The sequence below is a fragment of the Corapipo altera genome, unplaced genomic scaffold (genome assembly GCF_003945725.1).
Source record: "Corapipo altera isolate COAL_440 unplaced genomic scaffold, ASM394572v1 1, whole genome shotgun sequence".
NCBI lineage: Eukaryota > Metazoa > Chordata > Aves > Passeriformes > Pipridae > Corapipo > Corapipo altera.
In genome coordinates this window covers 36390896-36462984 of record NW_020884873.1, presented here as the reverse complement: position 1 = coordinate 36462984, position 72089 = coordinate 36390896, and the positions used below count along the sequence as shown (strand labels likewise).

General features: G+C 38.6%; 2 protein-coding genes across 5 annotated transcripts; one reads left to right on the top strand and one right to left on the bottom strand.

The window, feature by feature from the left end:
- Positions 1-19559: 19559 nt before the first annotated feature.
- On the bottom strand, positions 19560-38246 carry RPAP3 (RNA polymerase II associated protein 3). 3 transcript variants are annotated; one of them, XM_027656659.1, is made up of 18 exons: positions 38160-38246; positions 37276-37317; positions 36124-36282; positions 35442-35582; positions 34831-34953; positions 33502-33629; positions 32794-32915; positions 32382-32452; positions 31306-31434; positions 29817-29944; positions 28095-28216; positions 26583-26653; positions 26300-26416; positions 24893-25104; positions 23575-23770; positions 22955-23052; positions 21424-21528; positions 19560-20329 (listed from the first exon to the last, which is right to left on the bottom strand). In XM_027656659.1, exons 3-18 carry the CDS (start codon positions 36274-36276, stop codon positions 20272-20274), a joined length of 1974 nt encoding a protein of 657 aa, XP_027512460.1. In that variant the 5' UTR covers positions 36277-36282; positions 37276-37317; positions 38160-38246; the 3' UTR covers positions 19560-20271. The 3 variants fall into 3 exon arrangements, with proteins under 3 accessions (XP_027512460.1, XP_027512448.1, XP_027512456.1); XM_027656647.1 differs by having other exon boundaries at positions 21428-21528; XM_027656655.1 differs by lacking the exon at positions 37276-37317 and having other exon boundaries at positions 21428-21528; positions 38160-38241.
- A 194-nt stretch (positions 38247-38440) lies between these two features.
- On the top strand, positions 38441-46520 carry ATP23 (ATP23 metallopeptidase and ATP synthase assembly factor homolog). 2 transcript variants are annotated; one of them, XM_027656693.1, is made up of 6 exons: positions 38441-38621; positions 39899-39944; positions 40052-40133; positions 40767-40904; positions 43851-43934; positions 44858-46520. In XM_027656693.1, the coding sequence occupies exons 1-6, from the start codon at positions 38441-38443 to the stop codon at positions 45059-45061; spliced, it is 735 nt and encodes a 244-aa protein (XP_027512494.1). In that variant the 3' UTR covers positions 45062-46520. The 2 variants fall into 2 exon arrangements, with proteins under 2 accessions (XP_027512494.1, XP_027512500.1); XM_027656699.1 differs by having other exon boundaries at positions 38509-38621; positions 39862-39944.
- The last annotated feature ends 25569 nt before the right edge of the window (positions 46521-72089 follow it).

Below are 72089 nucleotides of genomic sequence, written 5' to 3'. Positions count from 1 at the left end.
CCATTGGCCTTCTTGGCCACCTGGGCACACTGCTGGTTCATGTTCAGCTGGCTGTTGACCAGCACCACCAGGTCCTTTTCCACTCAACAGTTTTCCTGATACCCTTCCCCAAGCCTACAGTGCTGCATGTGGTTGTTGTGGTTTAAGTGCAGGACCCGGCATTTCATCTTATTGAACCTCATACAACTGGCCTAGGCTCATCAATCCAGCCTGTCCAAATCCCTCTGCAGAACCTTCCTATCCTCCCGTAGATCAACACTCCCATCCAGTGGGGTGTCATCCATGAAATTACTAAGGATACACTCAATCCCCTCATTCAGATCATTGATAAAAATATTAAACAGGACTGGTCCCAATACTGAGCCTTGGGAAACCCCAAAAGTGACTGGCCACAAGCTGGGTGTAGTACCGTTCACCGTTACATGATGCTGATTTGTGGTTCATAGCTTAAGGAACCAAATATTGTAAAATTTGCTGTGAAAATCTCTCCAGAAAAAGGGGAACAAGCATTTAAGATATATATTTGGTAAGGTGGAGGTTACTGTCAGTCACCGTCATACATACCCAAAGCTTTTCCTACTACCTATTTGCAGAAACAACATCCACAATTGTGATATTTTTATGGGTAGGAGATGATTGTTCAGAGATCGCTTATCTCTGATTATGTAGGGCTGGTATTCAACTCATGAGATTAAGGCATGGACCCTTCTGCCATCAGGTGTGGAAGCAGACGCCAGGGCTCACCACCTCCCAGGAATTGCCTCTCAAGGAAAGTTTTGAACATTACATAAAGATTTCAGGTTTTCTGTTGCCTACATTTTCTCTTGGGTTCTCTGAATCATAAAGTCATAGGAAAGAAATCAGGTTGTAAGGGAGCACTGAAGCCAGGCTACCTTTTAAGCTGTGTCAGGTTGCTTAAGGCTGTGTCTGGCCAGCTTTTGAGCGTCTCTTAGGATGGGGTTTCCACAACCACTCTGGGCAACTGACTTTGGTGTTTGAGCATCTTCACTGTGAACATATTCTTCAGTACACGCAATTGAAATTTCTCTTAAAACTTGTGTCCATTGTCTCTTTATTAGAGAAGAGACCTTCTTTGTGGAGCAAGGAAAAGAGAATGGCTCTACATTTTGTACAGCTACCTTTCTGGCAGCCGAAGGTAGCAGTTAAGTGTCCCTGAAGACACCTCTCCTCCAGGTTGAACCAGCCCAAGTCTCTCATCCTCTCCTCACAGGTCAGGTGCTCCAGTCCCGACAAGTGTGGGGTCCTTCTTTCAAACTTGCTCCATATTTTTGTTGTTTCTTGCACTTTATGGCCCACAAATAAACCCAGTAGGACAGATGCAAACACATAACTGCTAAATAGAGATGAAGAGTCAATCGCTCGATGCCCTGGCTGCATTCTTGTAAATACCTTATGAGGCTGACCTTCTTCCCCACAAGGGCACACTGTTGACTTAAGACTCCATTTTTTACCTATCAGGACAACAATTCACAGGTCCTTTTTTGCAAAGTTATTTCTAGCCAGTCAGCGTAGAGTCTGTGCTGTTGCATAGGCTTATTACATTCAGGAGTTTTACATTTGTCATTTGCTGAACTTCATGAGGTTCCTGCCAGTCTATTCTTCCAGCCTGTTGATGTCTCTTCACATAACAGCTTTGCCCTTTGGTGTATCAACTGCTATCCCCATTTCATGCCATTCATGATCTTGTTGATTGTGCATTCCACCTCATTGTCCTGGTGAAAACACTGAATAGTAGCGGCCTCAGTATCAACCACTGAGGAACACCAGCCACTTGGTAGACTTCAATTGAGTTATTGCTACTTTTGAGGCACATTCACTTATTGTAGCCTCCTCATCAGTCTATACCTCCTGAGTTTGGCTACAAGGAATTTTGCATTCTTCCACATAAGGAAGTGTGGTTTGAAAAGAAAGAATGAAAATTGCGTCTTTCCTCCTTTAATTTCTCCTGTTTCTTTCTGTCTTTAGTGCAGATCTCTTACTGTGGGTGATGTAGCCTCCTGGGTTTATATAAAAGGTGACTGGTGACATAGATTTTTACTATAATTTTTGAATGAAAGAGACTGTAATTCTGTGCTGTTGCTGTGAATCCAGGGAGGTCTAAGTATGCTTATGGTAGTAAAGACATCTGCTCACTGTGCTATATTTGAGCTACATTGAGGCTTTCCCACACATTGAACACGGCTTTGATGCTCAGACATTTTCTCTCTCTGATAATTTATGTCTGTGCATGTATTCCTACTGTGCCTAAAAATGTACTGGGCAGCATATACTGTTGTCTCCAGCATGTTGTCGGTTTTCCATCAACCCTCTTCCTTCCCTTTTATAAGAGATAGATGTGGGAATGTATCCTGAAAATGTGGACTTTGTGCTACAATGCAAGTGGAGATCTCTGATTTTCCTAAGAAAGTTACTTAACAAGTTTTCCAGCACAGGACTACCACAACTGGTAGTTTGGGATTTGACCATGCAGATTGGCTGTCTGCCTGGAAGCCACTGTATGCTCATTTCCCCCTCAAATCTGGGTTTTATTTCCACAGGAGAAAGAGGGAGTGAGATGGGAGGCAAAGAGTGTGATACACAGCCATGCCAACAAGCCAACATGCACACCAAGATCGGTTGCTACAGGCACAGTTAGTATTGGACAAGGTGATGTTCTGCAGATCACATCATGTTTTGTTTTCCTGAGTTTTAGCATGGGACTTTACACAATACATGGCCCATATGCTGGAGATTGCCACTCTAGCAATTAATCCAGCAATTCTGTGGTTATAAACTAGTTATTAAACTTGTTCTCAGCAGCTAGAGAGGGATCAAGTTTTGTATCTTTGTTTTCTACCATATTCTTCCACATTTTTTCAAAACAGAATAATCCAGTGATCTAATTAGGCCATGCAAAGTTGAATTTTCAGAGGCATTTAGGACCCACTGCCCAGGATGTTCTAGGGCACTGGCTTGACCCATAAGGATGAAGAAAGGGATTTGAACCAGGATTTTCCATTTTGATGCTCATCCACTGGGATCTCAGGGAGGTGTAGGGACATAAAGTTTTCCCTTGAGGTATGGTTAAGCTAAAACATCAAGCCCTATTGGTAGGGCAGATATACCCCAAACTGGTTTCAGTATTCTGTCCTTCCCAGGTTTTTGTGGTCTGCATGTACACATTGTGAGGAACTTAACCTGACTGAAAATTCTGTAGCAGAAATTGAGGAGCTGAAGACATTTTACCTCGTAGGGAGGAAGAGGAGGATCTGATGCAGTAATTTGGGTCCCAAATCCTCTTTGGGTTGTTAAACCTCCAAAAAGCCTCTCTCCCTATCATTGTTTGACATGGAGGAGCCAACAAGACTGAAGACTGTGTTTCTTCTACTGCTGAGAATACACATATAATATACCTTGGAAATCCCCAACATCTGCTGCATTTGCTAAATGTAGATTGCAATAATTTCAATAATTAAACTACAGAATTATTAAATGACTTGATTAATGACTTCAGCAGGAATAATTTTAATGTCTTAGGATAAAAAAACCTCTTACAAAATATGTGAAACAGCAAGACTTGTGCTCAGAAGTACAAATTGTACAAGTCAAGAGGGTTGAGCGTAGAACAGTTTGAAAAGGAAAAAAAACAGACTTTGTTTTTATCTTAATTTACTTTCAAAGTCTGGGCTTTTGGACACACTATACTGTGGTCAGCCTGTTTTATCTTTATTGGGTTTGTTGCTGTTTTCATGATGTCAGTTTTTCTGCTGGTGCCTTTCTTTTTTTTTAATAGTTTTTATGTAACTCCTGAAGAAGATTTAGAAAAAAACTACATGCCAAAAATGTAATCATGAGGCTGCCAGTCAGGTTATTCAGACTAAACATTCCTCCCTGTGTGTTTATTTTTCTAAACTAGGTTTAATGTTGGCTTTTGCAGCACAGTCTACCAATCAAATAGAAAGTCACAGTATCTTTTTGGTGTAATCACACAGGCTTAATCTCATCTTCCATTTTTTCTTTGACATAAAGACCCCTTTGGAGGAAACTATTCTATAAAGCTATTCATTGCTTTGCTTTTCTTTTATTTATGTTCACAGATAAAAGAGTATTAGGAGGAAAAATCTCTGTAGCTCTAACCTTGTTTTGCTTTGTGTCATGAACAAGACTGTATCATGACGTCCAAAGAAGCACAGAAGAATATAAAAGATTCATATTTGTCATGTTTTCACAAGGTGGATTTAACTGAGGAAAAGTGATATTTAAGCCAAAAGGCAAATATGTGTGTTGCATATGCTATTGGAAACTCAGCTGGTGAGGGGAGCGTGTGACATACGGCTTTATGCCTGAAAGTAGTGTTTTTCATTCATTCTTTGTGTTTAGCAAACTCACCTTTGCAAGGAAAAATTGCTATGATTTCAACAAGTAACAGAGCAGTACAAAAAGTCAGATGCTGGTCTGACAGCTGAAGAGAGGGTCCTGATCCTCTTTTGTACCCCACCATCTCTTCCCTTCCTTATTAGCTACTCCATTGCACAACTGGTGCTCTCAATACAAAAGAGTAAATGCAGCCTGAGAGACGCTGTTTCTTGGTTTCTTCCAGCCTCCATTCTGTGGGCAAAGTGGAATAAGCTCAGAAATTTAGGAAAGGCATTTTTCAGCCCCGTGTACCTTCATTCTTCCAGCTTTCCTTCAACGTATTCCAATTTTACTCAACATTTATTCTTGTGGCATATCTGGGCTAAAGGAAGTGCATAATTGTTCAAGTCAGTTGAAGAAAACTCCTTCTTGCAATAGAACTGCATTTGTTTCATTTGCTTTGAACGATAAGCAGGGACCTTTTCTCTTTTCTCCAAATAAGTCTTTTTGTCTTTTTGGTGTTTTGCCTTGTTTAAAGAAACTGAACTGCTAGTGATTAATGACTCAAACATTCGACCACCTGCAATGATTACTCAGGTGCTGTAAGAGACTAGACTGTTGGTGCTCATGGCTCAATCAGCAGTGTGCTTTGCTAGCAATGTGCAGAGTGGCCACCCACACCAGGTGCTGAGGGTGTGCACATCTGACACAAAAGGCTACAAGCTGAGTATTAAACAAGATAAAGAAAGAGGGAAACCCTGTAAGGTGGGACAGTTTTTCTTTTTCCGTACACAGATGACTCAGCTGTGATGACTCCCAGGAACATTCATACCCAGACTGAAGGTTTTCATCTCTTGTTGGTGAGCCATAATGGCCATAATGGACTCAGCTGCACTGATGTAAGAGAGAGCTGCAACATCTTAGAAGGTGTCAAAGACTCCAGAAATATCCCATGATTCACAGTATTGCATCATCCAGTGTAAAACTCTGTTTCAGGAGAGGTGTTGGAGGTGTTCCCACCTAAACTCTGAGTTTTTGGGGGTTCTGTCACCCACCGGGGGCTTCCACCACCACCTTGATGGATCTGAACTGCAGCCACCACTTCGAACAATGAACCTTGAAATTGCAACAACCAAGTCTTGTTTCTGTATCTAGTGGGTGTCTTGCAGGTCCTTCCAGTCACCCAGGGGGTCTGCAGGCCTGCTCCGACTCCCTGTACCAGCACCACAGCCTCACTCCAGCACCACACAAGCATCTGCCAGTATCAAATCCCAGCTATCTGCCGTTTCCTGTTGATGCTGACTCTCCAACTGTTCCTGCAGGTTTTCTGGGTGTGGGGGAGGTGAACCACATGGAAGTGTGGCCATCTTGTCTCTATGCTGTGGCCACGTGTGGTTATCTGGCCAGCCACCATCTCAGTTTGGTCCAGTAGGTGAGGCTTGGGAAATTTCTCCTCATCGGTTGGTTTAACTCAGATTTATCAGCACTGTTATTAGCATCCTTCTTGGTAAAGAATTATTTTTTTGCTTACATCTGGGTGTATTTGGTCTCTTTCCGGAAAAAACAGGGGTATTGAATATGAGGAAGGAGACTTCTATCTGACGTCTCTGTCACTCCAAATTGTCTCAAACCAAGACAAATATATTAAAAGATTTTAATTTCTCCAAATGGAGGTCCATTTCTATTATCTCTTTCACATTATTTATGTTAACACCGTAAAGACAATTCATGTGGCCTTTCATAAAAAATGCATAAAAATAAGGAAATTTTGTGAATTAGATGATTTCTTCCCGTTGCTATTTTTTGCCTATTATGTTGCAAACTGTAAAAGTTCCGAAAAGCTATTTTGTTTTTGTATCTGCCCACAAAAGAAGGGATGGAGATATAGACGCGTATCATTTGCTGTTGGTGTGCAGGCAGTAAATCAACCTATTTCTCCCTGCCGCGATCCAAAGGGGGGATGGGGCCGTGGCACAGCATGGGTCTGGGGCACAATGTAGGGTGCCAGTAGAATCCTTTATTCAAACATGCACACAGTTTTTTATCAGCTCAGGAGGGGAAAGGGTCAGAACATGGGACAGAGCATGAGACAAACAAGCAGGGGGACAAACCAGGATAGGGACAAGGGCAAAAGGGGGAGGAGCGCAGGAGGAACCGGGGAAGGAAAGGGTGAATGGGGGCTGTCTCCTCTCTGCAGCTTCTCCGGCCAACCAGCAGAGAATCAGGGGAGCAGGGAAATGAACAAGCCAGGACATGCCCGGGAGATACAAATTCTGGGGAAACATACAATGTGTATATACATAATAACTGTAAAGTCTGCATCGTAAAGTCCGCATCATAAAGTCCATTCAGTCACTGTACGTATTTTTCCACTTCTGAAATCGTTCCCATTCTAATTCTTGGTCCTCGACATCTCCCATTTTGCCTTTTCCCCAAAAGAATTAATCCTTCCTCTCCATTTACAGTCCCTTTCATCTAAAGGCACTCCCATGTACCTCCAATTACAATAACTCCACATCTTTCTGCTGAGCTGGCTCTTCACTGCACTCCTCCTTTCTCTGTCCTGAGATGGTTTTGGTTTTTCTTGAATATGGTGAATTTTTAGGGAAGGTCAAAGGATCATGTCACGCGTTAGAGTCGGCACAGCTTCAGCAGCCTCCCAGGAAACCCCTCTCCTCCTGGAACAGTCTCACCTGTGTTGCTTGTAGCAACCCCCTCATGGCTGCCATGTCTGATCACTGACACTCTTGCTGCTTGCAGGCTTTCTTTTAATTGAATAGCATCAGCAACTCTCCAAAAGCCTGTAAAATAGAGCTGCTCTCTCCCTGACTGACATGAAATTTGCTGTGTTTGGCTCAGCCGGAAGTGTTTTTTTCCATGTCTTTTGAGGTACTTTCACAAAGCTTATGGTTTGTTCATTGGGACAGCGTTATGGCTCATAGACACAGTTAATTAGCACTTACGAATAAAAGGAAAGTAGGAGGGAAAATTAAAGGAGTAAGAACAACAAAAACTAATTGAAAGAAAAACAGTGTAGGTCTACAGGAGCAAAGCAATCAAAAATTAATAAAAAAAATATATTGATATGGCAGGTTTTACAATGACTTTTCATTCTCACTCTGTCTAACATAAAGCAAACATATGTGTGTGCATATCAGTCTGTCTGTCAGACAGGTATCTCTTTTATTGCAAGCAGCCAGGCAAGAGAGAAGTACTTCAATAGGGAGAATAGAGTAACTGTGTGTGGATGTCATCAATGCTATCATGCAACTTTTAAAACCAGCTGAAGAAGGGCCACTAGTTTTACTTTACTTTGTTCCCTGTGGCTGTGACTCAGATTTTTTTTTTGTACAACTGTATTATAAAAAGTTTAAATGCATGAATTGTGCTGCAGACAAGCTGCCCTCTCAATGGCTAAATATAGGCACCAAAAATGCTCCTGGAAAAAAGCTATAATCTTTCAAACAATCCACTCACTTTTGGAAGATAAATACATTTTAAGCGTAGCTTCTAGAAGGTAAGAAATTGGGTGTAGCATATAATGAAAGATTATACCATAGTATGAAAAATACACAGATGGGCTGAATAAAGCTAAGTATCACTTTGGGCATTACTGACATTTTGAGCCTTTTGAATGCTTGCAATTCTATTTGTATTCTTTTAAGAAGGAGCATTGTTTTCATTACTATGTACAAGCATGATCAGTAGGCCCAGCACAGCCAATGCATCCTATTCATCCATAAATCAATACGCTTTATGTTGTCTAAGAGAATGACTCAGTGAACAGAAGAAATCCACATCAGCTATTGTGTCATCTCAGCAATTCCAGAATAAGTCAAGGCAGAAAGAACAAGGAGCTATGGCAAACTTTGCTCTTCCTGTCAGAGCAGAAAGCTGTGGCTCTCGTCTGACCTTTTTTATTTCCTTTGAATAGTACCAGCGAGTAATTTCAGGGAAGAAAATCTTCCTGTGAGCCAACAGTAGGCCACTACTGTCTCTCTGAATTTGTTTATGCTGGCATTCACACCCTCCTGACATGCTTAACCCTCTTGTGCTACTCTTTAATAGTAAGATCCTTGTCCCAACAGATGTTAGCCTGGAAGATTAGGTCTCAAGACCTATTTCCAGATTGTGCCCTAGCTGTCAGGGGTGATTTTTTCCCCCAATCCTGGATTTTATGGCAGTTCTGTGAAGTTCAAAATTTTCTGTCAAAGTAAGTCTTGTTGGTAGTCTGTTGGGTAAGGAGGGGAATCAAGATTCTCATTTTTAACATTAGGTAGAAGAGGAAAATGCAACCAGGATCTGTAGGACAAGTCAGATGATCCAGGACTGGGTGATAGGAAACAAACATCAGGCTGGGACTGAAATAATTGAAGAGCCAAAAGTTTTTTTTGCTGGAAGAAATAATTTAATTAAGATATAGGCCTTCTGCTCTCTTTCCCTGATAGCATTTCTTTACTCCCAAGCTGACTTAGATTCAAAGCTTGTCAAATAAATTAAACAGATCAAATATAGTTCATAGCTTTTCCTTCACAAAATTCACTTCATAAATAGTCTATGTTTTTTCTTGAATCATTATGCAAGCTGTATAATTTGGAAAGAAAAAGGATATTTCATGCAAATTTCATCAAATACAATCTTCAATGACTAGCACTCTTAGCTATAACATGAGCCCAAAAGTTGCTCTGAGGTTTTTCCTTCTAATTCTCAGTTTTCATCTTGATCCTGCCAGAATCCTGCCCCACTGAGAGGTTCAGTGCATCTCTCTCTGCCTTGACTCTCCCACAGATCTAGAGCTGCCTTTCTCATCAGAAGAAAGTATTTTTACCTTCTCCTGCCAAAGAAGAAAATCTCATCTTTACTCTTGGGCAACAGTCTTCCTCATTATCCCAGAAAGTCTCAGATGTTCCACCTCCTGTGTACAAAAAAACTCCAGCTCCACCACTGCACTGCAATTTCACGTGATGATCTGTTTCTTAGGCAGCAGTGACAAGACAAAAGTACAGGTACGGTGACATGACAAAAGCTTTGTGGCTGTGTAACACCCTTCTGCAAGTCCTCACTTTAGGAATGTTTTGATCTTGTTTATCTTTCTCAGTACCAGCACCGACAGACCTAAGGTAGGAACTTCATCTGCAGAAAGACTTAAATTTGGGCTCTTTTTAAAAAACAAACCTGGTGTCAAATTTGGCATGTTTAAGGAAGTGTGTAGGGTGATAGGAACAAAAGACACTGGGAAGATAAGTGCACACGTGTGCACAGCCTGGAAAACAATCTGGAGGGACAAGTGTTCCAGTGGGATCACGGGGTTGTGGCACCACTGCAGGACTAGAAAGGTGCTGGGACCACCTGCACTTGAAGGTAACAACTCTGTGAGTAAGACAGGCAGTGAAAAAGACGAGAAATTCCCTCTATGCAAAGAAGCAGCTCAGAGGCGCAAAGCATTTCCACGGCACAGAAGATGGGCTGAGTGAAGGCTCATAGGTCACAGTCAAAGGAGAGACTGGTGAGAGTGGAATCACAATGGGACCTGATCAGGGTGAGGGCAAGCACCAAAACTTCTTTAAACAGCTTAAACCTCTGTATCACAGACCCTTGTTCTTTGGCACATCTTTCCCTCCTTTCATTTGCTGGAAGGACACAGGTGATGGAAGATTTCTGGTGGTGTCAGGGAGAACTTCGTGATACAGGTAGTGGGTGGGCCAAGGCGGGTAATGCTCTCCAGCATCTGCTATTCACCAAAAAAGGAAGAGCCAGTTAGGGATGTGATTGTCATTGATATCCATGGTTGTAGTGACCACACAATAAAGGGGTCCAAGATTCTGTGAGGGATGAGAAAGGAGTGCAGCACAGAACACACCTTGGACTCCAGGCAAGCAGACTGCTGCATCTTCAGGGAATTGTTAGATGGGATCCCATGGGGCAGGTGGGAGTAACAGGACCTGGCTTGGCTAAACAGGAGAATCATGGCAGAGCCCCAGCACAGAAGGGAAGCATAGAGGAGGTGGAGGAAGAGACAGACTAAAATAAAGACTGCAATAATAGCAAAGAGAATATTTATTAGAAATACGCTATTTTCTCAAGGGAATAGGGTATTGATAAGAATCTAGGGTAAGAAAAACACAAAGAAGTCACATACCAGTCTATCTTCAGGCAGAACTATTGAAAAACTATTTCCTGAGGGAAATCAAGTTCTCCCTATATCTTTCAAGACATAGATGACATATGGAAGCCCCTCTAATAATTTTTGGCCTGAGACACTGGTGGCAAATCCAGAATACTTTCAATGGTAATTAAAAAAAACCCAACAAACAATCAACATTTGCAAATTAGCTTTTTGAGAAAGGTTTTATAGTCAGCAGGGTGACACAGCCAATTTCTGTTTGAAAAAGAAACCTTCTGTGATGGTGTTTTTCAATTTTCCATGACTTTCAAACTAATCAAACCTGGTTTGCTCCTTCATGAACCTAACAGAGGTGCAAAACCAGCACAGCCCTATATTACCAATAAAGTTGAAAACAAACAAAAAAAATGTCCAAATCTTGAACTTACAGGACAATTAATTTCTAGGTAGAACTTGTCTGAGGTACAGGGCAATGCACAAGAAGTGGGGAAATTCTCAACACAGGGCAAGTCACTACGATCACGGAAGATAATGATGGAGGGGCTTGGTCTTGTCCCTCACTTCATCACCTTGTTTCTCTTCTTTTCCCAGGCACTGATTAGTCCAAGTGTCCTTATGGCCTGTAGAACTGGATGTAGCACTGCTCCCATAGGTTCTATCATGTTTTTTCCTGAGATTTAGAGGCACATAGAAATCTAATTGGCACATGCCTTTGGTTTATCAGTTTGGAAATATCTAACTTGCTAAGTTTTAAAATTTATCAGCGTTCATCTCTGTACCTGGGGGAATCCTGTACTCAGGGAGGTTGAATACATTGAGGTGCCTGAAAATGCTGCTTAGGTCTATTATTCTGATTTAATTCCACGCATTCAAAATGTCCCTCTTGCTCTGACGAACACACAGGCTGCATTCAGCCAGGAACTGGTAGTGACAGGGAAGACAGGTAGGCTGAAGGATGGCAAGTATCAGCATAGAGTGAATCAGCAGGGGAAGGGAATGTAGATTAGAACAAGCTCTGTTTTATGCATTAGGTAATTGGGAATGATAAACAAACTTCCTTTATCAAACCCTAAAGTTTGAGAGTCTTAAAATGAAGATCCCTATATTGTTACCACAGGTAGCTGAAGAGGAAATAAAAAGACCCCTAGTCAGCCTCTGAACATAGCAGCTGGTTCCTATAATGTTATTTTCCATTGGCATTACTGTAATTAGAGGAAGAAGACTTATGAAATGACTTGAGACTGGAGTTCTGGCTGTGTGGTAGGAGTGGCTTCCTGTCTCTACCAGTGCAAACCAGATAGGAATGTGGCCAAAGCCTGGGTGTTCTATATGCAGCATGTAACCTTACCGAGCCAGATTTCTTTGCTTCTGAACCAGCAGAGGTGTTCTGATAAAGTCTGATAATGGGAACACTGGCTGCAGGAATCTGTCCTCAGTACAGCTGGCTTCACATAAAACCAGAGTGTGACAGGTAAGAGTATGAAAGGACAAGACAAGGGCAAAATGTAAGCTAGCGGAAGATACTAAGAAAGGGCTAATGTTCATAGCTCCTCCAAATCTCACATTAAAAGTATTAATCAATTTTTAGATTTTACTGAAGTAGAGAGAAATATTGAAAACACTGAAAATACATACATGACTTTTAGTCACGCAAAAGGGAAATTCACTTCTCCTCTTGTTCACCCACCTGTCACCGAGTTCATGCATTACACTGGGAACATGATGGCAATCTACACTGGTAAAACACATTCTCTTCTGCATCCCAGATGATGTGATGTGTCAGATGATGGACCTGCCTCCACGATACCTCAACAAATTCATCATCTTGCCCCTTCAGCTCAGGAGCTATCTTTTCTGCTCCACTTCAGTGAAAATCAAGTTAGTTCGGATTATCCACTGAAAGGGTTTTACTGCAAAGAGGGTATTCTCTCCTTAGTCTCTCCAGGCATTCAGTCCCACATCTCTTAACAGTGAAGAAACTGTGCTACATGTTGTCTATTTAGATTTCAAACCTCTGGGAAATTACTTGCTTTGTGCTACCATAAGCCATTGACCACAAGCCGCTGGTCTTACTCTCTGTACCAGACACATAAGGCATGTGCCTCACCCAGGACTCTGCATTTCAAATGCCACAACACAGTTACATTTTGAACAAGGTAGTTATTTAAGCTGAAAAGCCTTTGTTTCATCCAGATGTCACATTTGAAATTTAGGACAGAAATGAAGTAGAGGTTGCTCCTCAAAAAGGTTCCAGCCAAGTAAGACCCTGCTTGCTGTGGTCTGTACCTAATTTCAGGCAGCATCAAGCCACACTCACAGCAGTGTTTCAAGTGCAACCTGAAGTGGGACACAGGCAAGATCAGAAGATCAAGCCCAAGCTTGACAGTTGCAAACCAGTGAAGCTGGTCTCTTCTCTTTTTAAAGTCTAAGAATGATAAAAATTTAAATAAAGATGATGTTCTCCTTAAACTCAATTAATGCTTGCAGATTTTTGGTGAGAGATGCCAGCTTTACTAATGAATCAGACAAGCTCATCCACAGAAGAACAAAACATGAAGCAGAAGAAAATCTCAGAGATCTGGCAAATTCTTAAGTATTTATTCCATGTCCTTCATTACAGATTGTACAGAAAATAGTCTCTAAAATGTTTTTACCCATCTGTTGAAAAAAACAGATGCATTTTCACTTAAATACTGCATTTAATAAAAGGTAACCCCGTAATAGCCTGGCTACTTTTCACAACCACAAAAATCCAAACACAAAATGCAAAGAAATCTTAACACCAAGGACAGAATTGGAGTCTTCGAGGCTCATGTGCTATGCAGTGTTACACACAGGCTCCTGCTACAGCAGTATCTCATTATTCCTTAGTTCAAACATCTGAACGTAAGGCTACTTTAGAAAGAGGTGGCAGCTTTTCCACTTTTAAATGAAGACTCTGGAGTGCACTTTTCTGAAGTCAGCAAAGTGTTCCTGATTTTCCCAAAAATGAATAGCAATTCATTATAAACCAAGTTCAAGCATCACTTGTCAAACTCAGTACTCAGCCTGGTATAGCCAGGAAGATATCAGATTTCAACTTAACAAGTCAAATACTATTCTGCCATCACAGCTGGGCAAGTCAACCATTTAATCCTTCTCTGTTTTTGGTGATATTTGTACAGACTGCTGCTTGTTTTGGGAGGAAGTTGCCGCTGAGTACATGCCCCTGCAATCTGAAGTAAAAGCATTCCTGTAATACACATAAAAGCAAAAAAAAAATCTGTGGAGGTTTTTTTGTTTGTTTGTTTCTGTTTACTGGGGGTTATTACGACCCACCCCTGAAGGCAAGGGTAACTGAGGTTCTTGTTAATAGACTGCCCCTGAGGCAGATTAGAGTGAAATGACATTGAATGAGTGGTGTTTTTATATATGGTTTATGACTGGTTTATTTTAGAACAATTTGCAATGGAATTGCAAATTACAACAAAATGCAATGGAAAGTATGGATGTAGCTGTTTTGGTTATTATCTGTAGAAATGCAACAATACAAAAGCCTAAAGATATCATGTAAGAAAATAAAGAAAAAGAAAGGATAACAGTAGATAGTAGAGAGGAAAGATACCACCACCCATGGATCCAGCAATGACACTTGATTGCTTCTTAGTCACAGTCTTGAGCTGTTGGGGGTTCTCCCAGGAAGCAAAGTTCAGTGGGTTAATATACATACAGATTTAGGTGGGAACTACCAGGTACCTCCTCCAGAGGGGGAGTTTTACACTGTCTGTTGCAACACTGTGGATCACGCCCACTTCTCTGGTGGAAGGCCCCAGAAATGAACCTGGGGGCACTTTGGGGTCTTTGATAGTTTATGACACCTTCTAAGACATGACAGCTGCCTCTCCTGTCAGTGTAGTTGAGCCAGTTATGCCCCATCAGAAGGGATAAATACCTTCAGGCCTACATGTGAATGATCCAATACTTCCCCAGGGTGGGGAGTTTTTACACCTGAGCCAATTACGTAAGGCAGGTCATTGGCATGATAAAAAGCAGTACCCACCTCTATAGGATTTGTTTCTTATTGGACTTTTGCCTTATCTGGCTCAAAACCCAGCTTGTTGCTGAACAAAGGTTGGTTTGTCATGGTCATCCTCTGGTGATGAGTGCACACCCTCTGTCTTATGTGGATCAGATGTTTTGCCACCACACACAAAAAACTCTCCTCCCCTTTGGTTGGGGTGGCTAAAGCAAACCTGGCCTCAGCAAAGCACCTGCTACTTTTGCAAATGTCCTTAACCATTAACATTTCAGTCTCTCACAGGGGTTTTTGTGCATCTTCTCAGACTCTGACCTGCTGCTCAGCACATTATGGAAGACCTGTTCAAGTAAGTGGCCACAAAACAGGACTTCAACAGTTCATACAGAACATTGATATGTCTTATCATGCATCAGGACAAGGAAGACTTTTGTATATTCAATTGTTGGCTAATGTTACAGTATTTATGCCTAATGGTACATTTCTTGCTTCAAAACCCAGGTAGACACGCTTGGTATAAAGGGACAAGGAATCAAGTTTATGTTTTATGTTATCAGCTCATGCAGCAACTGTCAGAAGAGAGATTGGAAAGTCTGAAGTTTGAAGATGAAGTCTGGAAAACAAACACTACTTTCAGCTACTATTAAGAAAGCAAAAGATTTCAGAGCATCCAACCCCAACTGAAGTCAGCAATCATTTGAATAGAACACTAGAAAAATAAAATGAAAAAAAAAAAGGAATTTGCTTGGGGTTTATGCTGTTCTTACTTCAGTTTATGAAGTCAGACATTACAGTGGAAAATTTCTACAAAATGGAGCCTGAAGAAGTAAGGTCATTAGAAGGAGCTTTCAGAAAAAAAGGGCTTTGGGCAGAAATTTTTAAAAATTAAGAGGCCTTCAGATGCCATTTTCAGAGATTGAATTGCTTGCAACTAATGACAGGAGAGGGAAGGCAGTAGAGAATATGATGTTTTGAACCTGACGGAAAACAGAAAGGGCACAGTGAAAATGAAGACTTAAATTCAGAAAGAGGGAATCAGCACACAGTGACAGATATAACAAGAAAGATCTGATGCAAATGGTTTATGTGAAATACTACAAGAAAAAAAAAAGAGACCACTGCATAAAACCCACACAGCTTTACTCCGGCACTCAATCTGAACTGCATGCTTAAGAGATGTGACTACAGTGAAAAATATAATTTCACCTTTTATTCTGAAGGTTGTACCTTCCCTTAGCCTAACCAGTAAAGAAAACAAGGTCAGATAAATCACTACTGCAATTCCAGGTCATTTGGCAGACTTGCATGTGCCAATATTAAATGAAGACTATATTCAAGCTTAGAATGTGTTCCTGAGAGGTCAGGCTAATTTCCTGCTCTCTCAAGGATAACCAGTAACATGGGATTTTGCAGGGTCATGTTGTCTTCTGAATAAAACAACCTTTAGAAATACACCTTAACTTACAAAAGCATCATGCAAAAGCAGCAGTGATACAATGCAGTTCAAAACACTATTTGCTCTCTATGATCTGAGAAAGAAAAGAGTTTGACTGACAGCTGGTAGAAAAGAAAGCTGCAGGGCTAATCTTATCTGGGGAGAAGTGAGAGTCAATAAGTGTGCAGCCCTATGCTTTATTAAAGCCCTTATTGCTATTCCTAGAAAAGTACCAATTTACTGAAAACAAACAAATGAAAAAACCTACCGGCAGAAGAGACTGGTAGAGCCTCGTGCCTTACAATTGCCACCAGATGGGACACAGGTGAAGGCGAAGAGGATATATATGTAATGCTCCACACTTTTAGATTCTAATACTGACAGTTGAGTAATCTCGAGCTGCCTAGCCTAAATACAGCACCTAAATACAACCTTGAAAGCTTCATGTACTTTGTCTTCTCTCTGCTTCCTCTGTTGTAGCACTGCTCATTAAAGTTTCATGGTAAGAAAATATAAGGGCTGGAAAAGGTACAGTAGAGTTGACAGTTACTAAGTAAATGATAACAAGTTCAAATTGTGGCAATGGAAAGAGAAGACAGTAAGTGTAAAAATGGACCAACCAAGGAGCTCTTCAATGATCTCAAAAGAGAAAAGCATATAAGTAATTAAAATGAGGACAGATTGTTTTAAGAATTATTAAGAGTAATAAGAAAATACAGAACCAAAAGAAGATGACAAAATGAGCATCAGTTGACAGGAGTAAGAAGAGACCGCTCTGTCAGTGCACTAACAATAAAAGAAAAAAAACAAGGGAAGTGTTAGTTATGCAAGATGAAAGAAAAACAACTGACAGCCGATGACATTAGTAATGAACTGTTCAATATCTGTTTCCACTTGAGTATTCCCTAGTGATGGCAACTACAAGCAACTGTATCCACATAACTGACAAAGCAAGCTCTCTGCCTAGTAAGAGGAGAATGAGTTAGAACATAAGTTTCCTGAATGTCAGTGTTCACAGGACCCCAAAGACTTATACTCTATATGTTAAAAATGGGTATGCTAACCTCATATTAACATTATAAAATATATAAATATAAATTTATATTAATAAAATTATTTTAAAAGTAGCTTCAAAAGCAATAGTAGTAGTTGATGTGAGGATTAGCAAGCTGAAATGTCTATTTTTAAACAGAACAACAAGGAAGAAGAGAAGCAGCAAAAACTTCTTGAGTAGAGTCACGACCGTTAATTTTTTATCCTGAAAGGTTTTTTTTAACAAGTACTCAAACTATATTCACCTATGCTTTCCACAGTAACTGACACAAGTCCACCAAGAACAAGTTACGTTAAAATTCTTTCTTCCACAGTAGTGTAACAAAAACCAGTCAATCGAGCATTTTTATCTTGTCATGTAACTGTCACAGGACATTCTTATAAGCAAGACAAACACAGCTCTGATGAAACTATTACTTTACAAATGCCGAGCTAGCTAGTTATTGGAAAGGTAAAAAATAAAGTCACAGTCTACTGTCAAAAGGGAAAGCTGTAAGGATCTTCTGTAGAAGTATGCCCTAGGATAAATTCCATCAATATTCTAACTACCCGGATTATGAAACCAATAGACAATATGGAGTTTGTCTCCTGGATCTACTGAAAGACAATATTAAAATTTAAAAAATGATCTTGACAAGATAAAAGGTTGTCTAAAAAACCATAACATTTAATAGTGATAAGGAATCATTCAAAACTCAAGTTTGAATCCATCACTACAGCAAACATGACCTCAGATTTTTGACACCTTGAATGGTGCAAGATAGCAAAGGGCTATAAGTATTCTACTCTGTTTATCTGCCTCACACTATTTACATTATTTTTTTGTGACACAATAGCAATATAACCAGTGTAAAGCATGTTGGATTAAAAAAAAAAAAAAAAAGAGGGGAAAAAAAAAAATCCACTTCTCTCGCCAAAAAGGATTCTTATTTCAAATCTAGAAATCTTCTCCATGTTTCATTAAACTCTCCAATTCAGAGATCTGGCAATCTTTAACAATTTAGAAGAGAAAAACACTGCCATCTCCTGGAGCAGGTGAAGTTGGCACTTCTCCAAATGCTCTCTGCTCTCTGTCTTGCATTGTTTTTTATGTATTGAAAAGTAACTTCGGAGACTTAACAAGTCACCATCAGATGTTGCATTTATAAATAAAAAGGAAAAGACTACAGTAGCATATGACTTGCAAGATAAATCTTCTGGCGTAGGTTCAGTAGCAACATGAATCAGGTCTACTCATCCACTCCACCAAATTCTACATGCTTGAACAACTTCCTTTTCATCAGCCCTCCTCAACATGCACAAATCCTGAACAGAAATCTCTGTAAAAGCAGCAGTGGGACCAGAAGCCAACCAAGACAGCTTATTCTCATTAAAAGCATAGCGCACTGCATGAGGTGGAGTTGTAGGTGACTCGTGGCCTACAGTTTTCAAATCTTTCTGCTATCAGTTTGCTTTTACTTTTGAAAGTCCCTATTATAATAATTTATTTTCATCCATCAGCATTCAAAAGGCAGCTTTTGAGAATGTACCACATGCTCTATTAGTATAACTCAGTCAGGCATATTCCTCTAGTCTACACCGAACAACCTGTAACAGTGCATAGGAAGGCACACTGTATGTACAAAATCTATATTATGAAATTACTCTGCTATGTACTCCACCACCCCTCTGTCCCCTGGCATGGTGTCTATTATTTACAGTAGTATCCCTGATACCTTCTCCAAAGTGCTTTACAATAAGGGGAATAAATAGCCTGTTATCATAACTTGGGACACACCTAGAAATAATTCATATTGCAGGTAATCTGCAAGCAGTGTTATATAAGGGCTCTTCCATTTCCCCAATAACACTGGCTATTCTCGTGCTCAGTTCCAGGACTAACAGGAACCATTTTAGGGATTGAGTCTCAGTTCTGTTCCTGTCAGTTGTTACCAAGCCCAAGGATTTAGCTCAGTTACTTTTTTTTAAGTATATCTGAACTAGGCCATAACACAGCTCTTATGTTTTAAAATTATTTTTCTAATACTGACTACACAGAAGACAACATTTATACCTTTTCCTATTAATCGATGTTGGGAGTTTGAAGTCTTTTTGAACGCTGTAGCTGTTTAATCATTCCTCTTAAAAACAGCACAACTATCAAAAAAGCATTAATATCTAAAAGCTTCCATAGTCAGAGAAGCATCAGTACAGCACAAGGGCTGAATCAGGACAAAAGTAAACTGGCAGAATATTAGTATCTGCAGGATAGAAGAGCCTGCAGTCAAACCTAGAGACACAGGCAAATTTTTAGATACCACCACATGGATACTACAATTAAATATTACAGAATATTTGGCAAGTGCTATTATTTCCTCCTTCTGGTCATTTGAACAGTACAAACAGTTTATTAAGTCTAATGCTCGATCTTATCTAAGAATTTCAGTTAATTTCATGGGTTTGCCTTCTTCATACTAGAAAGGTATTTTGCTTAGCCTCCTGAGTCATCTTAAGGGGTTTACCTGGTTAGGAACAACTGACTCAAAAGGTAATTTTTACCAGATTATGTTAAAAACACTCTTGAAAGAAGAGAAGTGTTTTTCATTAAACTTTTAGTTTAATTCTACAGTATTTGTCTTCCTTCTATTCTGCCATTACAGTTCAGGTTCACAGGAATAGATTCCAAGGTTCTCAGCTGCCAATGCCAAAACTCCACTTTTAGGTAAACTCAAGTAAAAATTTTGGAATATTCTGCCATCATAACTCTGGTTCGCTTTGCAAAGTACAAGTTCTCGTGTCATCTTTAGAGAAGAGTGATTTGGTACCTTAATTAAAAAATTCCTTAAAAATGCAGTATCTTCAGTTCAACATTTATTTAGTTTATTTTCTAAAATAAAAAACCATGCACATTTCTAATATACAACATTTGATTCTTACCAAAGACATGTTTATAATTTTTTTTTCTTTTTAATAAAGATCTCTATCTACAGTCCAAATCCTGAATGCCAACCTGCTCAACCGTTTCGCAGGCAAACAGATTCTGCTGAAGAAAATGTAGATTTGTATTGTTTCAGGTCCTGGAAAGCAACTGTATCCGCAGAACTAAATAATTATCTCTTCAGAACTAATAATTATCTTCTCTGCCATTTGGCTAAACCAAGTTTAAGAGTTTCATTATTTATAAAAAGCAACAAAATTCCAGTCTTTATACATTTCTTAGCTGATTTCCACATGAAAAACATGTAGAAATGGAAGTTTACATGTCAGTCATCTTACTAAGAGAAAATGCCATATTTCTTCTCCAATTCTTCAACAGAAGCATCTTTTAATCCCATGTGGTTCACATGATTGAATAACACCCGTGTAACTGTAAAAGAAAATCCCAACATGAATGGTTATTTTTTGATTCATGCTCTTAAGGTAAATTAGTCCAATTCTTTCCCCGGTGAGAGAAAGGGGTCTATGGATTATATAGCTGAAGTATGAATACATTTTCAGAACTGCTGAGGACGAACAAAAGCAGCAAAGGGAAACTCTCACTTTGTTTTGATGCCCAGGAGCTCCCTAACAACATATCCTTAAACAGTGTATAATCCTGACAACAGAGAGCTTTTATTTTGTTTACTATCTTGACACTATGCCATTAAATGCAGAAGATAAAAGTTAATGCCAGATGGCAGATAAAACTTAGATAAGGTTAAAGGCGTGAATGCAATTTTTAAGAGGAATTTACTTGCACTTAAATAAGTTTTTTATTTTAACAAAATTCACATATCAAAATTTTGAAAGTATAAGGGTTATTAGTGAAACTCAGCTGTAGATAGTAAATTTAACATTATTTGACCCCAGAGAAATGTTTTGCTTATAAGTATCTCACTACCACACAGTCTGTCTGCTGTGCTAAATAAATAAAAAGTTTGACATAAACCCCACTGTTATAAGCCATAAACTCAAGCCAGTGTCAACTTGAATTGCAAACTAAAATAATCGATGCCTTGAGAACAGGACCGAAAACCACGTTGAGTGGTTTAGAGACATTTGCATTCTTTTGCCAACAGAAAAGTCAGGATTTGTCAAGAAGTAGTTGCAAATTGTGGAAACTGTGTAATCCGGATACCTGTTATCTCAGATACAAGATTTCATACAAATTCATAAATATTTTACAGTACCAGCTAGAAACTGACATGCTAGTGAAGCTTATTTTATCAGAATAAAATGCAGCAGTATTACTGATTAAAATAAGAGGATTTAGCTGTAGCTTTCAAATCTAAACAATAAAAAAGGAATCAAAGGATTAAGAAAAACTACACGACACTCATATTAACTTCTAAACCAATCAAAAAGCTAGACAACTAAACTGATTATTATATGGAATAAACAAGAGTGCCACTAAACTTTACATATTTTTTGTTAGACTCTAGAGTATCACAAAATAAGTTTAAAAAAGCACTACCAAATTACTTACTTTTTTTCTCTGAGCCTGACATAAACATTACTGCCATATCAAATCTTTTTAATTCAGAGAGCCTCTGGAGGATTTCAAGGATGAGTGATGGCTCCTCTTTCCTGAAGAAGATTATTAGAAATATAAAAATAACTACTGTTGATTAGAAAGACCCAGTAACTGCAAGCGATATTAAAGAATTCAGGAAGAAATTAGAGGACCAGAAAACAGAATTCCCTTCTCTGCCTCTCCTATTCCCTATCTTTCTCGTCTTTCCTGTTCATTCTTCCATTCACAATGCAAAAAGTCAATATCCAGAAACCTTTATGTAAGCATCATTCTTCCACAGAGCAAGAGTGAAGAAATATAAAAACCTAGACTGATGCAAACTGACTGCTGGTTCTGTACAGATTACCTATTACATGATTTAATGCTTACACCTGGCCATAACATCATCATTTTTATACATATTGGGTAGTGTGAAAGGAAGCAGCACCTGTGGCCACAAGAAGCTCAGTGAAAAGCTGAGCCAATTACAGTTGCCTAAATTTTTATCCATTCAGAGAATCCCTAGATTGTGTTCATTTTACATTCTTCTGGTCAACAGTAAACATTGTCTTTGTCACAAATACTAACAAACTATTTTTCTTCCATAGCTTCACACTTCTTCAGGAGGGAGACAGAACTTTCACCTCACAGCAAACAATTTCAACTTCCTAGCCTTTATATGTCATACCACCAAATGCAGGACAGTATGTCTGAAGACGGCATTTTTCATCCATATGACAGATATTTTACTTTTAAGGAAACCAAGGGAAAGGCAAACATTGAATTACATTTGCTCTTCTACATAGAACAATGTCCTAAAAACATTTCCAGTGTGTGCTCGCAGGCAGAGTAATTCACAGAAGTGGTACACTGCCTCTGACAGGTAAAATGAACTTTAGCACTCAAATGGTAGCGTGGATAGAAATTTCAAAAATATTTTGTCAGGTCCTGTCCTATCAGAACTTCAGTCTCCAACACACATTTACCACAGGCTACTGTAAAATGCTAGCACATTATTAGAAGTCTCAATGCATCACAATAAGCATAGCATAAAACCAAACCTCTCAGAATTTCTCAACTTTAGAAAGTTAAAATAGAAGACAATGTGTAATTATATGTGATAAACAGAATATATACAGCAATATGAATAAAAGCTATTTCATATAGTCTAATGTTAGTTTCTGGTGCTCTTTAGAAGAACTAGATTCAACAACCCACAGTAAAAAGTATTTATTTCTTCACTTCTTTTCCATCTGATTTTTCAAGATAAGTTTCATTTCTTATGAAGGAACAATTGAGTCATTCCAGTTACTGTCTCATGCCTATGTAATGTTGTGTGCTGGAAGTAATTTTGTATGCCCAAGGTTGGGACTAGAGAGGAAAAAAAAAACCCAAACAAACACACAATAAAAAACAACCTCCCTGCTGTCAAAGAAAAACAAACCCAAAGCCCTCAGAACAGCAATAAGCAATGTAAAACAAAGGAGGAGTTAAACTTACTCAATGTAGAAATCATGTAGAATTTTCAGTATCTGGTTAAACAAATCTGGATCTAAGGATTTCTGAAACAGCTTTGCATAAAGCGAGGGCTCTATTTGCTTTGGAAAAATTAAAAAAGTGTTATTTTTGGACAAAATGAATACACCCGAGTCATGACAGTTAGATTTCCATTTTAAGAATGTCTTGGACAACGATGAAGCAAATAAAACCCAAATCACACTATTTGACATTAAGTATCAATTTTTGGGTTGTTTTTGACTGTGTTTCAAGCATTTGTTCAGTTTAAAATTGTTGCTATGTCTAATTACCCTAGAAGCATTCACCTGAAAAACTCTAATTTCACATGGTTACTAATGTATTTAAGTCTTTAAAGAACAAGGGCCTATGTTTGAAAAAAAAAAAGATTATGCAGACACTGTACTCTAAGTGAGTGAAAAGCCAGGCACAAGAGAAGAAATACTCAAATGTGGACCAAACTTTGTGAAGGCCATTAAAAAAAAGGGGCTATTGTACACTGTTAAGACATTCTAAACACAGCTCTCTCTTCCACCTAAGTGTACTGTTTCTTCAACATCATTTGAAGAACTGTCCAAGCACTGTTGATACTCTACATTTCATACCTTCAGGTACAAATACATGTTTTCTGGGCAGTCTTTTAACTTCCTGAAGTCAGACTCAAGCTGGAAAGAGTTTGCGGGAACAGCAGGAACTGGAGAAGCAGACATAAACGATCTTCTGATATCTTTTTCTCTCTGTTTGCTTGCAGGGGAAGATGGATGCAATGTTGATGAAATTCCTTTCACACTAACAGGAAGCCTGCAAAGGTATTTTGAGACACATAATCAAGAAAACATTTAAAGAAATCCTACACTGAGACCTAATCATTTTTTTAAAATAACGTGTTTTAGCTTAAGCAGATATTCAAAAATCCCTTCAGTTTATAGAAGCTTTATATTCGATTCACCTTTTCTAAAAAAAACCACCATCACATGTGCAAGTACTTAAATTTACTCAGCCTCTCTCTATTTTGTTTCTGGAAATAACTGCATTTTATGGTATGTTTCTCCCATACATACCTAAAAAAAAATTGCAATTTCATAATGCAAAACAATAACCATGTCAAATGAACAAACTGGTTTCAATGCTGATAGCAGTGGATCTATTTTTTGTCTTATAAGTTGTCACTTAAGTCCATTTATTTTTTAGACATCATAAAATGGCTAAGAATATACTTTTTTCTTCAACACTTCACAGTAAATCCATCTAACTGAGCTGGAAAAGGTGGGTGCAGGGGAAGTGTTTCTTACATGAATTCTTCAATCAGGGTTCCATAAAAAGTATTTACTATTAACAGAATGAGATTGTGTCAATGCAGTGGACAACAAGTAGAGTTCCACACTCAGCAAGGAGTGTTCTATACTTTAGTGTAGTTTTAGCAAGCCAGACTTCAGTTTGCCTAACTAACACAGTGTAACTTAAAAACTCTGAGTAAACCTTAAGTTATTAGCTGCATGCTTAGCAGAGGAAAGGGTGGTGACGCTCATTTGCTCCTCTTCTCTCACACAACAGGTGTGCAAAGAATACTTGAACTCTGCACAAAATCTACTCTAAACCACTACAAATAAAAAGCACAGCTAGGGAAAATGGAGTGCACAAGCAAAAGAGAGTATGGCATGCAGGAAAACACTATGAATTTGTTTTTATTCTCAATGTAAGAATGAGTTTTCCATCTGACACTAAAGAGATCATACTTGGCTCCACCACTGCACAATCAAAGAGGCAGATGTGCCATAACTGCAGTTTCTTTCAACATTTTCTTTTTAATTCAGATTCTCCAAAATATCTTTGATACCTCATCACATGCAGACATTTGGAAATGAAGATTACATTTCAACTGCACTTACCTTTTTAAAAGAGGATCAGAATTATTTTACTTACTTTAATGGTGGTGCATCACTGATTTCTTCTATTTTCAAGTGCTTTGCTTTTGGAATATCTATTGTAGCTAACAGATCATCCTGATCTAGAGTCTCTGTTGTTTCAACACTCAGTGAATTCCTCCAGTTATTGACTAAAGAAGTAGTGCCGGGCAAGTCACCATCAGGTGTATCATCATCAACTTCTTCAATTTCTATTCTTCGCAATGGCTTCTGAACAGAACACATACTTCATGTCATATGCAGTCTCAAACACAAGTGTTTATACAGGCCCCCAACACAGCTGTGTATAATTTAAAATAATCTTATCATAACCATTTACATCTGTAGTGGTGCACACAGAAGACACTTTCAATAAAGCTAAATGGTAAAAAAGGAAACTTCATTAAATTCTACATGAAGCCTGATATGATCATTTTATTGCTTTACCCTCATAAACCAGTATATCCTTATTCTAGAGAATCTCAGAATCTGCATTGTGTTTTCACCGTAATAATTAAAATAATAATAATTAAAAATCTATACTTTTTTCGGCTAAGGTTGAATAAGCAAGATCTGTCATATACTTTGGCCAATGATGTAGCCAAGCTTTGTATGTAATCTAGCAAGACAAGTAAATATCCAGCAATATAAGCCTTGACCCACAACTTAAAATTCTGATATAATAAATCTCTGTAACTCAACCCTGCTGACTGACCAAGTTTCATATAAAAGTCTGAGCAAGCTTTGCACTTACGTAACTCATTTCTCAATGTATAAAGATTAAACGTACTAAAAGAGGAAGCCTAATGCATAAAGAATGCTGGTATAACTCTCTGTATTATCATATTTTTTCATATATATCTCATTAATCTGAGTATAACCACTGATAACTCACAGTCAAGAAATATTGTTTATTGAAAACCAATACCCAGCTGTTCTACAGTTTATGAAATGAAAATGCAGGCTCAAAGCTCTGGCAGTAGCTCTACGTGACAGCAGCATAGGCAAAATGTCTTGCTACCACTATGGCGCTGCTGTAGAAACTGTAAACAGCAGAAGAAAAGAAGGAAAGTTTACCCAGAGCTTTGTCAAGTATGTGATCAAACACAGAGACTCAACTGTCTCCCCTTTCCTCTCAATTGCAATGTTAGCTACAGACACTGGACAGGGCTGTGGGGTTGCCTCCCTATTTCACGTTATAAAAGTACGCATACACCATATTTTCTGAGGGTGGTACTGTAGGCTGAATGCTTACACCACTGCTGCTGTGAACTTCAGCATTTCCATGTACGTGTATGTTCTTGAAAAATATCAAGAGTAATTTTTGGCTTTCCACGGGCCAAGAGTTAATCTACAAGAAGTAGATTTTTAACTTTAAGCTCTACTTTACCCATCATTATAGAAAGCAACTCACAAAACAACTTACTGTTGATTTAATCTGTAATGGGTTATCAATCAGTTTCACTATATTTTTTATTTCCGTTTCTTTTATCAATACTGCAGGATATTCTTGGTGAGTTTGCTGTTCTTTCTCAGTTAACTCCTGAAAAAAATTGGCAAGTTATCCATAAGATCAGACGTTTCATGAATAATTACAAGATGCTAAAAATAATGTAATAAAGAATAAAAAAATTCTAACAGTATACTATAGCCTTACATAAAACTCCCAAAGAAACAAAAAACCACCCAACTTGTGTAAGTATACATACATTCCTTATTTTAGTGAGTTCGTTTATTGCTTGTTTATTTCCAGGTTCCAGCTTCAGAACAGCTTCAAAATCTGAGTGAAAAACAACATATAAATTGTGGATTTTACAAATTACAGTGTACTCATGGAAGATTTTTAAACCTTCTATTTTCCTTTCATAGCTCTTAAATTAAAGGCAGGTAAGTCATGGAATCACAGAATGGGGAAGGTTGGAAGGCAACACAGTGGGTCCTCTGGTTCAACCTCCCTGCTCAAGCAGGGTCATCCAAGAGCACATGGCACAGGATTGTGTCCAGATGGTTCTTTAGTATCTCCAGTGAGGGAGACTCCACAACCTCTCTGGGGAATTTGTTCCTGTCACCCACACAGTAAAGAAGTTCTTCCTCATATTAAGGTAGAACTGCCTGTGCCTCAGTTCCCATCACCTCTTTTCCTAATGCTCAGCACCACTGAGAAGAGCCTGGATCCATCCTCTTGGCACCCACCCTTCAGATACACTCATTGATGAGGTCCCCTCTCAGATCTCTCTTCTCAAGGCTGAACAGGCCCAGTTCCCTCAACCTCTCCTCCTAAGAGAGATGCTCCAGTCCCTTAATCATCTTTCTCACCCTCCACTGGGCCTGCTCAGGAGCTCCATGTCTCTCTTGTAGTGGGGAGCCCAGAACTGGACACAACACTCCAAATGTGGCATCACTAGGGCTGAGAAGACGGGCAGGATCACCTCCCTCGACCTGCTGGCAATGCCTTTCCTAATGCACCCTGGGATACCACTGGCCTTTTTGGCCACAAGGGCACACTGCTGGTTCATGGACAGCTTGTTGTCCACCAGAACTTCCAGGTCTTTCTCTGTAGAGCTGCTTTCCAGCAGGTAGCCCCCAGTGTGTCCTGGTGCATAGAGTTATTCTTCCCCAGGTGCAGGACCCTGCATTTGACTTTGTTGAATTTCTCTGCCCATCTCTCCAACCTGCTGAGGTCCTTCTGAAGGGTTGCACAGCACTCTGGGATATCGGCCACTCCTTCCAGCTTTATGTCACCAGGGAACTTGCTGAGGAGGCATCTACCCCTTCATCCAAGTCACTGATGAATAAGTTAAACAATACTGGGCCCAGTATTGAACTGTGGGGGATACCACTAGTGATAGGCTTCCAATTAGAGCCTATGACACAGATTACAACCCTCTGGGATTTGTTGTTCATTCAGTTCTCAGCTTACCTCAGTGTCCACTCACAGGTCATCCTAATGCTTATACCATGACCCACTTTTTAAACAAATTTTTCAAACTATTTCTTACTACTTATCATAAACAACAACAACAGTTGTAATTTCACACAAAACTGTCTTCCCAACACATGGATACCAACACAAGAGTTTTTATACATATTCAGTGAAACCCAACTAAATCCCTCAGTTTTTCCTTTTTGCACTGATAATCTTGATTAGTCAGAGTAAAAAAATCAGCATGACCTTATACTGATCTCTTACCTGCCACATTTAGGCTAAGTCAAAGTCATACCTTGCATAGCTTCTTTTAGCTTTCCAAGAGCAACTCTGGCAGCTCCTCTTCTGGCAAAAGCTTTAGAATAGGAGGCATCTAAGAGCAGAGCTTGTGTACAGTCATCTTCTGCCTCTTCATATCTCAGCAAAAGAGTAGTACAAAATTAATAATCAGTTTCAACAGGAAGTTTCAACTGAAAAGACAGAGCTACCCAAACCAATTAAAATATAAAGGTAGATCCTAATTGCCTACATAGATATACATGTCACTAAGCTAAAATGTAAAAAAACCCCAAAACTCATAAAATATGATTTTTCAACACCTTGAAATTTGAGTCAAATCTTTTGGTATCTCATAATAAAAAAATTCACTTCCTTTGTGAAAATAAATGTTTAAAGCTTGTCAGAGCAGAGGCCACCTTAAACACTCAATAGCCTTAAAATCAAAGTCAGGACCATGGTTTTCTTCTGAAAACCAGAAATACCATTACAAACAAAGAAAAAGTACAAGAAAGGAGAAGCAAGCAAACATGAGAATAAATTTTTCTACATCTGAATTTCTGTGACTTATCCTTAACTATTTCAAAATGGAAAGTTCAGTATATCCTTGCATTAATGTCATTTGTTTCATTTTAAGATCAAATTTTTCCATCCCATTTGTATTTAGTTATATTAGATCATGATTCCACTATGTGCTCATTAAAGTATTTTCATTCATTCCTCTTCTTCTTCAAACTATCACTATATTTATTGAAATTAATTTTTATTTGCAGTTCTTATAGATACTAGCAGTTTGTATGAATACCAATGAGCTTCTGTTTCATTTTATGTTTGATTCTCTTCCAAATGTAAAGACTCACGATACACGGAGTTATCATACAGAATCGATTTGCTTGCTTGGCAATTCAATTAAAGTATCACTTCCTCTGACTCTCAGAGAATATTATTTGCATTATGATGTACTTTAAATGATAAGTGTTGTGTCAGAAATACTACCCATGCAACCTATTTTACAATATCCTAATTTGAGATCGATGTACTGTCTCTACAGATACCCAACCTTGTCACAGAACATAACACTGAGCTCTCTGCTTCTCATGCTACCATCTTGAAAGTTTTAAATTACCACACCATCAGGGAGTCAAAAAAAGTTCAGACTTCAAAAATGGTCATATGGAACTTATCTAGTTTGCTGAAAAGCATGCATTTCCTACTGTTTCTAGGTTATCTGGCTAAAGCTTAATTAAAAATAAACAAACTACACATACATGTCTCCATTAGTGAACTTAACAAAATAGTTTAAAAGATCACATTTTCCAGAAAAAGCTTCTGTTCATTCCCTTTGAAGTCAAAAGCTATAATCCACTTCTTTTTACAGTGCAACATTAGTAGCTGAGCATGCTTTATAGTCAAAAAAGACAAAGGTTCGGGCAGTTCCTTTCAGAAAGGTGACTATCTGAATTTTATGCACATAAAAGAAAAAAAATCCAACTTTAGAAACTATAATTTCATACTGGTGCTATTTTATTCTCTCAGAACTTTTTCCTACATAATACATTGCAAGGTCACACTCAAATTTGTTCCCTCTTCCTTTACTGCTTTCAACATGATTTATTCTATACTGAATTCTAACAAGACCTAGAAGGAGCGACAATAACTCAACCTGAATGAAAATCTACTGGATCATTATTCCGTCTAGTTCACATCAAACAAACAACACAGCATTCGCAACGCCACTTACTTCTCAATCTTTAGGTAGGCCATGGCTCTGTTAGCCGGCAGCAGCGCATTGGCGCCATCTGCTGCGATACCACGGGTGTAACATTCTATTGCAGCCTCGTACTTTCCTTCTTTGAAATAACCATTACCCTGGAATATTTAGGTCAGAAAAAAAGAGCATTAAGAAAGATCCAGTGCAATGAGTCCTCTCAGCAGACAGGGTCACAACATCACAAATCATAAAGAACACCCATATCAAGGCAGACATTTATGGTTTCTTTCCTCATATCTAGGCAGAACACAAAAGGTACCTTACTTCTTTCTAATACTTTTTAATACAGGATTAAAACTCTGCACGTGGCAAACTTTTAAGGGCAGACTTGTAAGCCTACAACTTCTTATTTATCTTGATGCTTGATGTGCAGGATAAGCCATCCTGTAACCCCCAAATTTAAACATGACCTGAACCTTTATAATTCCCCTTTCAAGGTGACTTTTGCACTGCACAAATCCACCTTTGTCCTGCTACATCCATGAATCTTATCCCCAAATATTACCTGGGTCCAAATGTTGTTGTTTTGTAATTAATGCTCCATACAAGAAAATTATATTACTTTTTTGTTCGTTTTTGGGGACTAAAACTATCTTTTGCTTCTCAGAACTACTATGAGGCCACGTATCTTCTCTGCTACTACTCTACTCACTGGCAAAAAATGAAAGGCCACAGTTCAGATTTGACAAGATCCATGTTGCCAGGAACAGGCCTGCAGTGAGTCAACTTTGCTACCAATTTGAGACTGAAATTTCTGTTCTGTGATCTATTCAGACTCTTGTTCCTTTTACCTACTTAATGTAGGGTTTCATTCTTTTCCTACTAATTACTTCTCACAACCAGTAAAACAAATCTGAATATTGATAACAAGTCAGAAGTTACATAGCTAGGTAAGTGAACAGATACAAAATTTTGGTTTAGTTGGTAATGTTATTTCTTAATTGAAAGAGTGGTGAGAGGGAGAAATCAATAAGCCAACTTTGAGTTAGACTATGTATCCAGAAATATGTTTTTACTGTCATTGCTGCCTGCACACTAAAAGTCTGTCTTATAAGTACTTTCCACTATGTAATCAAAGGTTTAAAACCACAAGAAATAGTCCACAACTCTACTTGGACAAGCAGCGGTCAGAAGCAAGATGAATATAATAATGGAGAAATGGGAACTTTGTAAAGTGCAGTTCAGGTTCTACTTGTCTTACCACATATTTGAAATTTAGCATATGCAATTTGGGCCATAAAAGCTACCTTGCATAATTATTCCTCAAGAAGAATCCAAACAGAATCCACTCACCTTCCTACAGAGCCCAAAACGAGAAACAATTAAGGTTACATCAAGGACATTGCATTTATGAAGTTCAAGATAGCATCAGGTTTAATTTATACATTTGCATAGCTATTATCACAACACAACTTTTTTTTACTAGGTTTCTCCTGTTCAACCTGAACCTGTGATTTACCAGATCTTTTTCTGCAATAGCCTTCTGCTTGAGCTGCAGCTCTTCAATGCGCTGCTTCTCTCCATCCGTTAATCCTGTTCTGACATCTTCAAACTCTTTCTGTTCTGAACCTTCTTTTGATGACAGAGCCTGCAAAGATGTATTTTTGCCCTCAGTATTTCCCCGCTTACACATTTTCAGAACATAAATTATAAATTCTGAATTTTTAAGATGCAAAAATCTGCCAAACTTTATACGAAATCCTTGTGTTGTAAATTGAATACAAATAGAAGAGACCATTTTAAATTGTTTCTTGAAAATGTATTTCTATGAGCGACTGCAAGTCAGAATAATACTTGGTAAATAAAAAGTATGTAATTTCTGAAGCACAATGCAAAATGACTCAAGAAACCTGTTTGTATATACTGCAATCCACAAATCATTTATTTCTTCAATTCCTCGAGACTTTGTGTCTTCATTCCGAAAACATATTTTTCAAGCACTTTCCAAAAAACAGTTAAAGAGGTATAAGGATATTTATACAGCATTGAGAGGTGAGTTTATATTTCGTAAGTCATCATAATCAACATTCTCTCCCTGTCATGAAAGGGATCAGAATTGCAGTGGAGTATTATGCTCTGTTAGGCTTAAAACAACTTCCTGGTTTGGCTGACCACAGCAATCAGTGGGACTACAAGCAGGCTAGCTGTTCAGTTTTAATTGCCAAGAGAACACAGAGGTTCTCTCGTGTTGTGCTACCTTGTACCGAGCTTGACTGAAAGAAGCATTAACACAGGAAGTAGAAAATGAGGGAAAATTAAAAAAAACCCAACCAACCAAAGAAACCAAAACCAAACAAAAAACCCCAGGTGGTGTACACATAGTCATAGTCTGCTGATTCACTATTACACTGATGTTTGTATATGTGCTAGTTTATCCAAAAGTAACTCAATTACAGATGTTGATCTCAGTGAACTTCAAAGGCCATAAAACGCACAAGAATTTGTTGAATCAGTTCTTGTTATAAATACAGACTGATAAAGACATAAACTGAACAGGGTGTATTAATTTATGCTAGAGTCTATTAATCTTATTACCTGATCAATTTTCTTCAGTTCATTTTTAGCTTCAAAGTTGTTTGCATCCAGCTCTAAAACTTTTTCATAATCTATCAGAAGACCAGAAAAATATGTTTCAGGTAAGAAGGACAGACCAGTAAGAGCATTCTTTTGAGATAATCCTTTTTTTGTAGTTACTCAAGAAGCTTGATACTGTGAGGAATATATCATTCTAAGACATTTAAAGCTAAGTTATTCTAGAACTACTAACATCTGCAGCAATCATTTGGACTTGCCACTTGAACTTATGCAACAGGGTATTTCATTTCTTTGTTTATAGGAAACAAAAATTAAATTCCTACCTCAAATAAGCAGATCACACAAGTCCTAATCAAGCAGACAGATGAACAGTTTATATGTATTCTGAGGAAAGAATTTTAAAAAGACCTACCTTCTTTAGCACCTTGAAGATTTTTCAAAGCAAAACGAGCAGCCCCTCTTCTCACATAAGCCTTAATGTAATTTTTATCTAAAGCAAGTGCTAAATTGCAGTCAGATTCTGCAACAGAAAACCTATAAAAAAATGAATGAGGAGTTTGGACACATCTAGGTAACAAACCCCAAAACTTCAGCAATTTATCTTACTTGAACCTTCCTAGGTTCTTGATAACATGGAAACTTTACATACTTCAGAAGAGACACAGAACAGTATTTAAACATCTCTTGATTTAGAATACATCAAAACAAGGAAAACAGAGGTCAACAACCACTACTGCCATAGAAAAAATAACCAACTCCTCTGTAACCTTTCTACCCCAAAACAGGTCAAAGCCTTAGAAACAGAGCTCTCTGAATCTGAACGGCAATTTAGATGGTGAACTTCCTCTTTCTCTTTTTTCTTCAAGCGTTAAATTCTAACATAGAAGACAGTGAACTTCTAGCATGAAAGCAGAGGAAAAACAGATGAGGGAGACTACCACCAGATTCCTTATCCTAGTGATTCCTATCTTACTTCGAAATTGGAAAGTAGTCTGCAACAGTAGTTTTACATAGACTGTATCACAGTATGATATATAATCAAGACTTAAAACCAGACCAAAAATCTGAAGGTAGCAATTCAAGTAAGAAAACATTACAGATTTAACAATGCAAGTCTTACTTTTTCATTCTATAAAAAGCCGATGCTCTGTTTGTGGGCAATACTGGATTGTATGGATCAGAATGCATCCCTCTAGTATAGCATTTTATAGCTTCATCAAAGTTTCCCTGTTTAAAGTAGCTATTACCCTGCAAACAGAAAAAAGCCTTTTCAGTAAGTTACTTTACATTGGCAGAAACATTGTTAATTTTTGGTGAAAAAAAATAGAAAATCAAATTTTGTATTTTAGAATGCTCAAATGTTTTTGTACAACGTTTTTCAAGAAGTGCTATTTTACTGTGAAACCTGTTTTTAAACTAATATATTCTAAGTATCCCACATATTAAATAGTTCTCATGATATAGCTCATGACGCGATTTTACAAAATATTGATTTTCGGTATCTGTAGGTCATTTCCAGAAACCTGTGACAAGCACATACACAGCTGCTTAAAGACTGAATTAATTTTTTAAAAGTTTTTAGTAACTAGATTAGGCACCTCTGTTTTCCAAGATAATTATTGTAATTTCTCCCTCCTTTGAGACACAACTTTTATCTCTTGCACCCTCAAGTACTTCACTGCAGTCAAGATGATATAATGGCAATGACACCTCAATTACTCAGTGCAGACTGCAGATTACACGTTTAGGAATTTTCACAGCAGAACCCCCCAAAAAATCCCCAAAAACCCACAAAAAAACTTACAAAAAACCAAACCAAAACTAAAACTCTTATGAAGTAAAGCATGCACTGACAGATGGGCTAGGTAATTGCTTATAAACAAAGAACTTTCTCCAAACCACACAAGTTGCTGCACAACTTAGCCTGTTTCTCATGCCAATGAATCACGAGATAGATCTCTCTCTGTATCCCACCTTATTAGGTAAAATAGAATTGGTACAAACTTGACATTACTAAGGCAGAGGAGACATACAAGTTCATCCGTCATTCCCAGATGTACTGGCCCCACAAAGGGACTGTCTCTAAATCCTTGGGTATTTAGTTTGGGGCATTCAGACGTTTTGTTCAGGTAAAAAACTGCTTGATCTATATGGCAATTCTATATAGTAATTCAACTTCTCAAAGTAAAAAATCACCAACACATTTATCATCATAAGCATCCATTAAGTAGAATCTGACAGGCTTGCTGCTATTTGTGATGAGAAGAAAGAGAATTGCAGTAGGAATTTTCTATTTTGGAATAGGCAGGAAAAGAGACATAAAAATTTCCAGATAGGAAATTCTTCTACCAGATGTGTGGTCTCAGTGGATGATCTTTAAAACAAACTACAAATGCTCCTACATCTAAATTGCTACTTTGCCAGTAACACATATCTATAATGCTATAACCTTTTCCTTCTCCGCAAGAGCCTTTTCTGCATCTATACGAATTCCATCTTCTTCAGAGTCTGATTCTGGAGATACAGAATCATGAGTACTATCTTCTTTATCGAGTTCTTCAAGTATTTTATCCTGAAATCAGAAAAAAACCCAAACCACCTATTACCTTCATTATAATTCAACAGTGTAAAATAATAAAAAGTAAGACTTTCAGAAAATTATGTGTTTTCAAAAATCTTTACGCCTCTCTACTAAGCAGTATTCCACATTTCAAAAGTGAGAGAACTATCCTTTAATACTAGCAGCTGTGTTTAGTCTTAAATTCTACTAGAATTATGACCTTTTCATAGACCTGTTGTCAACATAGATTTTTTTTTCCTTAAACTCAAATTCAATCTGCTGGATAAAAGCACAGTCAATAGAAAACCAAGCATTTATCAATATTCCAAATACTAACCACATAACCTTTTTAGGAGAAAGCTATTTTATGTTTATACAGTACCCAGCACAGTAAGAGACCATCTTGTAGACTGAACTCTCAGTACTCTAACAAAATTTGATTTTAACACAGAATCAGCTGAGGACAAGATTCAGGTAACAAAGCAAATATTCTGACTCACCACATCAAGTTTTCCCCATGTTTCATAATCATAGGACTTGATCTTGTTTTTCTTGTTTTCTTCAGACGTTATCTTTGAAGGGACGTTACTTTTGCTTTTCTTCTTTTTCTTAAAAGCCTTGTTTCGAATTGGTGGTAAATTCTAAATTAAGTAATTTAATACAAAACAGATGTGTGAAAGTCACTTGCATTGAAGAATCTATAGTACCTATATCTAGATACATCCAGTACGTATCCACTGACTAGTTTTATTTTAGAAATCCATCCAGCAAGCTGTTCTCATGAACTCCACAAAACCACTAAGAACAAGTATAAATCTTTCAACACATAGCATACATGCAGAGTATAACTGAAGAATAATTTCAATATATTAAAGTTCAGCAGTAAACAAAGTGATACTGATGCTGCCAATAGAAATATTTTCATAAATCTACCCCAAACTGACTAAACATTTACTGGCCTCATCACCTCCAGAGGCTACTACCCACAGTTCTGTTGGTGGAACAGTTTACAGAGGAATCTTTGGTCTACTTCAGATGAAGAACAAGTCAGCTGGGTTAGTTAACACCTTCTATTCACATACTTTAAGTCAACAAATGTAATTTTGCTAAAGCAACATGTAATTATTATAAACACTATCACATTATGAATAGCTAAGTTGACACTGGTCTTGTGATTTTTACCTCTTCTGGGACCCCACTCTGTTTCCTTAGTTCAGAATCCACTTCTTTAATATCTTTTTCCCAGCTCTCCAATTCTCTCACAAAATCTTGCAGCTCTTCAGCATTTTGTTTCATTTGCAGCTGTAGTTCTACTGCTTTATTCGGTGCATTCATTGTAATCTGCCAAAATTCAAGGAAGAAAGCTTTCTAAAAAGAACTTGAAAGTATAGAGAGAAAGAAGCCACCTATTTAAAAATTAAGAAGTCTGACTTATATGCAAGTAAGGCTTCCCAATAGCATAGTAGGAACCTTAAATACTAAGAGACTAAAAAGAAACACAGTTTAAACGCCACTGAAAATATGAAGGGAAGACATTATTCAGATATAACAAAGTATATCATAACAAACAAGTCATGCATTCCTGACTAAAAGCGCCCAACAAGTCAATGGTAATCCTGAAAGTGCCAGAAAGTCCCCAAAACTTAATAATTATTAACTAAATAGTCATCATAAATTTTGCTCTTAATTTTACTATCTTAAGTGAGGAAGTTGTATTATCAAAAATATCAAGTACCAATTAAAAAGTAATATTACAAATAAAAATCTTGGTTACAATTCAGAAAAAAACCCCATGTTTGTACAGTTCATATCACAAAAATCTGAAAGGATGAAGCAATCATGTTTTGAAAACAACCATGATTAAGTAACTCATGATGAGCTAAATACAAACTTAGAGAGGGAGAGTTATAAATGATTGCTAACTATAACCTCTCGACTGAAAGCTTCAGGATCTGTTACAAGCCTCATGTAAGTATAAATAAACTATTTACAGAGATAGTACGCATAAAATATTTAAGGGAAAAAAAGACTAAATTATTTAACATCTTTTATTTAACATTATTTTTAACATCTAGTAAGATAACAACCTAATATCACAGAAACATAAAAATTTTTGAGCCAAATAAAGTTAATGATTTCTGCAGTACAAGAGACAATCCATATTCATAGACAAGGGTCTCAAAGAGATGGAAAACCACATTGTATTATAACTAGCAAACTAATGCCACCAAAGTAGAAATGTTTTTACATCCACAGAAGTAAGCAGCTGAGTAGATGGCCTGCTGCAGCAGTTGTGCTTCTTCCTAGTTTATACACAGGTGGTAACACACTTACACTGAACAACTTATTTTTCTTGAAGTCTTCTAAATAGTTGGTCTATTTGAAACAAAGCAGAAAAAAACTTTGGATGAAGCAAAAAATGCGTATCTTTCATCACATTTCCAATAAAGGTGCTTACTGGGGTTTTTTTTCCCACCTACAACTGCTGTCCCATACAGAACTGTCTCTTTAATATTCAGCCTAATAATTTCGTGAAACCTGTGCATGAACACACCAAATACTCCACACAGACTTGTGTATCCTGGCCAATGGTAGTTAGAACAAGACACTTCAAAAGATGAGAGAAAATGCGCTGTGATCCGCTGAACTTTTCTTTTTGCCATGACTGACTGAAACAGTTTCCACTAAACATGTGGAAATCTAACATGAAATCTGTCTGTTTCTTCTCCGGCTGTTTCGTTCCAGTGTATAATGTAAGCTTGCTCCGTCACCCACCAGTTTAGCAACAACCTTAATCCACGCGGTGACAGCGGCCGTTTCACAGTACAGCTCTTACACCCTTTCAAGGCGCTTTTATTGGATTCTCAGAGCTGGGCCCTCCCCAACACCCGAGAGCCGCCCGGTTCCCGCGGCTCTGCGGGGGAGCAGCCGCACGGCCCGGCCGACAGCACCCGGGGCAGCGCGGGCCCGCCGGGAGCGGCTCCCCAGGCCGCGCCGCAGGAGGCCCCGAGGCGGAGAACCCCCTGTAGCCTCAACACCCGCCGCTGCACCGCCCCCAAGTTACAAGCGAGGCCTTGACTCCGTCAGGGTGGGCTCCCCCTCCCCTCGTCTCCCGCGTCACCCCGCGCGGCCGGGCCGCCACTGGACCCCGGAGCGGCGGCACCGCGGGGCTCAAGCACCGCAGCACATCCCGCTCGTCCCGTCCCTCCCGGCTTCACCTGCTCCGGGTGTCGCCCCTTCGCCCCTCCACCGCCCCTCGCACTCCCTGCGCGGCCGAGGCCCCGCCCCGGATGCAGCGCGACCCCGGAGCGGGACGGCGGAGGGAGCGGCCGGAGCCGACAGCGCCTGCGCCCCAGGCCCGCCCCCGCCCACGTGTCGGGAGCGCGGGCGGCGATTGGCGTTACCCGGCCCGGCGCGGTGCCCGCTGCCCTGAGCTCTGAGCCCTGTCCCCTGTCCCGCAGGGACGGGGACCCGTGGGAGCGGGGGAGCACAGTCGGCCATGGAGCATGGGGAGGGTGACTCGCCGCCGGCGGCCGAGAAGAAAGGGGCGGTGGAGGAGGATGATTTCGGCTATCGGCTCTTCCCAGATCGGAACAAGAAGCCGCAGAGCTTCCTGGTCCGCAGCCTTTTCACCTTCCACAACAAGTGTCAGTTGATGCTGAGGATGACCCTGGAAACGAGTAAGCGCTTCCCCGTGCCCCGGCGGGCCCGGCCCTGGCGCAGCGGGGGCCCTGGCGTGGGACTCGTGCCGCCCGTGTCCCGCCGCTGTGACCTTGTGCCGCGGGGTCTCGGTGCCGGAGCTGCGCCCCCTCCGCTGCCGCTGCCCCGGGGCGGCGGACGGACCCCAGCAGGTGGCTGAATGGGGCTGCTGCTTTATGAACACGCTGGTTTTGCTTAACACAAGTTATTTCGAAAGTAACCAAGAGGGCGTTTTCTTTCCCTAGCAGAAAGTCCTTCTCTACTTTTTTTTTTCACTGAGAAATTGTGATGATTTGTCAGTTTCTGTGCATTTATGCCCTTTTCGCTGTGTGATATTGATGAATGTTAGCAGCAAACGATGGTCACTGTAAGTCGCTCTGTTTATACTAGCAGTAGAATAACTATCAGTCAGGAGTGACTTGATTCCTGAACAGCTTTGACTCTGAATGCTGGGCTGCATCAAAAGCAGTGGGGCCAGCAGGTCGAGGGAGGTGTGATTCTCCCCCTCTCTTCTGCTCTCATGAGACCCCACCTGGATTACAGTGTCCAGCTCTGGGACCCCCAGTATAAGAAGGAGATGGAACTGGTGGAGGGAGCCCAGAGAAGGGCCACCAAGTTGATAGCATGACTGGAGCACCTCTCCTACAAAGAAAGGCTGAGACACTTGGGGCTGTTCAGCCTGGAGAAGAGAATGTTTTGTGGAGACCTCATAGCAGCCTTTTAGTATCTGAAGGGAGCCTACAAGGAAGCTGGATAGGGACTCTTCATCACAAACTGTAGTGATAGGACAAGAAGTAATGGGTTCAAACTGAAAGAGGGGAAATTTAGGTTATATATTCAAAAGAAATTCCTTACTCTGGGGGTGGTGAGGCACTGGAACAGTTGCCCAGAGAAGTTGCAGGTGCCTCATCCCTGGGAATGTTCAAGGCCAGGTTGGGTGGGGCTCTGAGGAACCTGGTCTAGTGGAAGGTATCTTTGCCCATGGCGGGGGATTGGGACTAGATTATCTTGAAGGTCCCTTCCAACCCAAACCACTCTATGATTCTGTATCACTTCACATAGTCAGACTTGTAACAGATGCCTGTTGCATTGTATTGAGGTTAAATACTGCAAAGTATGAATTTGCATGTATAGTGCTTTTCTTGTTTGTTTTTTTTTTCTTTGACTCTGTTTGTATTTTGATTTTATAGATGACTTTCAGAACTTTTGTTTTGAATGTAGGGATTTAGAGAAATTGATTGCAGCAATGTTTTTCTAGATCCATATGCTCAACTGCTCCTTGAGGCTATGAAGCAATCTGGTTGGTATGTAAACTAATTCATCTTGTTCTGTGTAGTAACATCACTGTTGTAACTAGTGACTGATGTTTTTCAAATTCTTTTCTGTAACTTTGTTTGTTTGGGCCTTTCAGCACTGTCTTCAATGACCGGCACTTTTCTTGTGAAAACTGCGATGGCTGTGTCAGTGGAGGTTTTGATGCTGCCACATCTCAGGTAGATGTTGGACCTAGCCCCCTTTCAAAGTACTACAATTTTTTTAGTGTTTTGTTACTAGGATTAAATTTACCGACACTGATATTTGCATTACTAATGAAAACAAGATAAATGAAAGATGTTCCATGGCACTGAAGGGAGACCTCATTGCAGTCTGTAACTTCCTCGTGAGGGGAAGAGGAGGGGCAGACATTGATCTCTTCTCTGTGGTGACTAGTGATAGGACCTGAGGGAATGTCCTGAAGTTGTGTCAGGAGAGGTTTAGATTGGATATTAGAAAAAGGTTCTTCACCCAGAGGTGGTTGGGTGCTGGAATAGGCTCCCCATAGACGGGGTCACAGCACTAAGCCTGTCAGAGTTCAGGAAGCATTTGGACAATGCTCTCAGCCACATGGTGTGACTCTTGGAGATGGAGGACCAGGAGTTGGACTCGATTATCCTTGTAGGTTCCTTCCAACTCAGCGTATTCTGTGTGATTCTATATTGGAACTAATATACTGCAGAATGATAAGGCCGTTAATGTTGAAAAACAATGATCTAAAGACACTAAATGCTGTAGGTGATGTGCGCTCTGAGAAGTAAGGGAGGTATTGAAACCTGTTGAAAAGGGTTCTTTTATCTCTTCTTCCTCAGATTGTTCTGTGTCAGAACAACATTCGCCAACAATCCCATATGAACCGGGTGGTCACACATGAATTGATTCATGCATTTGATCACTGCCGTGCACACGTAGATTGGTTTAAAAACGTCAAGCACTTGGCATGCTCAGAGGTAAGTTAAAATGCTTCTAATGTCATTTTATTAATTACTGCTGGTTGTTAGAGATGCTTCATGTTATATGGTCTGTTACACACACTTCACTTATTTTGATCCTTTTTGTCCTTTCTGTCAGGTCAACCTAAATAGCTTCATTCAGAAAACAAATACTTGGTTTTCACAAATATTAGTAAGTTAATGTCCTATAAGTAGAATGATCACTTTAAGTATAGACGTAGCACGAAGTGCTTATTGACAGATGAGAGTAGTTAGAAGGGAAAACATATTCCCACATTATTCAAATGTTTATAGCATTCTTTTTCTCCTGTGCAAATCTTGGTGTGTTGGGTAGTTTTCACAGTACTACAGTAACCTTATTTTTGTTTAGATTTTTTTTATTAACAACAAACTTGTCTTTTCCTGTCACATTCATTTTTTGAATAATTGTGATATTGCTAATAGTACACTGTAGTTATGACTCCATGTCAACTGGATGGGTCTCTGAGCAACCTGGTCTAGTGTGTCCCTGCCCATGGAAGGGGAATGGGAACTAGATGATCTTTAAAGTCCCTTCCAAGCCAAATGATTCTATGATTCTGTGATTTCAGAGCACATTTTCTGCTTAAAAGGCTTTAATAATTGATGCTTTAAGAGGTGAAATTAAATGGATCGCAGGTTGGGAAGGATTCCTCTTGTGTATATGATCCATGTGTATTTGCGTGCTTTTATTTCATTTCTGATATAATCCATATTGTTTGGCCACAGAAAAACTCTTATGATTAATCTTATGAAAGTATTACTCATGACTTTGTGAATTAGGTATTTTTTTACTGTTTTTTTTTAAAAATACATAAAAATATTATGGTGGCTTTGTTTCTGGTTTGGTTGGGTTTTTTTACGTTGTGGGTTGGTTGATTTGTTTGTTTTTAATGAGAACTTATTTGATCTAGACTTTAGATGTGCACAAGTTTCAGCTATAAATAGTATGTGAGATAACCAAAATTATGAGTTTGGTACTGAACAAATCAGATTTCATAAAAATTCATTTTAATTCATTAATTGAATTCATATGTGCTGTAGAAAAGAGCTACTGTCACTTATTATCTTTTTATAGGCAAGACTTAATGAAGTAACCTTATGTGGTATCAATAAAGCCATTCTGTATAGCTGCCAGGAACCCACTGAGCCATTCTCTGACTTCCCCTCCTCAATGGTACAGGGGACAAAAGTAAGATGCAAAAGCTCATGGATCAAGATAAGGACATGGAGGTCATTCACCAGTTGCTGTCATGGCAAAAATACACTTGACTTGGAGAAGGTTAATTTAATTTATTACCAATTAATGACAGAATACGATAGTGAAAAATAGAACTAAAAATACCTTCCCCCTCCTCTTAGCTTCTTCCCAGGCTCAACTTCACTCCTTCATTCCTGGCTCTTCTATCTCCTAACCTGCCAAGTGGCATGGGGAGACAGGGAATGCAAGCTGTGGTCAGTTCATAACACTTTGCTGCTCCTTCACCCTCACTCTGTTCTCGTGATTCAATGTGAGGTCCCTCCCACAGATTACAGTCCTTCGTGAACTGCTCTGAGTCTTTTCCCTGGGCTGCTATTCTTCAAGACCCGCTCTAACTTGAGTCCTTTCCACAGCGTACAGTCTTTTGGGGATGGACTGCTCTAGCATTGCTCCCCCATGGCCCACAGTGCCTGACAGAAAATCTACTCCCACATGGGCTGCAACTTTTTTCAGGGCATGTCTGTCTACTCTGTCATAGCGTTTTCCTTGGACTGCAGTGTGGATTTCTACTCTACTGTGTTCTTTCACAGACTGCAGGTGCTCCTCTGATGCCTGGAGCACCTCTTCCCCCTCCTTCTTCGCTGGTCTTGGTGTCTGTGGGTCTGTTTCCCTCACATTTTTCTTACTCCTCTGTCTCTGTCTACAGCTGCCCTGTAACGCTTGTTATCCTTTCTTAAACATGTCATCACAGAGATACAAGCAGCCACTAATGGTCTCAACTTTGACTAGTGGTGGGTCTGTTTTAGAACCAGTTAAAACTGGTTCTTTCTGACATGGGGGCAACCACTTGTCCTATCTCACAGAAGCCACCCTGGCAGGCATCTCACTGCCAACATCCTGCCATGTAAACCCAATACAGTAATTCAGAATTATTAACTATTGTCTTTTTTTTTGTCTAAGCATTTACACAGTGCAGAATAAAGCATGCAAGCCTCAAACACAAGTTTAGAGAATATATATATAAAACAAGATTGTGCATGTTCTTGCTCTCATTGAGATTATGTGTTTACCTAAAGTCTTCTGATACTTACTTTATTACATGGTGTTTACATTTTTTGTTGATAGCTTTTTAATTCTTACCTTTCATATTTTCCATTCATTTATTCTCACTCTGGTACTTAATTGTAGGAAATCACAGTTTATTTACATTTCCTGACAGACCGGGTAGGGTACAGTTGGAACAGTTGGCAGACAAAAGAAATTACAGTGTACAGAACAAAACATTTAACAAGCTAAACCATACATACTCATTTAAATGTGGTTTTTTGCAAAACAGATGGGTTACTGCTCTTCTGGGTATTGCAGCTGTAGTCTTTGAAAGGTATCTGCCTTTCTTTCTGACTCTTGTAACAACTTCTGATATAGATTGGGGAGAATATTACTTTCCATGTTTTTCTAGCAGTTCATATACATATGATCTCTACTGTAGGAATATGTGAGATGTAGTTCCTGGAAAGGTTGCTGTAGTAATACTTCGCAGTTCACTGACGCTGAGAGGGTGGATATAAAGGGTAACAGATACTTAAGAAACTAAAGTGGCGTTGGGAATAATCTCTACCAGCAGTCATCAGAAAAATACTGAAGAAAAAAATTTGTTACAACGTTTTTGACATTGTGTTTTCATGTGTTTCTCTGATCTTGTGGCTTTATATTTTTCTCAATAGATTCGAGCTGCTAATCTCAGTGGAGACTGTACATTGATGAATGAAATAGCCAGGTTTAAATTTGGATTGAAAGGGCATCATCAGGTAAAGACTGCAAATGTTAAAGTCTAATCATTTTTTATGAGCCATCGTTACCTACTTGGTCTCAGCCTTCTGCACTTTCATACCCAAAAACATCAGAAAAAGAAGTAGATACCATGGGCTTGCTGTTTTCTCTTAACTAACCTTTAATGACTGATGTTAATTTTTTTTCCCAGCATGTTATTTTTATTGGAGTGAAATTCCTGAATACTTTGTAATATCATAAAACAATACCATTGACAATGGATGGCTAATAAGAACCAGACAAAAAACAGGGTTTGCAGGAAATGTAGTGGGAACATTCTTTTTAAAAGTATTTGAAAACTGGAGGAAGCAGAATGACAAGATTTCTGAATAAGCATGTGTATTAAGTCTTACGAGAATTAATTTTTGTAAATAGTAATGAAGCCTACAGATTGAGTCACAATTAGTTGCTCATGTTAGAGTGGCAGTAGCTTGTAGCTGATATTTACATCTTTTTTTATGTTTTTGTAGACAAACTGTAAGAATAAGTTGCCATAAAGAGAGGTATCGAATGCCAATAGAAAAGTCATTCCTTTATGTTTTATAGCATTTCAGTTTGAAACTAACTGGTATTTATGTCTGTTTCTTTCTGACATATTTTTCTTGTGTGCAGGATAAGTTTTACAAATACTTGATACCTACAAAAATGCCAAATTGTGTTTTAATTTCTGTTCTGAGGAATGTCTTTTAATTATCACATGGTTTATGTGTACATGGAAAACTAAAACACATAATTAACAGAGGATAAAACTAAACTATACTATAATACTTATTACAGGCACTGTTTGACTCTTCTGTGATACAAAATTATTGCCTATGTAGTAGGAGTTACTACTTGACAAAATCTGGAAAAAATTTATACTAATAACGTCAGATTTTTCTTTATCTTTTTTCCCCTTTAGACTTGTGTACGAGACAGAGCAATTCGTTCCATTCTGGCTGTTAGAAAAGTTAGCAAAGAAACAGCTGAAAAAGCTGTGGATGAAGTTTTTGATGCCTGCTTCAATGATCTAGAACCTTTTGGAAGAATCCCACACAGCAAAGCAGATGCAAGACGTGCTTATAGAGACTTTCAGAACAGAGATCGCTATAATGCTAATTTGTAAGGGGGGAAAAGAAAACATGTGAGAAATTGTTAATTCTCTGTTCTGTAACATCTGGAGTTACAGTCTGTGCACACAGTGCTGGTGGAAAGGGCAATTCTATCAAATGTATCAATTAATTTTGTAAACTTTTTTTAGGAGCCAGCTTCTGTGGAAGTAAACAGGGTAAATGAACAAGACTAAAAATCGTGTTTCCTCACCTGTTGTTCCAGGAAGATAATTTAGTATATGCCAAATGACTTGTCAAAAATAATGATCTGTGCATTTCAATGCACATTTAATTCTTTTCAATCTGACTGACTAGGAGTTGGTTTCTAAAAGTTTTGTTGTTACTAAATAAATCTTTTCATTTCCACCATCTTTGATACACAGTCATGAAGTCAGTGATCTTAGTCACTCTATTTTGAAAGATGGGCACCCGAACTACAGCTTGAGGGTCTAGATTTAATAACTATGGCTAAACCTAAAATAAAATAAACTGCTGCGTTTGTTTTTGAGCACCTCTTGAAATTCTTGGGAGGTCTAACATTTGTTAATGGTGGGAAAGCTTTTGTGACTTGAGTCCTTTATGCCCTGAATTGGTGCTCCTGTGCTAATTTTCTCTGGTGGTGGAGGACTGGGTATGATGATGAACGTTGCCTTCTCCTGTCCTGTGTCCCAATATATTTTGTGATAACAGGACTGTCAGTGTATGAAGCTTTATCAGGCAACACATAACTGTGAGATTTGGCTGCAGTGGGGCAACAGACTCCCTGGTGAGACTGGAGCAGGAGTGAGGTACTGAACTGCTCAAGTAAGGAAAAGTCAGCACATGCACAGATTTCAAGTGCCTGACAGATGCTACAGCTGAGAGGGGAAGATCCTCCCATGTACCTCCAGAATTTGGCAGCCTCTGACAGGGCTCTTTGACTGTAGCTTTGGGCTTGTGCAATCCCTATTTATTTCACATGCCTACAATGTTTTGGATCTGACAGTCATTCTGTAATTTCCTCCTGAGAAGTATTCACTCATGTGATTAGCGTCTAGCTCCATGTCCTGCTTCTAAGGTGTCACTTGGGAACAAGACTCATGAAGAAGACAACAGAGCCAACAGTGTGTTCTCCTGACCAGTAGCAAACAATTTGAGAAGATTCACACCTAAGCACTGCCCTCACAAAAGATAAAACAACACATACTAGAAGTACCTGAGAGGTCTAATCAGCCTGACTTGTCTGAATTGTTCTGTTTGTGTTGGACTATGTGTGTAGGTGTAGCATAATTCATACCTACAGGAACCATTATTTCTGGCACTAGGTATTAATGCAGATCCCTCAGAAAGTCATCCCACTTGTACTGGAGGAAGTTGTCTTGACAAAGATTCCCCAAACCTGTGCTTTCAAGTGTTAAAGAATTTCAAATGGAGATTTCATAATCTTATTTTCTTGGGGTAATTCCATCTGTGACTGACATAATCGCATGGCTGAATATCTGAACAGAAAAAAATGGGTATCTAATACCCTGGATACCTATAGAGAAAATTACAGATTGAGTCCTAAGCTTCCCATGTTTGATGCAGTCTATATAGACCTAGGGTTTCCAAAATCCCCTGGGGATCAGAGATGCCTTGAAAACAGCATAATCTTATATGTTAATATTCCCTTAACCTTTACTTCTCTTCACCATTTTAGTCAGTACAATGTATGACGCTGAATTTTTTATGCTTCTGACACATATTCTGACAGATAATTCCTTCCCTTCATTGTACCTTACTAACGGAAGTTCTGCCTTAATTAATGTGCAGGTGTTTGCATTTATATTATATTTTGACCAATACATAGTTTAAATATATACATTTGTCTGCTATCTCGGATAAGCTTTATAAAGTTTACTTAGAAATGGAAAATACATCAATAAAAACTAGAAAATGCAAGCATACCAGCTACTTTTTTCCTTCAGCATTTTTGATAGATGAACATGATCAAAAATCTTGGAAGGAAAGTATTCCAGAGGTATCTGTAGGAAATGTTGGTAACAAAGAGTACATTGAGCTATATGAAAACATATATATATATATATAAAATATAAAATCAGTATGAAATGTGATGTGATCTTGGGCACAGTAATCACAAAATGTTTGAGTTTGCAATTCTCAGAGAAGGAAGGAGGGGACTCAGCAGAACTGATACCTTGGACTTCTAGAACTCAGGAAAAAAAGGAAAGTTGATGACCTTTTGAAGAAGGGACAGGCAGCTCAGGAGGAGTACAAGGGTACTGTGAGGTTATGCAGTGAGAAAATTAGAAGGGCCAAAGCCCAACTAGAACTTAATCTGGCTACTGCTGTAAAAGACAATAAAAATGTTTCAATAAATGCATTTGTGACAAAAGGAGGGCTAAGGAAAATCTCCATCATTTATTGGATATGGAGGGAAATGGTAGCAAAGGATGAAGAAAAGGCAGAGGTGCTTAATGCTTTCTTTGCCCCAGTCTTAAGCAGTAAGGCCAGTTGTTCCCCGAGTACCCAGCCCTCTGAGTGGGGAGACAGATGCGGAGCAGAATGAAGCCCCCATAATCCAAGGGAAAATGGTCAGTGACCTGGTACACCGTTTAGACACACACAAGGCTATGCAGCTGGGTGAGATTCACTGAGGGTTACTGAGGGAGCTGGCAGAAGCACTCACTGAACCACTTCCCATCATTTACCAGCGGTCCTGGTCAAACAGGAAGGTCACAGTTGACTGGAGGTTAGCAAATGTGATGCCCAGTTACAAGCAGGGTCAGAAAGAGGATCCAGGGAACTACAGGCCTGTCAGTCTGACCATGGTATTGGGGAAGGTCATGGAGCAGATAATCTTGAGTGCCGTCATTTGGTACATACAAGACAACCAGGGGATCAGCATGGTTTATGAAGGGTTTATGAAAGGCAGGTCCTTCCTGACCAATCTAATCTCCTTCTGTGACAAGGTGACCTGCTTAGTGAATGAGGGAAAGACTGTGGATGTTTGCCTGGACTTCAGTAAAGCCTTTGACACTGTCTCCCACAGCATTCTCCTGGAGAAACTGTCTGCTCATGGCTTGGAGAGGTGCACTGTTCGCTGGGCTAAGAACTGTCTGGATGGCTGGACCCAGAGCGTGGTGGTAAACGGTGCTACATCCAGCTGGCGGCAGGTCTTTAGTGGTGTTCCCCCTGACTGGGGCCAGTCCTGGATCTGGACAAGGAGATTGAGTCAGTGGTCAATGATCTAGACAAGGGGATCAAGTTCACCCTCAGCAAATTTACAGGTGACACCAAGGTGGGTGGGAGTGTTGGTCTTCTGGAAAGTAGGAAGGCTCTGTGGAGGGATCTGGACAGGCTGGATTGATGGGTTGAAGTCAACAGTATGAGGTTCAATTAGATGAAGTGCCGGGTCCTGCCCTTAAGTCACAAAAACCTCATGCAGTGCTACGGCTGAGTCTCTGGAAAGCTGCCCACTTGGGGGTATTGGTTGACAGTTGTCTGAACATGAGCCATCAGTGTGCCCAGGTGGCCAAGAAGGTCAATGGCATCCTGGCCTGTAGCAGAAATCATGTGGCCAGAAGGACTAGGGAAGTGATCATCCACCTGTACTCGACACTGGTGAGGCCACACGTTGAATCCTGTGTTCGGTTTTGGGCTCCTTACTTCAAGAAGGGCATTGAGGTTCTGGAGCATGTTCAGAGAAGGAGCTGGTGAAAGGTCTGGAGCACAGGTCATATGAGGAGCAGCTGAGGAAATTGGCATTGGTTAACCTGAAGAAAAGGAGGCTCAGGGGAAACCCTATCGCTTTCTACAACTGTCTGAAAGGAGGTTGCAGCTAGGTGAGGGTTGGCCTCTTCTCCCAGATAATAAGAGACAGGACAAGAGGAAACAACCTGAAGTTTTGCCAGGGGAGTTTTAGATTGAACAGTAGGAAAAATTTCTTCGTGGAAAGAGTGGTCAAGCATTGGAACAGGCTGCTCAGGACAATGGTTGAATCACCATCTCTGAAAGTATTTAGAAGGCATGTAGGTGTGGCACTTAGGGACATGATTTAGTGGTGGACTTGCATTGTTAGTTTAATGGTTGGACTCAATGATCTTTCCAGCTTAAATGATTCTTTGATTCTATGAAATAATTGCTATGAAATAAAATTGCATAACTAGAAAACATCAGCTTAAGCAACAGATACATTTCTGTTACACCAAGTCCAATTGTAATGGCAGGAAATATGCACTACAAGTCACCAGTAAGCAAGCAGGACAGTCTGATGTCTTCTTGTGATTCCTTGAGGAGACAAAGGACAATAATTACATGGAAATTTGCACACACTGTTTATCTATTCAAGCAATCATTTAATTGCTTTAGGTGCAATTTTAATATGCATAATTTTTTCTCATCAAAACAGAGGTAAAAAAATGACTGAAAGCTCCATGCAAATACAAAAAATATGGGAATCGATTAAGCAGCAGAGGGTGCTGAAAGACTGTGCAACAGCATACTGCTGTGGAAAGCCACTTGCAGATTATACACGGCTATTCTTCAATCTTGGTTCAAATCTCTGTTTTAATCAACTTTCATATTAAAAGAGGTTAAAAATTAAGATGTATTTCCATCACATTTTTTTCTACTTCTGCAGAATATTTGCTTTCTTTAGAAGACCACCTCAAGACATATATGGAAATACTTTTGGCATTTGTGATGTTTTGGAGTGTGATTGCATTTGCAGGGAGAGTTGGACAAATGCTGGGGTACGTGTGGAGAGAAAAATGTCAAGCAGTAAAGACCTGTCATCAGTAAATAGAATCAAGCAAATTGCATTAACTCAATTTCTCATGCCTGAATTTTCACAAGATTATAATTTTGTCCCTTATATCCGAAAGATTTTCAAGTTTTGACAAAACCAAAGAGCAGGGAAAAAAGAGAACATCATTGTCCAAATAGTAAAGATATATAATTTTACATAGGAGAGCAATTTTAATAGAGTCTTTAGGTGTTTTGTTTCTGCTAGAGAGGAAGCGTTAGCTGTGACATACCTCACTGAATAGCTCCTTGTCAGAATTGTTTTTAAAGTTTGCAGTACCTAGCTCTCAGGTGCATGGATGTATGTCAGTTACCACAGGAGTCGTCATGTGTAGTTTTTTAAAACTGTTTTAGAGACAGTAGCAACTATAAGTGAAAACAACAAAAATCATCAGTAAGCAAAAAAATGCAACTCTGAAATAATGAAAAGTTCATAAGTTTTCAAGGAATTGGTCAGGGAGTCTTATGTCTTGCTAGTTTTGAAGATTTCAGCACCAAGATGTTTTTATCCACTGGAGATTCACCCAAATTAGCTAACTAGGATTCATCCTTCAGCCTGCCTGTAAGCCTCATTAAAAAGAAAACTCAAAACCAAATATTTACATATTTTTATTCAATAGGGCTTGAGTTTTGTTGGTTTTGTTGTTGTTGTAGCTCTTTAAGGGGTCATGAGAAATTAATTCAGAATTTGGGAGAAAGTGAAACCATTACTCTCAGTTTCTTTGGAAAGAAGACGAAGAGAAGAAAAAGGAGAAGAAGGGCATACACAAAAGGCTCTATTGGTGGGTAAGGAGCAAATATATAAGAGAGTTCTTGGTCTCAACCCCTGTTCTACTAAACACTAAGCAAAAAGTTTTGAAGTGCTTGCTGTTTTTACACCCATGTTCCCCATATACAGACATCAGCGGGGGAAAAGGTTGTAAACAAGGCAGGACTGTGTAACAGCTGGACAGCATGATGACTGCAAGGGGAGCAGGAAGCCTCTAGTATCCAGTCAGTTTGGTTAGTTCCCCTTCCTCCTTTCAAGTGCAAAGTGAAGCCCTAGGGGACATCTTTCCCACTCTCCAAAGTGTTTTGCAGTTGAATGATTTTCCTTCATCTCAATTTTTTTCTCCTGCTGTTTTCTCCTTGTTTGAGGGAGTTATTCTCAATGAATACATTACACTTGTACCCTTTTCCTACTCAACTTCCTCCTATGCGTGTGTGTGCAAGTAAAGGATGCCCTTTCTTCTATTCCTTTCATTACTACTTACCTCCTTCTCCCACTGTGTGTCTCCAACACACATCAGGGAGATGGTAAATGAAATTCTGTCTGGGGAATCAATGTTACATATATGAGATTGAGAGGTATTTCTTCCTAGTGCCCTATTTCAGTTTCCATGTCCTAAGCACATAGCAGTGGATTTTGCTCTGATAGCTTCAGTCTGGTCTAGTGGGACCAAGCTGGGAGTTCCCAAGAGCAGACTGTGAATGAAGATTTGAATCACCTTCTCCCGGTGCTATTTCTACGGAGCTTCCTTCTCACCTCTGGTCACATGCCCGTGAATAAACCTAGATATGTGTATGCATCTTGACTGTGTCTCCACCACTCCTCCTGTGCCCCTACTCCTGTCTTCCTCTGTTCCTCAGCTGCCCTCACACTCCCTGCATCCATGCTGAACTGTTGTTGGTTCCAGCAGGTGGCTCACCAGGCTTTAGTGTCTTGATTTGACACTTTACTGGAATACACTTGGGAAACCATAGGGGAACATGTTTCTTTGCCATAGGAACCATGGCAGGGGATGAGCACTACCTGTGACCCCATGTTGATACTGAGTTGAATTTCTGGCAGGGCTGAATATTCATTAATGGGAACTGGGTATCACAGAATATATGTTACACTCAGATTTCACGCCTTCTGCCTTAGACCTGGTATGAAGATTGGGAGACCTGTAGGACTGGGAATACAAGAAAAGAAGGTCACAAGTACACATTTCCATCTTGATGCATTTTTCTGACTGTTGGGTAAGAGCAGACTTAAAAGGACAGCTTTAATATAACAATCCTTTCCTACTCTTTGGCTGCTTCTGGTAGAGTGAATTTGTCTGCCAGCCATTGACTGAAGAGGACTGGATATAGTGTCAACTCTTTGTGGTTCCTGTATACTTCTACTTACTCCCTGCAAAGAAAAGACACCAAGGGGATCCCCTTCCTTCTCTTTACAATACCAATACTCTGACCTAACATTCCCCAAAAGGTGGGAAGCCGAGGTTCAAACCTCCTCAGACTTTTGCTCAGAAAGGAAGAGATGCTCTGTATTTCAGACACATGGGCTCAGGAAGCCTTCCTGGGTTCAGTCAATGAATCCTGGATAGCTGAGTCCTTGATGCAGTTAAGTTTTTAGAAATCATACTGTTCACATTGCTTTTTGAGAGCTTATCTCACGTAGGAAATGCACTTTTCTGAAGATATTTTCTAGAAACCCACTAATCCCATCCAGCAAGACCAGGTACGTAACTTATACACTACATATTCATCATGAAGTAAAGCATCTACTCCACGTACAGTGGTAGAGTCTTAAAGAGTGTGTCTTAACCTGCAAAAAAAAAAAAAAAAAAGGAAATGTTAACACTTTCTTTAACGTTTCTTTTAGATTTCACTTCAGAGAGTGTTATGAGTTTAGGCTGCTTTTCTCTTGCCATGTTGGCATTTGTAGATGCTTTTTTGAGACACTTAACTGTCACCAGTCATGACATGTTTAATATAAGCAATCTAACTCCATTCCAAATGATGGCATAAAAGAAAAGAGATCTGGTCCCAGAGGTTGGGTGTCTGAGAACAGAATGTTGTCCCAGGATGACTGAAGCACCTGTGGATGAACTTTAAGAAAACATCAGGATTTTCATATTCAAGATCATACTTCCTGTGATGATTCTACTTCTTGCTTTTTCAAGACTCTTGGGACATACTCCTTGTCTCCTGAGAGTCTCAACAGACTGCTGTCTGCTCTAGCCAGTGCCATGCACCTTCAGCAGCAATGGCTGTGTCAGGTACCAGTCTTCAGGCACATTTGCCTCGATCTGAGAAATTCTTAAACTAGTGCTTAGAGTAAACCTCCTTCTTGTAAAATCCTTGCTGCAGCACTGGAAATTTCTATAGAAATCAGCATCTCTACATTTAGGTTAACAACTATGCAGAAGTTTTTTAGACGTCTAGATTTTGTCTAAATTTTTTGTGATATGTTTTAGGGTTTTTTTGTTGTTTGTTTGTTGTTTTGGGTTTTTTGTTTGTTTGTTTGATTTTTAACAGAACCCTTGTCCTCTTCCACTGTAGCCTCATAAAGCAAATTCTAAAAGAATGGGTGAGAGAAAGGATTTTGAGAGAAATTATTTCTGGCCTTGTAAGTGGTGCCAGTGAAAAATACCAAACCTTTTCACTGCTTCTGTTTCTCTCCTTCATGAATCCTGCTTTCAAGATGTGAATGTCACAGCTCTGGAAGTTCTGATCAGTAAAGCACTTAAGAACTTACTTACATTTAATTGTGTCATTTTTACAGACTTACCATTTGTTGCCTTGTGAACCACAGTAGTCAGCACCTTGGAGAACAGTGCTTGAAGTGTATGAAGTGCACTTGAACTTACTCGGTGAGTTATTGGATGTATGGTCCTCTCAAAACACAAAAGGAAGGTCATTAAATCGATGTGACACATTTCCTATGTAGTATGTTAACTTCAGTGATCTCTTTGCATTTCCATTTGAAGTGTTATTGTCTGCCTGCTGAGACTCTTCCTGCTTTATAGTAGTCATATCTTGTCCTAGAGTGAACTAGACTTTAATGTGTGTTGTTAAAAACCTTTCACAACAGAGGCTGCTGAAATTCAATGGTGAATGGCAAGATTCATGTATGTAATTTGTCAAGTTTTAAAGCATTTGGGCATTCCTTGGCATGAAAACCACTCTATAAATGTAAGATCACTGTGACTGCGACTCGTCTCCTTAGACAGAGAAAAACATGACTGGTCTAGCAAATCTTGCCAGCATCCTTAGCTTATTAAAGCCTTCAGTTTCATTCATTCGAGTCACAGGTAAACATTGCCTAGAAATCTATTTCCCTTCTCTTCAAGACAATTACATGTTTGAAAAGAATATTTTTTCCTTTTTCTTTATTAATCCTCCATCAGAATGGTTAAAAACTCACAACTTTTAGATTTCTCCCAGCTCCTACATATTAGTAAGATCAAAACATTTAGCATGATGAAACACAAATTAAGAAAAAAGAATTCATGTGCTAATTAAAAATGTATCTTATGTTTGTGTATTTTCTAAAATCAAAATTACACATCAGTGATGTATCTAATTGAATGTCACAATATCAGTAATTGTGCTGTCTATGAAAGAAATTTGTTCCAAAATGTCACCTTGCTGTCAAATAATCCCATAGATTGCCATAAACAGAGCTAGTGAAATTGTACTGTGACTGAAAAGATATGTGATGTGAACCCCAGTCATTACCAAAGACATGACTTCCATTGTAATTATCTGCCTATCACAATCGCTTCTTTCTGCAAGCTCTTGCTTACCTGCTGCCACACAAACTCATTAACATTTCTGTTGATGCAGTAGCATTTGTACAGCTAACCTTTGTGCAAAGTGGCAGCATTTCTTCATTATGATGGATTCTGTAATACCACCACAACTTGCTTTGAGGATTATATTTCTCTTTTCTTAATTTGTGGTTAAATTAGAAGTTAGTCTAACACCTGGGTTCCATTATACTGAGTTGCTTCAGTGTTCTCCATCTAAGAAGGGACTACTGCTGTTGCTCAAAGCGACTTTTAAAGGCATATAAATCCTTGCACATTTCAGCTGGTTTTTGATGGAAAATAAAAATATTTTTGAAGTAATATAAAGAATTATTGTTTCACTTTTAGATATCAGATTTGAGAAACTGCAAAACTCTTGCTGTATCTATACTTTATGACAAAAATGTTACAATCTCTTTTCTAGATGATGCGAGGCTAAAGATTGATTTTATATCAATATTTCAAATTCAAAGTAACAACCTTCAGTTTTTGATTTCTTTTTTATTGTCTGCAAACATAGCCTCTTGTTGCATTTGTTGGACCATTGTAAACGATGAATGGCTTTTGCAACACCTGTAGAACATTTTTCATAAGTAGTTGATACTTGTAAATTTAGATTAGAATTAGTACTCCCAGACTGGTTTAAGATTGAAAGTACAGGTTTTAAATTCACCAGTGCTGAGAAATATAATGAGAACTTTGGTGCTAGACAGAAGAAAATATTATATTTCAGGTATTGGGTGGATCTGTAGAACTTGTCGCAGTTAGTTTAGATGATAAATCTTACATTTCATCTAGCAAATTCATGAAGATTATTAGGCTTTTGGTGTTTGAATTAACTCTGTACTTCTCACAGTGATGTGGTTTGTGAAGCTGAAGGTGAACATGCAGCTAATTCTACATTTGTGAGTTCTCTGCCTCACATGTAACAGACACTGAGACACTTTCTTGCTGATCATATGTCTTCCTCTCCTGAGAGCTCAGACCTCCTGTTCTTCCTACTATCCCATTCCTAAAGCCTGCTTAACCCCTTTTTCTGTCTTATTTCTGTCTCACATCAGTTCCTTTTTAATTCCCAGTTCCTGGGAGTATCTCTCTTCACTTTAGTGTGCAAATTTCTAATCCCAGCAGCAGGGAGGCAGGTCTCTGACAGACTGCATATTGGAGACAGAAGAGGACTCTAGGCAGCAACGGGGTGTGGTAGGTCAGGATGCGTTCCACACACTGATCAAAAGAGCTTTGTTAAGATCCAGACTGTGAAAGTTTGCCAGATGATAATTCAAGCAAGGGAATTTGATACAATGAAGGGTGATCCATGAAACAAAATGAAATTAAGTTCTGATGGGTTTTCATGAGATATGGGTATAGTTACAAAATGTATGTTTAATTCTGTGACCTTGTAGACCTGCAATACAGTATTAGCATTGTTTGTATCTGGCCACAGGCTTTGAACTGAACTTGTAAGGCCCAGAAGAGAGATGTGTCAGGCTTTCCCTCTCTTAACTATTTTTGTTTTACTTGGGTTACCTTTAACTTTTTAATTTTTCTATCAGCTAGGTTGGCACTAATTCATTCTACTTTACCTTTTTAGAGTATTCCCATAGTTTTTTTGAGATAACAATAGTAAGCAGTTGTTCTATGTAGAATGAGGCATTTTGGGCTACCATAAATAAATAGTATAGAGAAATACCAGCCTGGTAGGATAGCAGTGGCATCAAGAAAGGGAAATGCAGATTGTGAAACAGAGAGGGGTAGGCATGCAATGATAAGAAATGGGCACAGGCTGACACGAGGGCTGTTTATGGCCCCAGGGCTATAAATAACTCACTGGTGGCCAACTAAAGGAAGGAACATCTGGAACTGGATAAATGCACTTTTAGGGATAACAAAGAGAACAAATAAATAGTATCTTACATAGGTAAAAAGTAATGTATATAGTAAATTTGGTTGTAACATGGAGCTCCAGATCATTGGAAAAAGAATAAAGGATAAAAACATATTAGGAAACATATAAAAATGTCCTCATGTATATCACAGAGTGAGGAAGAGGACATCACCAACATGAACCTCATATTCCTACCAGTAAAGTACTCCAGATACTGACACTCATTGTAATACTCATCACTGTCGCTAGGCTGAAACCACTGACCTCAGGATCTGCAGGAGCAGGGAGAGGGTGTGCATAACAATAGGAGAAGGGGTAGAAACTACGCATATGAAAAGGTGATGGTGATTATTATTAATTATTGTTATTATCATTAAAACAGAGACTTTTCCCAGTAGAAAAGTAGTCTTTCTGCAAAAATTAGATCTAAACCCAGAAATGTTTCTTGGATTACACTGTTATAGTTTTGAGCAAATTCTTTACTCTACATATAACATATAAGATTTGTTGACAAAATTTGGAACGTAGCTCCACTAATTGCCTGAAATGGAAAAAGATCATGGGCAGAATTCAAGGAACTGAAGAGGTTTTGTCCCCTTGTTCCTGTAGCTTGCTAAACTTTTGGAAGCCCTTATACAGACCAGCTTCAAGTAGAGGGACAAAATTTTTTTCCGTGGACTGGTCACTGGAACAGATTGCTCAAAGATGTCATGTCCCGTCTCTGGAAGTGTTGAAGGTCAGGTTGGACAGGGCTTTGAGCAACCTGGTCTAGTGGAAGGTGCCCCTGCCCATGGCAGGGGGTTGGGACTAGGTGATCTTTAAGGTCCAACCCAAACCATTCTATGCTTCTATGATTCACTGTGGCATATTACATTTTCTTTAACCTGTGCCGTGTCAATCAACTATAACCTCACTGGGGCCATATACCTTCATTCAAAACCATATATATAAGCACCTGAAACCCAAAGAAATTGCCTGAATCTAGGTATATGGTTTCTTAAAATAAGGCAGATTGTCTTTACTCAGGTTATTCATACTCCTAGTATATGAGCATTTTGTCTTTTGTGTAATAGGGTGAATGTCTTGAGTGTGTGGTTGGTCTCAGGCAGAAAATGACTACAGACCAACACAACTGCAGGTAATTCTTCAATATGGGCCTTAGTATATCTTTGAAACTCCGTATAATGGATGCATTCACTTTAGTATTTTAAAATAAATGAGAGAAACAGAAGAAGGAACATTTTATGTGCTATATTTATATGAAAACAAGAAATATACCCTATTTCTTGTATAATAAGGTTCCTAATATGGAAGGCTTTCAAAATCTCCCTGAGCATTTGCCCCTAGAGAGGGATTTAGACATTCAATGCCTGAAAAATTCACCCTTAGGAATACAGTAACATTTCACAGTGAAAGGAAACAAAAGAGACCCATAATTATGTGCGAAAAGAAATCTTAATTGTTTCTGATTAAGGAAAAAAGTAAAGTAGATTAATCAAGAGAAAGATATAAAGACACTTATTTGCATGGACAGTTTGAAACACTCTATGATTATGAGTGCAAGGGTTAAACCAGATGGCATACATTTTGAATAGATGCTACGGCAACATGTCAAATATATCTAGATTTGCATATACTTTATGTTAAAAGCATGCCAGCACTGTCTTATATATTCAGAGCCTGGCAAGTGGAAGTCAAAGAAGTCACCTGTACAGCTGGTGCAGGTAATGAAATTCTCATCAGGTAGATTTAGAAACTCTGAAGAAATGTGCTGAACACAATACTCCATCTGTTTGTAACCTATTGAGACAAACATACAATTTGTATGCTTTAAAAAATAGATATTATAATTTTAGTATTTTACTTTGTGTGTGCTCTAATACATTTCAATATGTGTCATTTTTTTGGAGAACACATTAATGTGCACATAAATACCTAAGCCATGTATACATACAAGTGTGTTTTGGAGTTTGCTATCCCAGTTCTGCTTCTGATAAAAAATAGGAAACATCATAATGGTCTTAATGGTTAACCTAACAAAGCAAAATGCTGAAAAATGTGTTATGGCGTACTGTGCCAGGTGGTTGCTACTAAGACCTGCCTAAGAGGGAACACTAAATAAAATGATAAAATCAATCTGAAAAGCAGAGACAATAAGCATGGAGATCATAAGACAAATACCTTTGAGAAACATAATAGACCGGATTCTTCTCTTAGACAGGCATGAAGACTTTTAGCTAGATGCTATGTGGTAATTTTGCCACAGAACAGAATTGAAATCAATGTTTCTAATGTCTACTTTAACTTTTGACTAACTTTTTCTCTACAGTGAGAGCCATGTTAGCTTGAGACAATAACTGAATACAAGATTTTGTACTGTACAGTAATTACTGTATTGTAATTTCATAGTGTCCTGCCTGTAACTTTAAAATGATCCTATCCAGGTTGCCTCAGAAGCAGATGAGGGAATACACATCTGCTAATGTTACTGCTTTTGGCAGCAGCTGATTGCTTTTATGTCTTACCTCCTACTCTCATATCAGCTTTAGCAATTTTCTTTGGGTTTTCTGAGTGCCCAGGAGTCCCCTCAAAACAGAAACAGGACAATGACAGCTGTCTATATCCAGGTCATCTATATTTTGCATGCTTGATTACTTCCATCGACAGCCCTTGGGTGAGCACTTGCTTCGTGAATGTCTTGACCACTGTGTCGGTGTTGCAGAGACTGTCTGTTCATACATTGTGGATCTGCTAAAACTGTTCTTAACTAGACTTGTTAGACACATGCTGATTAGCTGCACAGAGCACCCACATAAGTCTCAGGATGTCCCAGTACATTCAAACCCTAACTTGTGTATCAAACTGGCGAGGAAGTGGATAAATTCATGCCATAATGATATGGTGCAATTTTGCCCCTTTTTCTACTTCATTTTTTTCCCTGGCTAATGTGTTGAATGACAGGGTATTTCAGTTAGCATCATATTTATTGTGATATGCTTCTTTGAAAGATATTTATGAGTCTATATGGACAAGAGAAGGGTTGCACTGGCAGGTCTGCAGGATGCACGTGCCAAACTTTGAACCCTGAGTTTTCAGGACTGCCTGAACTGAGGGCCTGGGCATGTTATGGATGCTGGTGGAGGAACTGGATATGTGAGTGGACTGTGGTAAAGCTGTCAAACTCTGTTCTGTGGCAGTGGATGCCTCTAAAATGTTGAGTGGACAGCCCCATTCAACCTGATTCACTAAGGAAATGTGGCTTATGAGACCATGATTCTAATGTGACTGTCCATGGATCCATCCTATCCATTTCCCATGCTCCCCAAAAGTGCAGGGGGAGAGAACTGAGAAGTGGCTGAGAATAAATTGCACTGAGGGTCTGAGGGTGCTGTAGTGGTGCTGATGGTAAAAGATGAAGCAGCTGAGTGTTGTGATGAAGAAGAGGGTAAAAGCTTCACAGAAAATGTGGAGAGATCTGTTGTTGTTGTTTATAGTAAATGACAAGACAAATTCTTTGGAAACAAGTCTTCATGACTGTGTGCTTTGCATTAATTATTTTCTTTCTTTACAGACCTTTAAGCTTTGTTGTTTATGCATATAGTGTCTTAATTAAATAAAAGCTTAATAAACTGACAAGGACTTCAGTCCTTGTCAGTAGTATCTTCTGATCATGCTTTGTTTATTTAATAATCGGATGGGTAAATTTCTTGTTCCCAGTAGTTATTTGCTTACACCAATTTTTATTTCTTCAAGGCATGAAGTTATGGATAAAAGAAATAATCTCAAGGCCAAATATGTATTTGTCCAGGTATACTAATATGTCTTTCAAGAATATATTTTTAAGATTATCTGAAAGATTTGCCAGTAATTTACTATTAAGATAAATAGCATAAATAAAGATTGTTAATATTGTAGCATTACCTGTCTTATACAGGAGTTTAGACACATTAAGACGGAATATGAATAATATAGACTGAACCATGATACTTGATCCCAGACACCTTACCTCAACACACATAACAACTCAGTTTATTTAGCCTGTGCTTGGCCTGCCTCTTACACAATATTTACATCCGGTTTTCTACCCTTAATAAAAGTGGATTATAACTGTTACTTCATTTATTTATTAAATAAATTTGTAAGTGTTTCTGAGGTCTTCCTTACCTTAGGATGCCTGTTAAAGACAATCCACTGGGCAATCACTGATTATAATAGTTTCTTCTTTTTTTTCTTAAAGCAAAATTATGGCATAAAAAAATCAATAAAAAGAATCTTCTTTTATACTGCTAGGCACAGTATATATTTCACCCTCTAAAAGTTGATTCTTGGGAGGCAGAATGCTTTATTGGTGAAGGGGTCAGGATGTGAACTTGAGCTGAACTGCTAACATGGCCCTGCCCTGCGGATGGGTGAAGGTGGTGGCATCCTCTCCGTGCTACTATTTCCCTAGCAAAGGAAGAGCATAATGATGCTGAAGTACCTTTCAAACTGTAGATGAAAAGGTCTGTGGAAATGTTCATTATTAGTAAAAGAAAGTCATACGTCTAAAAGTGGGTCTTTTTTTCCAAACCTGAAGTTTAATTAGAGAAAAAAATAAACATGATTTATTATCTTTGTCAATGGTTTCTTGGAGAGTGGTTATGGGAATATTAATTTATTTGGAAAATTTTTAAACAAGTAAGACAAGTTTTATATGATTGGTTTTTATATAATTGGTGTAATATGACATAATTTTCTTAATGTTCAGTTAAAGAATCTGTAAATTCCAGTTTATTTAAACCAGCTATGAGGAAAGGGTACTACTTGTAATAGCTCTGTAGATCAGATGTATCTTGATTAGAAAAATCAAGATGAAGAAATTACTTTATTCAAGTTAGAAATAAAAATTCTCAAGGACTTAAGCAAAGTCCAGTAATTAACTTTAAATAAGAATAACAGTTTAACAATTTCACATTAGAAAATTATAGTTGTCATATGTTAGACTAATACTCAAGATAGCAAAAAAACTAATTTAGGATACATATCCAACATCCATACTTACTGATTTTTATATCATCTATAAATCCATATACTAATCTAAGGATAATTAATGTCTTTATTATCTTTCTGTGTGAAAAACTATTCTAAAACATGATTTTCAAATTGTGTTTCTACTACTACATTCAAATATTTTCTTCTGTAAAAAAAAATAAATCAAAAAATAGATAATTCTCTTTGGGGAGAGAGGGAATATAATTCATACTTAAATTAAACATCTTGCTAATGGTATTGCCTTGTGTATATTTTTGATCCAGAATAAAATATCAGCACTCCTCTGGTATCAAAGAGATATTTATGTGCCAGACTTTATTTCAGAATTTCAAATAAATAGCACAATGTCACCAGTTTTTAGATTGCCCTTCACTGTGTTATTTTATATGTGGGCATATGTGCATACATATACACCTTCTATTATCCTCCCACAAATAGATACATATACACATCCACATAATATCTTTAAAATATTGAACTGGGAGTTGGACTGAAGCTTTAACTTCTAATATTAATGCTGCAAAATTTTGAGCAAGTGCTTTTGAATTTTTAAATTTTGTAGTGAAACAAGTTTTTGATGATAGTTTTAATGGGGGAAAAAAGGTACTGTTTCTTTGTCTGCTATATATGACTCTGGACTGAGCAAAGTGTTAATATATTATAAGCATTTTACTAAATACACAGTGAAACTGAAACCACCTCCTTGAAATTTGAATATATCCAGACAGTACGCCTAGAACATTTGCATTGGCTTCATCCCAGTTGTTGTCATACTCTATATCTAAGTTCTTGATTTTAATTTTGCTTCTAGAGGAGAGTAATACAGGGAAATCAGCCAAGCGCTCTTCAAAACTCTGCTACTCTTTTTGCATTTGTCATCCTACTGTGTGGAGAGAAAAAAAAAAATCGTCAATCATCAACACCTATCATCCGTTGTAGTAAAGTGAATTATTAGTTGCAAAATATTTACATAAATTTATTCCATTCATCCCTTTATTACCAGAGCACTTAACACTGTTGACATAATTCTTAGTCACCTAATTTATTCACACTGGAAAAAATAGCTAAATAGTTGTAGTGTTTTGTTGTAGTATTTTTGTTGTTTGGTTTTGGTTTTTTTTCCCCCAGGGAACAGACAGATTTTGTGATACATATTAGCCAGATCTGCCACTGATAGAAGAAAGCAAATGCAAAGTCTACATTCCAGGTAATGGTGACTTTTGCTTTTGTATCTTAAAACCTCTGTTGCATGCAGAAGTGAAATATACCTTGCACACCTAATTTATAATCCTTTAATCCTCAAATATTTTTCTCTTCCTAGGAAATTGAATGTTAGATCAATCTCTAGTCTATATTTGCTCAAATATTGTTTAGTTGACCTTTATTTCACACATTACTTATCTGAATATTATACTGACTGTAAGTTCTTGACAAGGAGTAGCAACAGATATACTTATAATGGCCAGATATCCTAGACATCTTGTCATTTTCCACATAGAATGCAAAACTCAAAAAGCATTGAGGCAGAACTACTCTTTTGTCTTCAGTATGATATTTCAAGATTGAAAAAAGTCATGGTAATGGGGCAATTTAGCATGTAATAAATAGTAGTTTGCCACTGCATGAGTTATATTTCTTCTACTATCTGGATTCTTGTTTGATGTATTTTCAATCCTACCTTTATAAGAAGAACAATGTTCAGGTTTTTAAAATGAAGATGACCGTATACCTGTGTTTTCACTTCAATACCAATCATATGAAGTATAGAATTATACTTCTCATACTGTTTTCTCATTTTTTGTCACAACATGTGCAAACAGAATATATCAAGGCATTGACAATATTTACAGATGTACGAATTTTGCAAGGCAGCTTTCTATACGCACCATCATATACTGGTGCGTTGAGTTGTTCTTCCGCAAGTGCAGGACTCTGTACTTCACCATGTTCAGCTTCAAGTCAGTCCACTTCTCCAACCTGCTGAGGTCCCTCTGAATGTCAGGATGATCTGGCCTATCAGCCCCTCCTCTCAGTTTGATGTTGTCTGCAAATTTGCTGAGGGTTCACTCTGCCCCATCATGTTAAACAGAATTGGACCAAGTATTGGGTATACAACTAGTGACCAGCCTCCAACTAGACTTTGTGCTGCTAATAACCACCTTCTGGACCTGGCCATTCAGCCAGTTTTCAGTCCACCTCAGTGTCTGCTTGGGCAGAATGTACACCTATAGCTTCTCTGCGAGGACCTTGATGTACCCAGACGTGGCTTCCAGGATTGACTGCTTCATCAAGTCCTAGAATTATACTCTAATAACAAAACCGACTGTATCCAAAGCAAAAATATCTTCTTGAAACTAGACTTTTGAGTAGAAACAAGTGAAAAAAATCACAGGCCTTGAAATAGATGAAAACTGGCATATTTCTCAATAGGTCATTTACGAATTCACTAGGGCTGAAGCAGAACTGGAGATCTCTTCCCTCTGTTCCCAGTCTGGAACTGGGCTTAATTTTTTTCTGTGATCTATTGTAAAAATCGCTTCTCATCCAGGATGCCTGGCATAGGCACATTAAGATTTGAGGTGCTGAATTGCTCCATGGAAGTTATTAGCTTTAGATATTGATCATAAGAAGCATTTGGGATGCTCATTTCCTGAGCTGGTTCCATTAAGTTATATGCCTGAGATAAGTGGAATGACTCTGGGTACAGGAATTTTGTTTGCAGTTTCGAAACTTCATCAATCTGCTTCTGATGTGACAACTCTCCCTGTTTTGAGCAGATAATTTAAAGTCCTTTCGATGTGTCTCATCAGTTATTTGCAAAGTTACCTTTGTTGGTCTTTGCTCAGTTTTAGAAACCAGGCCTATTCCCACTGACTTCAGAAAGCTTGGGGACAAGCCTTCCAGGCCCCAGCACTGCTGATCCATGTCTAGGTAACATCAATAGAAAGGTGTGATGTACTTTGTGTAGCAGATGCATGAGAGACAGGCAGAGTTCATGTGCTCTTGCAGGCCCAGATGTCTTGTGGATTCTGAGATTTTAACAGATTTTAGGCTACTCTCACCTTCACTGGGCAGCACCAACTAATCCCTGACTCTTCTATGTGACTTCTGTTATCTTTCCCTTGGTGTTTAGTAGCTCTTGTCTCAGGACAAGACTGTCTTTTACATCAATCTGTGGAGCAGTTGATAGTTCCTGGGGGTTCTCACAGTCAATATAAGGTTGCCCACACTTCTTCTTCGTTTAGCAAATACGTTGTGAGTAGTTTATAATGTTTGGACATTTTTATTTTCTGACACAGCTTGCAATTTTATAACTGGTGATCACTGTCACATTCCAGGATAACACTGAGGCTAGCTCCATAACGAAACACTTGGTCCAAAATTTGAACTGCAAAAATGAAAAGTTACCCTTAACCACATCTATACATTACTTTTAATCTTGTCTGGGATTTGCTGCATTTACTGTTGCAAAGTCTTTCCAAAACACATTAGTTAAATGGAGCTGAAAATCATTCATGCATATTTTAGGGAAAAAAATTACAGATATATCTCCAGTTGTAAGTTATAAAACATGTCTTTGCTTGGGCTATTAAAATATTCTGCCCCATTTAAAACAAGCTACATAATGAAACTGATGTGCAGTAATAGCTTTACAATTCCTATTAACATAAAGCATTTTAGCACAAAATGCATTTTGAGAAGTTTTATGCATAAATTCAAGCACTTCTGTTAAATTTTTCTCAGCAAATAAAGAAAAAGATTATATACAGGGACTATCTAAAACTGGGAAAAAATGAAAGTTCTAATTTTTTTTAACAGCCATGACTATTTTGCCATATTTGCAAGTTAAAAGAGGATAAGGTAAACATAGCTGGGCTGCCTGGAGTTGAGAGAAGCAAGACAGAATCATACAATGAAAAATACCACGTTCAAAGTCTACCTAACAGAGATTTTTCAAATTTATGTTATAGAGAGAAGGAAGATTTTAGTGTATTTAATGTGTCTTAGACTGGCAGCTTATGTGATGTAGAAAAATTTGCTGACACTGAAGAGGAGCTTTTGATCATCAGCAAGAACTTGTATTGATACTGTACTTCAACATGCAAAATCACAGCGAGATTTGTGTGGCCTATCATCATCATTAAAACCAGAGTACCTATACTGAGCCTGGCTGAGATGGAGTTCACTTCCCCATACCAGCCCTTGCAGTGCTGTGCTTTGCAGTGGTAGCTAGAAAGGTGTTTGGCGAATGCTGAGCAGTGCTGGCACAGCATCAGCACTGTCTTTTCCCCCTGTCAAGGGGTTGGGGGTGGGCAAGATTCTGGGAGGGGACACAGCCAGGTTGACCCAAATTAACCAAAGGGATATTCCATACCCTATGATGTCAGCTCAGATATAAAAGCCAAGGAAAGGAGGAGGAAAGGGGCGTTCAATATTTATGATGTTTACTTTCTGGAGCAACAGCTGCAGCCCTGCTTCGTGGGAAGTAGCTGAACATTGCTTGATGATGGGAAGAAGAGAATAAACTTTTCTTCTCCTCTTTGCTTGTGTGTGCACAGACTTTTGCTTTTGTGTTAGAAAACTGCCTTATCTCAACCCATGAGTTGATTTCCATCTTATTCTCTCTTCCTTGTCCAGCTGGGAAGGTAGAGCAGCTTGGCGGGCACCTGGTATCCAGCCAAGGTCAGCCCAGCACAGCACTTGACAACAAATCACATGCGTTGTGATTGTGTTGGATGTAAGTTATTAGCAATTAAGAGAAAAGAAAACTCTTGATATCCTTGTTGATGAGAAGTGAGTTAGACTATGAAAGGCAAGGTCTTAGCACAAGTTAAAAACTAAAATAGTAACATGGAAAGTCAAACTTAAAAAAACCAGGATAGACATGTAGACAGGTAGAATAAGAGATACTCTTTCAACTCGCAACAAACTGCTGGGTTTAGATGGTGGTCAGCAATTCTAAAGACTCAAGACCATGAAAAGCCTCCCTGTCTATATGTCATATTTTTTCAACTTTTACATAGCTGAAGAGATGTCTAAGACAAATATAAGAACAAGCACCAGAAGTAAAGCATCAGAAAGGTTGAAAGAATGACCTCTGTTGATACTGAGGGACCCTGACCTCAGGACACTATTGCTAGCACCCCATTCCTGGCACTAAGATTGGTAAAAGTGGTGTTTGTGCTGCTGTCATGGAGTTTGCACTTTGACAAAACCGAAGCACAGATGTCTTCCCAACGGGGGTCCCTACACCCTCACACCAGGAGGATTTAGGCAAGGTTGCAGCATGTCTAATTTACTGTTTCTTTTTCCCTCTAGCCCAACATGAAAATTAACTCCAGGCCAATACCTCAAACATATATTTCAAACAAGTAAAATCAGACAGTGTGGTGCAACAAGGTCTAAGATAGATGCACTAAGTCAAATTTTTAAGAGAGACATCATCATGGCTAACAACTCCTAAAGGAAAAGAAAGATCTGTCTAAACACTAGTTCCTCATTGCCAGTCACGAAGAATCCCAGAGATGTATTGACAGACATTGTCCCCCATTCTCTGTGGGCAAACCACCTAGGGAGCATCTGAATGGCAATTGTGATTAAGTGGGTGTGTGTGAGCATATAAAGCCAACGAGCAAATAACTGAGTGCATAAAATCAACTTGCTTAAAAATTTTGGAAGTAAATAAGAGTTTCCTCTTCCTCTGTAGTAGGCTCACAAAAATTGCAGCCGAATAATATGGGTGTGGATTGAAATAATGAAGAGATATGTAGAATTCTGTTCAACTTTCAGTATGTGTGGACTTCAATTGAATCAGCTAAATTTACTGGGCTTTTAGTCTGGATACATCTCTGTGCACAAATACAGATAGCTTTCCTTAAAAATTTGATTTCTTACATGAAAAGGTAATTATGATGGTACTTTTACAAATTTGATTATTGAATATGCATCAAAAGCAGTGTTTTCTTCCTATACAACAAATTAGGGTTTCCCTTTAAATTCTTTGAGTACTGAAAACCTCACAGAGTAAGTTGAACAGTTCTGCTCCAGATCTAGAGTAGTTACTTCCTTTGAGTAGTTTAAAATGAATACTTTTGACTGACATAAGAGTCCTCCTCTAAATACATCAGGTTTCTCTTGCACAGGAGAAATAGTCTCTCTGAATGTTGTCTTTGAATGAGCTGAATTAAGGATCTGGTATGTGTACATCCTGAAGGAACACTTGAGGAGTTGCCTACTTATAACCAAAAGTTCAGTCCTCGTTTTTTAAGATTTCCCTAAAAATAAATGCTCTTCATGTAAATAATAATATATATAAAAACATTGGTGGGGGTTTTTCTGTTTGTGCTTTGTTGTTTTGGTTTGATTTTTTTTTGGTTGGTTAGGTTTTTTCTAAATTTAGGGGAAAAAAAAGCTGAGGTGCAATAAGAAATTTCAGAGCAATAAACATTGATGTAGTAGGTGTGTGCAGTAAATCTGAGGGAGATCTCTTTAGCTGAGAAGGGTTCTCTAAGACACACTTTGAGGCCTCCATGAAATGCAACAAATCTTGGTTTTGTTGATCTTTGCTGAATTCAGTCAACTCAAAGTAGCCTTTCCTAACCCACTGGTTACAGTGCCTTGCTTTGCTGAGTCCCTCGTTGCTGCATTGAAGATAGAACCTTTTAACCTTTTCATACCATGTCCACAGAGCAGCTGGTCTATGAAAGAACTGGTCTAGACACTAAATTCTGTTTCATTTTAATCCTGTGCTGACTATCCTTCACAGAATACTGAAATATTTAATTTAATACAGAAATATCACCGTAGAAAATTGTCTAATGAAAGAAGAGTTGAACCAAGTTTGAAAAATAAGTTAAACTGCATCTTTGGCTTCTTTTACAGTCTTGCTGGTTGATATGGCATGGCCTTTTTATAGCCTGGTTTAAAAATAATTACTGGAATACTGGAAATAGCCTTGTTTTAAGTCATATGTCTTGCAAATCAAAGCCTAATTAATTATATTATTAAACAATTTTTATTGTCTAGTGAGCAGCAAATGTTAGAAAATAAAGACAAAATGTGGTCTAAAATGGACTTAATTTCTATTAGTTGAATTAAACAATGACTTAAAAACTGAAAACTGATGTTTTGGCTAGCTGCTGTGAGTAGTACTCCAAAATTGGCTTTATAAGCCAGCAAGCTTGCTGACTGGGTGTGGTTGTGTAAAAACAACATTCATGCAAAACTCTTTCCTCTGGACTAGTTTTGAAACAAGAATTTCAAATAGATGTGAATAAGCTCCAAATACTGTTAAGGTGTGATAGAAAAAGCTACAACAAAAGCATACAGTCCTTAGGTACTGGTTTAGTACTTATCATGTATGAACACACACAACTGCCTCACATTTCAGGAGACTTTTGTCAATACCGGATGTTTCTCAGTGCTCATTATTCTAAAAACAGACTACACCAATCCATCCTGACCACAGTAAAGAGACCCTTATGACAGCTCACCTAAGAATGGAATGAAAATTACGGACCCCTGATTTAGTAGACAGGAATCACTTTATTTCCCCATGACTCAGGGTTTTTATATTATTCACTTTTAGCTGGGAGTGGTTAAGCAAATTAGGACAACACAGCTGCAAGTCATATACCCATCACTCTCTCTCAGGCTGGCCTGTTCACACACACACCATGTACACAGACCTTGGAATTTCAAGGAACTCCTTTTCACACCCACGTATGGTAAGAATGCAAACAGAATGAGCTCGTTTCTGGGCAGTAAATCACAGCCTAGAGAAAACAACACAAGGTCATCTTAGACTTTTCTCAGGCCTTTCACTTCTGGTTTCTCATGTTGGCTGCTACACTCACCTAAACCTGCATCTCTTTTAGCAGGCAGGATTTTTCACAACTGGTTTTCTACAAATGATAAATAATTTCCTAAGCCTGTGTTTTGTGAACCTGAACCTTCGTTTCAAAGGATTCTGACACACCTATAAATGTAGACAAAGATAGCATGACATATTATGACTAAATGCTTTTGTACAAAAATGTTACACTTCAAAAAACCCTGGCTCAGGCTTACCAGTCTGAAGAAACTTTTGAGAGAGACCATTATCATGACTATTTAATACAATTTTTTTTTGTGATAAGATTTTGTCTGATCTTCTGTGTGAACTTTCTTCCTCTTCCCAGTTTTCTGAGCAGTTAAGATATTTGGCTAGGAAAGTCATGTTAACCCCTTTCAATGGTGTATTCATAAATTCCATCTTTTATGTTTTTTCTTATTATTAATTAGTGTGGCAATTGATAAAGAAGCCAGAACTGTAACTTAAGTTCTGATTGGAAATTTCCTTTGTTTTACTCCAGATATTTTTAAGAAGTTTTTGCTTTGGATAGAGAGGTAGAGAGAATGAGGGTGGAGGAGCTCTGGCAGCCTGGAAACAAAGCAGTCTGGTGAGCAGTGTCCTGTGTTGGGCTGTAACCAGATGGGAGGAAATTAGGAATGAGAATGGTCTTTAGGAACAGAAGTACTACACAAAGGTTGTGGTACCCTACAGAAAAGAGACGTGTTTTCCACATAAAAGTATATTGTACCAATGGAGGAGGTGTCCTTTGCTGATCTTACCTTCAGTTTCTCCTACCTCTATAAACCTTTGTGTTTTCCAGAATTCATTCTGAAACAGAGCAGCACGGCATCATTCCTGGTTCTATCTCCTGCTGTAAAAAAGCAGTCCCTTAACAATAACAGGAAAATACAATTTCTGCTGTGTAGTGCTGAAGCTTGAGAACGTTGAAGATCAAAATGTGTTACTTCCTTGACTGAAGTTCCCTTAGTGTCATCCATAATGCCATGTCCTCAGGAAGAAACATATCAATCTGCAGACTAATGCCCTGACTTCTCACATATCAACCAGAAGGGTAGAAATTTAGTGAAATGGGAGATAGAAGTAGTTTTTTGAGGATGTGATTATCATGTGGGACAGCTTTCTTAGCACTTCAGAGGCGATATGGCCTCCATGAGTGTTCTCCAAATGACTTGTTAGGTCACACTCCTTCACATTTTTGTAACATTTACTTATTAGACCAGAACTTTTTCTTTAAATGCAAAGTTGGCATCTGCTTGACATGTGCTGTTCTGGTGGACAGGTAGGAGCCTTTGTCCTAGAATAGTTCCCTTCTGTTTACCCAAGAGGTGCCTGATTACTTGGAATGAGGAATGAGAAATATCCCAAGCTGTTTGCTGGTCTTAGCCAGGTGGAGCATGGCATCTAGATAATTAAAATAGTAAAATGTTTCCAGATTAGTTCCATGCATGGACCGAGAGAGAAAATATGCCAGGTGCAGCTGCACCCATTCCTTCTCCGTCTGCCAGAGATTTATCTTGAGCAGTTAAGCTGAAGTTTGATGCTCCCATCCATTTTCCAAACCAGCATATTAAAGAACATCTCTGATACAGGTGGGAGTGTGACCAGTAACTTCTTCACTGGGGAATAACCTGGTTGCTGTGTTGAATCATTTACAGGGGCTCCACAGAGAGGTCACTGTTCAGCTGTTCCTCTAGCAGTGTTCTCTGATTCCCTTCTTTGCCTCTGGCAAGATAATATCTCACAGGCAGAAAATATTTTATTCTTCACATTAGGATAATATGCACATAAATATGTATAAATATGCCATCCTCAGTGCCCAAACCATCTGCACAAGTGTCACCACAAGAGCTATTGGTGGCTTTTCTGAATGTCCCTTTACTTATTTACAGCCTGAATAAAGCATTAAAATCCAACGTGACTTCTAATTAGCAGAGCAACAGTTACTCATTATTGCTTTGCTATAGCCTGCTATCTGTTTAGTTCTAAGACAGCAAAGCTAGCTGTGGACCTACTAATCACCAGGTATTGCAACTTGCCAAGGTATTGAAAAGTATTGTAACTCATCTTTAAGGAGCCTGCTCAAACTTAGCCCATCTTTGCTGGTCTTCAATTTACAAGCAATATTGACAGTGGGCAGTTTACAAATGGAAGCCTTAATGGGAAGTAGAAGCATATCACACACAGTTCCCAGAGGCACTTATAAGTCTTGATCTGGCATGATTTATGTTGAATGCTCATTTTATTAAGTCTGTTTCATTTGGTTTTAGGTCATCTACTGAAACTATCCTTCACATATGAAATTTACTTCTGTCACGGAATGGGCTTTTCTTAATCACATTTTAAATTTTACCCATTTATTGTGTCTTTTTCATCATCTGATGCATTTACAGATTTCTTTTTTTTTCCACAATTTATTTTTTCCCCTTGAAAATGCTTATTGGAAGAGGAAAAAACATCAGCAATGATGAAAAAACAAACAGATTGATTGACAAAGATGTCCATGTTAACTCATCCATAAGCGCAGGGCTAAATAAAATCAAGGACTGCGAAAGAAATAGTGAATATATAACAGAGTTTATTTGACAGGAGAAAGACCACATCCATTTGAAGTTCTAACATGTGGGTTGTCTGCAGGCTTCCAAATGACTTTTGCAATTTCTTATCTTTATAAATTACTTGAGTGGACTATAAATAAGTCAGATTGGCTAGCAAGAGAATGAGAATGAGAAGAGGAATGACTGTACATCAACTGGCAAGAAAGTTTCAGTGTCAGTTTTGTATTGTGGCTGACACACAGGAAATATAAATTATTCTGCGTAACCATTCAGCTTTATTAAAAAGAAAAAAATAACAAGAACAAGAGAAAAGTAACAGAATAAAACTACGTAAGGAAACAAGACTTTTAAAAGAGGATTTTGGAGAAT

Excerpts from the sequence above, each read along its gene's own strand:
- ATP23 (XM_027656693.1), top strand. The coding sequence starts at position 38,441 with ATGGAGCATGGGGAGGGTGACTCGCCGCCGGCGGCCGAGAAGAAAGGG. Across the intron at positions 38,622-39,898 it reads GAGGATGACCCTGGAAACGA|ATCCATATGCTCAACTGCTC; the intron begins GTAAGCGCTTCC and ends ATGTTTTTCTAG. Across the intron at positions 40,905-43,850 it reads AGCACTTGGCATGCTCAGAG|ATTCGAGCTGCTAATCTCAG; the intron begins GTAAGTTAAAAT and ends TTTTCTCAATAG.
- RPAP3 (XM_027656647.1), bottom strand. The coding sequence starts at position 36,276 with ATGAATGCACCGAATAAAGCAGTAGAACTACAGCTGCAAATGAAACAA. Across the intron at positions 29,945-31,305 it reads CTATTGCAGAAAAAGATCTG|GGTAATGGTTATTTCAAAGA; the intron begins GTAAATCACAGG and ends TAAATATTCCAG. Across the intron at positions 21,529-22,954 it reads CTACATGATTTCTACATTGA|GAAAGAGGAGCCATCACTCA; the intron begins GTAAGTTTAACT and ends AATCTTCTTCAG.